At 39.5% G+C, this 70,859-nt stretch overlaps 2 pseudogenes; both read left to right on the top strand.

Annotated features, from left to right (window-relative positions):
• The first annotated feature begins 22,720 nt into the window (after nt 1-22,720).
• LOC129352016 (NLR family CARD domain-containing protein 3-like) lies at nt 22,721-35,538 on the top strand (annotated as a pseudogene).
• Nucleotides 35,539-50,509: 14,971 nt separating this feature from the next.
• LOC129352034 (NLR family CARD domain-containing protein 3-like) lies at nt 50,510-58,915 on the top strand (annotated as a pseudogene).
• Nucleotides 58,916-70,859: the final 11,944 nt, after the last annotated feature.

The following is a 70,859-nucleotide window of genomic DNA, read 5'->3' on the forward strand; positions in this document are numbered from 1 at the left end:
AAGAAAGTGATTAATGAAGCGCTCAAAGGTTCGATTTCTACGGAAAACTGTTGGTGCCAGAAAAACCAAAGAAAAACCCGTAACTGACCTAAATGTGCATTCATCAGAAAAAGTTTTATTTCATGCTCCTGACAATGACTGATATATGTTATAGGGTTTTTATGGAAGCCCTACAGAGCCAAAATCACAGAAGTGCTTAAATTTATAATCCAAATGGGATATAAATACTGAGAATAGATGCAAGTAGGTTTACATTAATTTATCTCAGAAGGTTATTGAAGCCGCTCAGCATTTAGCATGCTAGTCCCAAAATCTCAAATACCTTTTCTAAAGGGAGATAAACACATAAATGTTAGGAAAAGTTTTATTTCATGCTGCTTGTTGCTCCTAACAATGACAGAGACATGTAGCAAGGTTCTATGGAAGTCTATTAGGTCCAAAATCACAAAAAATCCAAATGTATAATCCAAATTGGAAATAAACACCAGAATGAATATATGAAATTAGTCTTGAATCTAAGAATAATTAATGCAGTGCATCTTCAGCTCTTAGAGATCTAACAAGGTTCTACGGGAAGTTGTTAGTGCCAAAATCTCAAACTGTATATATGTTTTCTTAAATGAGTCAAATGTATAATTATTAGAGAGGATTTAAATCGCAGACCTTCAGACAGCCTGCTGTTGCAGGAATGATGCATGGACTAAAACTGTCCCATTTTTCAGTTTTAGCTTACGTTGTGTTGTTAGAAGCTGTTTAAGTGATATTTTTTCTCCAGGTCTACCAGACTGACGTTGAACTTAAACAATGTGGGTAACCAGTTAATTTGTGGTTTATCCAGGCTAGTTTGGATGGTTTTTTCATCTTAATAATAAAATTGGCTGTGCATTAAGTAAGATTATTAAATAAAATACTGATTTTGTTTGACCTTAAAAAATCTTTGTGAACCTTAAACATTCCAGCCGGACTAAATGCACAAACATGAATATATTTCACATGTTATTCTGACATTTTTTTTTTTTTTTACAAGGAGGATTTCTTTTATGAAATTTAGTTTTAAATAATAATAATAAAAGACACATATTTTATTCTGGCCTTGTTTTTATTATTTATGCTTGTAGGTATTTGGCTGCTCAGTCAAAAATAGTTTTTATTTGAGGAAACTGATATAGTATTTCCAAATTTTTGATGATACGGGTTCAATTTAGCAATTCTGTGGAACCTGTGGATTTTCTAGATTAGCAAAATGATGTGAATGATTCCTTGTTTTCTTGCAAATAAAGAACTAAGAGAAAGCAGAACAGAAAGAGAAAGTGAACTTTCTCACAGCAGCAGCAGCAGCAGCTCCTCTTTCTGTACCTGTGTCCTCATGCGCATCATCTCTTCCTGTGTCCAAATATGGAAATCCAGCTCAACAGGAAACACATCAAGCATGTCAGACTCGCTGCTCTGCATGAAACTTTTCCCACAATTAATCTGTGAATTCACTTCGTTTAAAAAGTTTTTTTTTTTTCCTGCCGAGCTTTAAGTCGGTCAGAAAGTTGCAGAGACTTTGAAGACGAGAATCTTCCAGATTCGACCGTCTTTCCTCACCGCATCTCGTTCGAAATGAGAACACGCTTCCTGTTAGCGTCTCGTGTTCTCGCCGTCGCGCCTCGCAGAGGAATCACCATAGAAACCACCACTAAGTGGAAGACTATGGGATGCTTTTAGAGACTTTTGTCTCCACTGGAATAAATAGCAGAAGTGTCTTCAAGAAAATGACCAAGAATCAAAAAAAAGTTTTTTTAAGTGATTATGTCACTAAAAACCGACTAAATGTTGAAGTTTAACTTGTTTTATCTTAATTAAAACAACTTAATTGTTTTAATTAACAATTAACTTGAAACTTTTAATCAAGTTTCAGCTGTTTACTGCAAATAAAGCATTAAAACTGTTCAACTAAAAGCAATAAAAACATCCAATTTTAAGCTGATTATTGTGAAATATAACAAATAATTAGATGTTTTAAATTTGCTGCATTATGTGGTGAAATGCGACTCAAAAAAACATAAAAGTTATCTTTAAGCTTTAAAATCTTTGTTTAAAAGCATATGTCAGATTATTTTCTTGAATGGGGTTCTGTGGGCGTTTATTAGCAGTAACTATCTTACCTTATGGTAAAAAAACATCTTTTTATTTCAGCAGAGAGAAAAGTTTTGCAGGAATTCATTTAATGCATTTTTGACATTTAAAATCATTTTCCTGTCTGAATAAATGCAAAGCAGCATTGATAAACGGGATGGATTTTAACTTAAACTAAATTTAATTATCCTCATGCTATTGTGATTGTTAACCATTACAAATTAACTATAAATATGATAACATGGCTGCAGAGCAACTGATTATTCTGTCGATTAATTGGCACATTAATCATTTTATATAATAGTAGAGTGTTACAAAAACAGATGCAAATAAACAACTTATTCCTTTTCAAAATAAGAAAATAAAATTTTGTTGCCTGAAATGCACCAACAGATCTTTCCTGTAGTGAACGAATCATTTCCAGCTAGTTTGCATCTGCAGCTAAAACATCCTGTGAAAAGTTCAGCCTTTTAAATACAGTGTAGAACTGAACTGTTTATAATTTATTTATTAACGATTTCATCACTAAAGATGCTTAATGGGGATTTTATTTACAAAATCTGAATCTAGTGAAGATAAAACTTGAACAGATTTACATTTTTAATCATAAAAGCAAAATGAATTTATTTTTTTTTACAGTTTTGGCTGAATTACTTCTCTGTATTGCTGTTTTTAGACCCTGCATGCTCCAGTTAGCCATTAATCAATTACTAAATTAGTTGACAATTGTTTCAAGAATCTGATGAATCAGATTAATTGTTTCGTTTCTGGAGGGAAAATTTATTTTCTAGCATCAAACTGAAGATGCAGAAAGTTTAAAATGCATTTCTGTCCATTTACCTCCATGCAAACAGAAAATATGAACTTTCCCTTTAAGATTTCATTTCGACTGAAGCCACCAAGCAGCCCAGAGCATGATACGTCCAAAAAGCTCCACTTGTGCTTCTTTTGCAACTCGCTTGCGTCAGGTTGAACCAGGTTGGTTGAGTAAATCTAATTCTGGCCACTGAGTGTTTTTGTTCTTCCACTGATGTGAAGCTGCTGCTATTTACGACTCGTTACCACAATCTTAAAGGTGCTTCAATAGAAACGTTAGAAAAATGGATTTCCTCTCATTTCTCACTTCCAATCCAGATATCCAACGATGAACCAAAGCATCACCGAGTTACAAACGGAGTAAAGTTGTGCGGAAGGAAAACACACAAGAGCTCAAACTCACAGGAATTCCCTTTCCTCCCGAACGCACATCCTGGCGCTCGGCTTGGAGCTCCGAGCAAGCGACTTCTTCTTCCTCAGCGAAGGAGCGGACACGGCGGCGGACATGACTGGAGCCTGACGGGAAGATGAGCAACCATACTTCTGAAACACAGCCCAGAGGAACGACGGCCGAACGAACGAAGCAGGAGAGACTCCGGGTCCAGAGCGGACGAGTCGCTTCAGGTGGAAGGTGAGTAAATTATCGCAGGATGAAAAAAAACCCAGATGTGTCAGTTGGGACGTCTGTAGTTAATCTGAACCGCGTTGACACTCCAGCTGAGGTTTCCTGAAGGTGTCGAGGCCTCTGATTGGACGGACCCGTTACTTCCTGCTTCCTCTGAGGAAGCATGCGATTGGCTGCCGGATGCCCCCAGCCGATCTCACACTCACACACACACACACTTCCTTTTTACACACTCGGACAAGCAGGACCTGAAATAAATAAAACACCGGGGGAATTTCCATCCTTCAGCCTGGAACAATGAGCAGAACACGAATCCACAGAACCAAACGCACAAGAACATGAGGAGAAAATGATAAAACGTTTCTCTGTTTGACTGAAGCAACGCGAACAGGGTGTGTGATAAATAAAAAGAGAAATGATGTAAAAGTATGTAGACATCTTCAACAGAAAAATGAAAGAATCTCAAACTGGAAAGTTATTTACAACAAACCAGGATGTGTGTAAAATTATAAATAAAAACACTTTTTAAAGTGTAACTGAACCCAAAACACTTTATCTGCCGATATAAACCGGCCCTAAACGGGCCATCTTTATGCTTCTGTGCAATAATACAATCAACTCAAACAAAAATAGAAAAATGAGCTTAGAGAGGAGATTTGAAGCTTGCAGGGATCTGTCACTTTAAGAGAGGAACAGAGTTTTACTCTAACTCCCTGGAAAGTGTCAGAAATGCAAACAGAACCAGAGATAACAGAGACAACTGTGACATTTTGTGTTCATAAGAGCGAGGACTGCTGGCTCGTTTTGCAGCACTTAAACCACCGAGTGTCTAAAGGCACGCAGCGCGTCCGCAGTGACTCAGAGCAAGAGCCTCCGCCGGTCCAAATGACCCAGCATGCAGAACGCTGCGGCTCGCCCCTCATCAGATCAAAGACAGGTAACCCAGATGTGCAGGCGGCGCCGTGTCAGAGGCTTCACTTCACTGGTTCTGTCGTCTCATCTGAAACCACAGCAGTTTTATCACAGGTGTCCGCGGCGGTTTTACATTCACACCGACTGTTTCAGCTCCGGTCAGTCCATGAAACACGTGATGTTAGGCAACAGCAGTCTGTCAATCTGCAGCCGAATGATTAAGTTATGAAAAGACTCCAGCTGCTGTGGTGAATCCCGCCTACAGGGGGCGCCACGCAAACAAGAATCAAAGCCTCATTCACATGAGCAAACAGATGCTGTCAAAACAAAAATGAAACCACAAGTGGCGGCTGCACATGTTACTGTCCATGCATCTGCAGAGCTTCAACTAGCAGATTAAAGAGAAACGTTGGGATAAAATATAACAGCAGTGAATTAAAGAGCACAATCTGGAGTGACATGACTAAACAAAACCGTAACTTTTAATATGAAGGCAGTGGAAACAGTAGATAAAAATATCTGTTTTATGTTGAAATTTGGGTAAGTCTTTGAATATTTTCCCAACAAGAATAACAACGGCAGAAAGTCGAGAGTGGCATCTTGTTTTGGATCATTTTGTTCACATATGGAACAAAATGATGCTGCAGGACGACAAAGAGACGGACGAGCAAAAAGCTAAGCTAACGGACATGATGGAGGATCTTTGTTACTTTCCTTCTGACTTTATAATTTTAAAACCATTAATGTATCTATTCCCTCTAGTTCTGGATGCTGTGCAGATAAAAGGATTTTTAGTTGATTATGATGCACAACCATAGCAACATGTCACAGCTGCCGCTGAGCTGTGACCACTCGCACCTGATCGGCATCCGCCTGATCCTCAGCTGCTGCCATATTAGGACGGAACTCCTCCTGCACGGCGTCAGATTGTTGTGAAACCCTCAGCGGTAACACCTTCAGGCCTGCTGTAGTAACTGGAGCTAACTGCACAGTATCTAACCTGTCTGTCTCTACCTAGATTCCTCTCCTGTCCCCGATCCCTGACTCTCCCCGCTGGATAAGGACCTCCTGGCTTCGACCCCCCGTCTGTCTGACCCTGAGACTGCCTGATCCCGATTTGGATTCCCGGTTCTGACCCTGGCCTGTCTGACCAAGAATAAGCAATTTCCCAATAAACGTCTGGTTTGGTATTCACTGTTCAGTCCCTGTGTCCATCCGTGCCTGGGCGTGACAGAACAATCTGACCAATTAAACACATGGACCAGACTGAACAGCAACCCCCTGCCGCCCTGAGGGACATCATAAGCCGACAAGGAGTCGTGCTTGGGCAAAGCGTTCATCGGCTCGCTGGACTAGAAGCGGCCAGCCAATCTCTCCATCAGGAAATCGTTCAGCTGGCCTCACAGGTAAAAACTAACCTCTGCGCTTTCCTCAAGTCCAGGACCGTCAGGCGCGTCAGCTGCTGTTGCTGCAGCTGCTCCTCCACCCGCCTCCTTACCGGCCGATCCTCCTGCTCTCCCCACTCCGGCAAGTTCACGGGGTCCGTATGTTCCCGATCCCCCGCCATTCTCAGGTGAACTGTCAAAATGTCGGGGTTTTCTGTTACAATGTCGGATGGTTTTTAATCAGCAACCAATGGCCTTTGCCTCCGATTTATCCAAAATATATTATGTCATGGGACTGCTGAGGGATCAGGCTTTAGCCTGGGCGCTAGCGTTTGACTCCACCACACCGTTAACCTCCCTTACCTTTAAACAGTTCACTGAAGAACTCAGCACGGTGTTTGATCACCCGGATCATGTTGGGGATGCCTCAAAACGCTTGCTGAAGCTGCGCCAAGGCTCCCGTAGTGCAGCCGAGTTCTCGGTGGAGTTTCGCACACTGGCTGCTGACACTAAATGGAACGATGAGGCGCTCAAAGGAGTATATTATCAAGCCTTAACTGAGGCCTTAAAAGACGGTTTGTCCGTCAGTGATGAGGCCAAAGACTTGAACTCACTAATCACAATGTCTATCCGTTTGGACAACAGGCTTCGTGAGCGACGCCGGGAGCGACCCGGCCAGTCTGCCTCAGCGCTTCCTCGGCTGTTTCCACCTGCGGTGGAGCGCAACAGCGCCACCCCTATTTTCCCGCCAGCCCAGTCACAGGCTCCAGCGCCCCCTGACGACGAACCCATGCAAATAGGTAGAACGCACCTGACAGCCACAGAAAGACAGAGGCGTCTTCAATCAGGAGACTGCCTCTACTGTGGTAAACCTGGGCACAGAATTTCCAGCTGCCCTGTACGGCCAAAAGACAAGGCTCATTAGAGGTGGGGACTCTAGTGAGCAGCACGGGCAAACCCCAACTCTCTACCAGCCGCCTGCTTATTGATGTTAAGCTTTGCCACCAGTCAACTTCCCACTCATTAACAGCCTTAATTGATTCTGGAGCTGAGGATAACTTTATTGACGAAGACTTATCTAAGAAACTTAACATCCCCATTGAACCCTCAGTTCACCATTATCTGCTAAGGGTCTGAATGGTTCTCTCTTGTTTTCTGTCACATGTCAGACACTCCCCCTGTTGATAACATCAGGGAACCACAGGGAGGTTCTCAGATTTAAAGTAATCCCTTCCTCCGGTTTTCCCATGGTGCTGGGTCATCCATGGCTGAGACTTCATAATCCCCATATTGATTGGGTCGCAGGTAGGATAGTTAGTTGGAGCCTGTCCTGTTCTGATAATTGTCTTCGTGCTGCTCAGCCTGATTGTGGGAGTTTTTGTGACAGTCCAGATCCCCTCGACCTGTCATTGGTTCCTCCCGAGTATCACAACCTAGCTGCCGTTTTCAGTAAGTCCCGAGCCTCTCGCTCCCCTCACCGACCATATGACTGCGCGATAGAGCTCCTGCCTGATGCTCCGCTGCCTAACAGTCGCTTGTACAGTCTGTCCAGGCAGGAACAGGAAGCCATGGAGACCTATATCAATGACTCAGTGGCTGCTGGTGTCATCCGCCGCTCGTCATCCCCACTGAGTGCCAGCTTCTTTTTTGTAGGGAAGAAAGATGGAACATTACGCCCTTGCATTGACTATCGGGGATTAAATAAGATCACGGTTAGGAACAAATACCCATTACCTCTTATGTCCACGGCATTCGAATTGCTGCAGGGGGCAAGCATCTTCTCCAAATTGGATTTACGTAATGCCTACCATCTAGTCAGGATACGTGAGGGAGATGAATGGAAGACCGCTTTTAAAACTTCCATAGGGCATTTTGAATACTTGGTGATGCCTTTTGGCCTAACTAATGCCCCTGCTGTCTTCCAGGCCTTTGTTAATGACGTTCTGAGGGATTTCCTTAATCATTTTGTGTTCGTCTATTTGGATGACATACTTATCTTCTCTAGGACGAAGGAGGAGCATGTTGGTCATGTTCGTCAGGTCCTCCAGAGGCTGCTGGAGAACAAATTGTTTGTTAAAGCTGAGAAATGCAGTTTTCATTTTCCTCCATCACCTTCCTGGGGTTTGTCATTGAGGAGGGACAGATCAGAGCTGATCCTGCCAAAACCAAAGCAGTTGTGGAGTGGCCAGAACCCAATACTCGTAAACAACTCCAGCGCTTCCTGGGTTTTTCGAACTTCTATCGTAAGTTCATTAAGAACTACAGCGTTGTTGCCCAGCCACTGACTCGCCTCACCTCAACTAAGCAGCCCTTCACATGGCCACCGGAAGCAGCAATGGCCTTCAAGGAACTCAAACAACTGTTTTCCTCCCCACCAGTCCTCATTCACCCGGATCCTGAGAAACAGTTTGTCGTGGAAGTGGATGCATCGGCCACTGGGGTAGGGGCAGTTCTGTCCCAGCATTCTGGCTCTGCTCACAAGCTGCTACCTTGTGCTTTTTTTTCTAGGAGACTCAGCCCTCCTGAACTCAACTACAGCGTGGGGGACAGAGAGCTGCTAGCTGTTAAGCTGGCTCTGGAAGAGTGGCGCCACTGGCTGGAGGGGTCCTCACAACCGTTTATTGTCTGGACTGATCACAAAAATCTATCTTGCATTCAGTCTGCTAAAAGGTTAACTCCACGCCATGCCAGATGGTCATTGTTTTTCTCAAGGTTCAACTTTGTCTTAACATACAGACCTGGTTCCAAGAACTGCAAACCCGATGCACTTTCTCGTCAATTTGAACCGGAGGCTCTGGAAAGTGCACCAGAAAGTGTCTTACCGGCTTCATGTGTGGTGGCTACTCTCTCCTGGGAAATTGAACAGTTGGTGAGGAAAGCTCAGCAGGTCCAACCCGCTCCAGCGGACTGTCCCCCGAACCGTTTGTTTGTCCCTGAAAGTGTTCGTCCTGAGGTCCTCCAGTGGATCCATGCTTCCAAGTTTGCCTGCCATCCTGGGGTCCATCGAACACTTACCTTATTGCAAAGTCATTTCTGGTGGTCCTCTATGGCTCAAGACACCCGTCAGTACGTTTCCGCCTGCACCATTTGTAATCGGGGTAAGTCCAGCAACAAACAACCCGCTGGTTACTTGTGCCCTCTGCCGGTCCCAGGACGACCCTGGTCACACATTTCAATGGATTTTGTTACGGGGCTTCCCCATCTGAAGGTAACTCTGTTATTTTAACCATTGTTGACCGGTTTTCCAAGTCTGCCCATTTTGTAGCACTGCCCAAGTTGCCTTCTGCCATGGAAACAGCCAATCTCCTGGTGCACCATGTGGTTCGTCTTCATGGCATCCCTGTGGACATTGTTACGGACCGGGGGCCCCAATTCACATCCCGGGTCTGGCATGCCTTTTGTCGAGCCTTAGGAGCCACAGTGAGCCTTTCATCAGGGTTCCACCCTCAAACCAATGGCCAGACTGAGAGGGTTAACCAGGAATTGGAGGCGGCCCTTCGCTGTGTTGTCGGTAACGATCCTGCCTCTTGGTCTCGGTTTCTACCTTGGGTGGAGTACGCCCACAACTCCCTGACCAGTACAGCCACAGGTATGTCCCCTTTTGAGGTGTCCTTGGGCTATCAGCCATCTCTGTTTCCCTCTCAGGAATCGGAACTCTCAGTACCAGCTGTGCAGCATCACCTTCGCCGGTGTCATCGTTTGTGGCGACAGACCCGTGCGGCCCTCTCCCGGACAGCTGAACGCAATCGCCTCCTGGCCAATCGTCGCAGAGCCTCCGCTCCCAGTTACCAACCGGGTCAGGAGGTTTGGTTGTCCACAAGGGACATACCTCTAAAAACAGACTGTAAGAAACTCTCGCCTCGTTTTATTGGCCCGTTCACCATTACTAGGGTCATCAATCCAGTCACTGTTCGCCTTGCCCTGCCTCGCACTATGAAGGTCCACCCCTCGTTCCATGTGTCTCAGATTAAACCTGTCGTCTCTAGTCGCCTGTGTCCTCCCGTACCCTCGCCCCCTCCTCCTAGGATTGTTGATGGTGGTCCTGCTTACACTGTTCGCCGTCTCCTGGATGTGCGCCGTCGGGGCGTGGTCTCCAGTTCCTGGTGGACTGGGAAGGTTATGGTCCTGAAGAGCGAAGCTGGGTGGCGCGTTCTGCTATCCTGGACCCCCAGCTCGTCCGGGATTTCTACCGTCGTCGGGGGAGACCGTCGGCTGTCCTGAGGGGCGCCTTGAGGGGGGGGACCTGTCACAGCTGCCGCTGAGCTGTGACCACTCGCACCTGATCGGCATCCGCCTGATCCTCAGCTGCTGCCATATTAGGACGGAACTCCTCCTGCACGGCGTCAGATTGTTGTGAAACCCTCAGCGGTAACACCTTCAGGCCTGCTGTAGTAACTGGAGCTAACTGCACAGTATCTAACCTGTCTGTCTCTACCTAGATTCCTCTCCTGTCCCCGATCCCTGACTCTCCCCGCTGGATAAGGACCTCCTGGCTTCGACCCCCTGTCTGTCTGACCCTGAGACTGCCTGATCCCGATTTGGATTCCCGGTTCTGACCCTGGCCTGTCTGACCAAGAATAAGCAATTTCCCAATAAACGTCTGGTTTGGTATTCACTGTTCAGTCCCTGTGTCCATCCGTGCCTGGGCGTGACACACAACAAGAGCAGCTAATTAACATCAGTAAAGTTCAGAAAACGCCGTTTGTCCACAGCTGGATGCTATCGACAGTAATAAACCAGAAAGTGATGCTTCCAAAATGCAATGAAGAGCTGATCAATAAAATCAGCTGTTAAACTGGAAAAATGTGAAATAAACAAACAAAAAGTGCAACTTATTTAGTAAAAGAAGAATAATTTCTTCTGAAAACTTTAATGATTTGTTTTTCCTGATGGTTTAATGTGAAATAAGAGATTATAATTTGAATCTATTCTCATCTGCTGCAGTTTAAATAACCAGCATCAGAAAAACATGCAGCTCTAAAATCCTCTGGTGCAGCTTTTATTGCGTCTCGTTGCTCCACAGGAAGCAGGAGTTCAAAGGCTGCTTTCAAAGAAAATCTATAAAGTTTTATCCTTTTCACCACAAGCATGAAAACATAAAAGGGACGCCAAATGTTTTGGTTCGTTCAGCGAAGCCTTAAAACCGAGTCAAATATTGTTTCTGCAGCTTAGGAAGAAAAGAGAAAACTGGAAGTTTGAGTTTGACAAAAACAACGGAATATGTGAAAAATTCAAAACAAGTCTGTGTTTTTTAGGAAAAGTAAAGGCTAAAAATAACCAGAATTTTACCAGAATAAAACACAACCAGTCACTGTCGTCTGAATTTTAGGTTTTGTGTGCAATTAAATAAAAGAAATAAATCTACTGAAGGATATGAAACAGAAAACAGGGAAGATCAAAAATAAGAAAAACTCCTGATTTTCAACACAATCGTTTTCAGAGACAGAAACCATTTAGTTTGCATTATTTTCTTTCTGTTTATAAATATCTATGTTGATCCTGAAACAAATACAAATTTATTCATCAAGTTTTGGATTAATCTGATTCAGAAAGAGAAGCTGGCCCACAGCATCACTAATTATCTCTAATTGTTTCTCGTTTTAATTTTTTCTAACTCGACTCAAGATGTGGGAAAGTTCAGGAGAGCGCCCGTCTTTCCCATTTTGAGGAGTGATACGAACAAACCACATCAGAAACTGTACATGTCGTCTCTGCACAAAATCTAGAAATAAATTCAAAATACGTCTTTAGTTTTGTCCTCTAAAACTTTACAGTTTAGTATAAAAAGCTTTAAAATAAAATAAACCTCCCTCAGGTTTACATCTGGACACAGAAACTAAATGAGACACATTTTCTGTTCTCAGCGAGAATAAACTAAAGTTTTATTTAAAATCTGATTCGTCATTCTGCAGTCTGACAAGTAGGAACTGGCCCACAGCATCACACATCCTCCTCTGTACCAAACAATGAATGTGTGATGTTTTCCCACACCAGACAAACCTCCGCTGTCTTGAAGAGTCACATAATATTTAGACCCCAGGGAAACAGGAAGTTTGTAATTAAAAGTTCCTAGAAATGACGAAATGATGCTTTTCTCACTTGAGCGATTTTACTTTGACTATAAAAAAAATCCAGGTGTTCCGACGCAAGAAGAGACACAAAAGTGATCGTTGGTGCAAAATTAGAAAAGTGTTGCACTTTCATCAGGGTTATTTTATCAGCACACTGTCAAATAAATAAATGAAAACATTTCAAAATACAAAGATATTTTAAAATATCTTTTATTTTTAGTTTTAGTTTTACAGCTGAGACATTCTTCCTGCGTTTGAATTATTTAACCTTAGATTGGAGCTGCTATAAAAAGATACATTTAGATAAATGTATCTTTGTTGTTGCAAAGCGCAGATGGATTTAAATTCAAATGAAGATGCAGAAAAAAACGTTTGTGGTGAAATGAAAACAGGTTTTCAGTTTTGCATCAAACCAGAAAACGTGAAAAAGTTCATTCAAATTTTCAGGTTTTATCAAAACAGAATCAGAAATGTGTTCAGTTATGTTGTGAAGAAGCAAATTTAAGCTTGAATGTGTTTTATTTCTGCCAATGTTTGATAAGAAGAGTTAAGAGTTTTACTCTCATGTTGTGTTTTTATTCTCATCAATCTTTGAAAGTTGTTTCAGTTTCTTGGATTTGATGCAAAAATTGGGTTTTCCATGTTTTTTAAACCAAATTTGACTTAATTCTCCATTAAATAAAGTTTGCATTCTGATCTTCAGCACGTTGAGATTTAGATTTTCACTGCTTCCTGCTGATGTTTTATTTTTAAACTCTTTATGTATGAAAAGCACCAAAGATCAGGAAACCAAATGTTTTCATCTGAGAGAAATAATCTGTTCTGGTTGCTTTTGTTGTGACAATTACAAGGTCATTTAAAAATCAAACAAAAGAGTTATTATTATTCTTCAATCTATTACAATAAAAAAACCAAACCAATCTGTGAGATAGTAATTGGCCCACAGCATCACACATCCTTTTAGTAAGAAGTCAAAACCTCCTTGGTTTTAAAGTTTATTAAAGGACTTTAATCGAACCTTCCTGGCAGCATGAAGTAGGCTAAAAGAGCTTAAAAAGCAACACATCAGGTAAACCAACATTGACTTTAAGTTCAGACCCAAAAGAACAAAAAAAAAAAAAACACCAACATTTACTAGAAAGCATCAAAACTTAGGGGAAATGTACATCTGGTGTAAATCTAACAGGAAAGCACGGTGGTGGCAGCATGATGCTTCAAAAACAAAGAAAAGTTATGCTTTTGGAGAGGCCTCGTCAAAACCATGAAGTTTGTTTATTTAGATGCTTTTTATGCTGAATTTCATCAATACTGCAAAGATAAAAGAGATAAAGTTTTGAATTTTGCATCCAACCAGGAAAATCCAAAAGTTCATTCAAATATTACAGTTTTCTCAAAGTCTCGACGTTTTAAGTTACTAAAGTTGTTTAGTTGATACAAAAGTTTTGACTTTTTCTATTTATGCATCTGGATTTTTTTAAAAAATGGGCTCCATGAAACGATCCAAGACCAGAACCATTGCTGACCCGAAACAGCCCAAAGACCCGTCAAGCCAACGTTTACTGAAAACATCTTTATCATCCACAAACGTTTGGGAAAATATCTGTCTGGTGCAAAACTAACAGAAACAGAGTCAAGCACGGTGGTGGAAGCATGATGCCTCAAATTAACCAACAGAAAAACACAGTTTTAGGAGCGGCCTAGTCAAAACCTGGACATAATGATGCTTTTCATGCTGAATTTTATCAGTTGTGCAACAGCAAGTGAAACGAAACGCCTTGAGTGACTTTAAAGAAACTCGATGGCAGCTATTAGCACCAAGGTGATGAGTATTTGTGTCAGGGGCCACTTAGTTTTTTAACATGCAATCTGGTTTATTTGTTTGTTTTTTCTCTAAATAGAACTAAAAGATCAATTTGGAACCTTGAAGTTACTCTAACTGGAGAAAAACCCAACACCAACTCCAGGTTTCACCCATTAAAGTAACTTATTTTCATTTCAAATAATAAAACGCACTAAAGAAACCAGAACAGCTCGACAGCCGGTTAGGATTCGGTTAATCGAATCCTAACCGATTAACCGATTATACTCTCATGCTAAAGTTTCTAAATGTTGTTAGTTGTTGCTGAAATGTGAGTAAAACCTGCGCCGTTCTGCTCATGCATGTTTTCTGCTTGTTTTAAGCGTCGGACCAGAAGGAAGCGCAGAAACCAGAAGCGGCTCCGCTGGATGACTTGCAGATCTGCGGCTCACGCAAACTCAGAAAAGCTGCAGGTAAAACAAAAAAAAAAAGGAGCTGAATAACGGAGTCGTGGTTTGACCTACCCATGGATCGCTGCGTCAGCTGTGAGGCGCGTCTCTGCGGGGCATCAGCGGTCCGAGTCCCGCAGATCGGCTTCAGACTTCCGGCTCTGCGTTTCGCTGCAGCGCAGAGAAAGAGGCTGCAGGTTTCATTCAGTCTCAGCAGAGGCTCGTTAGTTTGAGAGGAGCTGCAGCGCCCCGGTTCGGTTCGGTTCGGCTCGGTTCGGTCAGACTTCCCCTTCAAGCCCCTCCTCCCTCCTTCCTCTGGTCAGATGTGTTACTGTGTGACTCCAGGCTGCAGCTCAAACTTTTCCTCCTTTTGTTTTTTGCTGCTTTTCTTTCTACTCTTAATGTTTCCTCTATTTTATTTTTCTCTGCTGCTTCCTTCCTATTTTTCTGTGCATTTCCTTTTTATTCTCCATTTCTTTTATTTTCTGTTTTGTTCCTTTGCCTTTTGTTTTTCTTTATTTTTTCCTGGTTTTTCTTTAAACTTTTTCTGTTTTTTCATTTAATTAATTAAAATTTTCTTTTTTCCCACAGATTTCTTTTTTATTATTATTTATAGCCATAGTTTCTACTTTGTTCTTTTGTCTTTGTTTTTATTTTTTTCTGGTTTTCGTTAGTTTATTCCTGTTTTTTTTCATTTTTTGTTTGTCTTTTTTTCTACTGTTTTCCATTTTTCTTCCTATTTTCCTTTTCTACATTTATTTTAAAACTTTTTTATATTATCATTCTTAGTTCTCATATTCTGTTTTTATCTTTATTCATGTTTTGTCTTTATTTTCACTGTTTCCACAATTAGTTGAAACAATAAACTTTATTTGATAAATAACAATGCAGTAATAATACTGAAGGCTGTCATGTTGTTCACACTGCAATGCATTCTGGGTAACTAACGTATGCTAGCTTGGACGGCGCAGGTAGCTTCGAAACAAAAAACGAGACGGTGAAACCAAACTCACTTCTTTAAGTTATCTTTACCTTTTATTACAGCTGAGAGATCAAAACAATCCAATAACTTGACTAATCATCAGAATAACCATCAGAATAACCATCAGACTAATCTATTACTCTGATAGTCATTAGTTGCAACCTTTCTTTAAACTTTTATTTTGGCGTTCACTTGGGACAAGGAAAACACATTTTTATGGACGCTTCCTTCTGAAAGAATTCCCAATACTCACTCAGGCGATGATTATTTCTTCACAGACAAAAAACTAACATTTCTCTGCCTCCCGCTGCTGGATGCAGATTTAAAAAGAGCAGCAAAAGCAAATGAGGTGGATCAGCATTGCTAGCTCAAAACTGATCCTGGACATGCTGGCATAGAATATCATTTTTTCTGCCTGGAAATTGAGCTGATATTCATTCCAGTTATAAGACAGTCATACAGCAACACTCTTCAGTCAGAGGCCTCCTCAGAGTCACTGCAACACTGACTGCTACTGGAGCTTTCTACAACCCACAGCACCACTTTGAAGACACTCGAATGAAATGATTTATCATTTAATTTCCCTTTGGAATAAATAAAACCGAGGCTTTTGATCCGTCTCACATTTTCACCTTTTTTCAGTTCATATGAGTGAAAGTCAAACCCTTTGTACGTATTGATTGTGAGCGCACGTACACCAAAATGTTCCATTAGTAAATAAACAGATCTCTAACCGCACACAATTTGATCCTAAAAATATCCGTCCACCCACCATTTTTCGAAAACGATCTAAAAACAGTTTCAGAGTTTCTGTTCTCGGATGCCTTCGGCGTCTCGCCGCTTCCCTTCCTGCCCACTTCGTGTTTTGCACACACACCTACACACCTCTTCCACTTTTTCCCCTACTTCTAGAGAAAACTACAACATGCAAATTGGTGTTTTTTATTCATGCCTGGTGACTCCCACTCAGGGATTTTTAACTAAATAACTTCAAAAAACAACAAGTGAAAAGTCCTGAATGCAGAAGCAGGAAGGAAGTGGTGTGAATTTTACCCATGATGCTTCATGTGCAGCGAACCCAACCAACAGAATGCCTCTACAAAAAAGCCTCTACGTCTGCTACCAAATCACACCAGAGGGGATCACAAACAATAAATAATTAACCACCAGATTATTTGGTTGGGTTATTTGTGGTATAAAAGCACCGTGCACAATATGAAGTAGTTTTATTATTTTTATTGCACTAAAACTTTTTCTCAGAGATGTTTAAAATTAAAGCAGCAGGTTTGCATCGTCTGTAATCACCAACAGAAACCGTTCATGCAAAAGATAATTCAGAGTTATCTAAGTAAAAATTAAGAGAAATTTAGATTAAAAAATATACAATATTTCAACCTGACATTGAAATATAATTTGAAAGAATGATATGTTGATTTAAAGCGATTAAAAACCTGGACAAGCTGCAGTAAACAGTAAAGTTTTCATCCCTGATTTAAAGGAGTCAGAACTTTTTAACATATTAGGTTCCAGAGTGGATAAACTGATTAAATTCAAAACCACAACATTTTTACATTCTGTGGTTCTTCTGTCTGCTTTGAGTCAAACAATCCAAACCCTTTGACCTGTTCCCCTCCTGGCCTCTGGGGGCGCTGCACCAAGAACCACTGAAGGAAATGACACAAAATGTAAACAAATGGAGAGGCGTCAGATTTTAGTGGAGAATTTCTCTTTTGTCTTTGGCTTGAGATCATGAGCCAAATCTCCCACTAGTGCTAGGCTAGTGCTTTTGTGGTATTTACCCAGAATGCCTTGCGCTGTCGTCCACTTTCTGCTTGTAGAACGGTGTCCTATTTGAACCACAGCACTTTTAACTCCAACCGAACCCAAACAGAGGCTTGTAGGACTAGAGTTCACTTTTTAGCTCGATTAGCGTTCACACCTCACCAAACAAACGGGACTTTCTATAAAAACGAGCCGCAGTTTGATTAAAGTGGACTCAACAGGTGTGAATGTCATTCCTCCCTGTGACATGTGAGACACAGGAATATGTCACATCTGTCTGTCACATATCAAACCTGATCTAAAGGAAACATCGTCAGGCATTCTGGGTGATGTTATAGTCTGAACTGCTTCCAGTTTAAATGAGGAACGTTTCTTTTTAAAATGATGCTAAGGTTATTTAGAAACAGGCATTATGTCATGGTTCAGATTTATCTCTGAGTCGTTGATTGCTCAAGTCTTTTTACACATTATGCAGTATTTTTATGAGTGCTGATCGAAAGCTTTGCATTTTCAGGAAACAAAACTATAATTTCTGTTTTATTTGCCGTAAACTGGTTCTGACTCAGCAGAACGTGATCGTGTGTCATCAGGCTACAGGTTTTAAAATCTGAGCTGGACAGTAAAACCAAGACGAAGGTTTCTGATGAAATCATCAGGAATCTGACTGGAAAACATGAAAATAAGGAATATGTTTGTTGATTTTATGCTTGTTCAATGATGTCTGACAAAAATATGAAGTCAGATGTTAGCTGGTAATTCTTTTCATGAAGACGTCCAGGTTTCACTTTGTGAAAATAAAGTTACTAAACTCCTGAATTTGTGTTCTAGGAGTTTTTTTGAGCAAATAAAGGATTATTTACTAGCAAGGAGAGTCAAAAATTTTCTGTTAAGTGGTTAAAACTTTAAAAAATATTTTATCAACATCTCAAATGCTTAAACTCAGAGAAAATCCCACAACTTGACAGTTTAATTGAGCCTGAAAAGATTCATATATGTAGTTTTTACATTGTAGGCATGTTTAGTCGATGATGTTTGCAGAAACATGTACGCTTCCTCAGGGCTAAACATAAGCTAGCTATAAATGTAATAGTTGTTAATCTAAATCAAGAACTGAGCTCATCGAGGTAAAGAAACAGATATTTTAATATCTATTTCTGAGAATCAATTTGCAGTTCCTCCACAAATCCAGCTCTGGACCTTATTAATGCTCCACCACACTTTTCAGATATTTATTATCTGAGAGGTTTATTTACTGTCCTCTTTACAAAGATGCACAACTTTGTGTTGGTTTATCACAAAGAAAATCCCAATGAGTTTCAGATAAATCTGGGTTTGTTGAGTGAACGGAAGACGAAAGTTGAACCTTGAGATTTTCTTTTCTCAACTTTCAGCTTCTCAGAACAAACATGCAGAGCAGGAAAGTTTATCCATAAATTACATTTAAGTAAAAGTAGAAATACTTCAACGTATTTTTACTCCAGTAAAAGTAAAATGTAGCCATCCAAAAAATTATCCAATAGAAAAAGAAATTTGGTGATAAGTCTGTTCAAGAACCGAGTAACCAATGAAATGATTAATCATTTAGTGAGGAAGAATTACATAATCAGAAAGTTGGTATTTTAAGAACCAAAATGACAAAACTTCACATATGTAACAAAAATAATAACAGTCAGGCAAAAGAAAAAAAATTCCAAATCAATTTATTTCAATAAAAAATTCATAAAACTTTAACAAACACTGCAGGTCAGTCTGCTGAGACAATTCAGATATTTTATTCAAGTAAGAATAGAAATATTCATCATAAAAATACTCGATGTGCATCATCGTAAAAGTACATTTTTCCAAAAAATTACTCAAGTAAATGAAACTGAGTAAATGTAGCTATTTACTCCCCATTTCTGCAATAGAGACTCAAAAATGTCTCCAATATGCAGTTTATCCTGAAACTGCAACCAAAACTGGAAAGTACAGTAAATGATCTGCAAGAGACGCAAATTTAATGCACTGAGGAGAGAAACAAATCTTCTCTGAAAACTGAAAGTTCCTGTGGAGAAAAGTGGCCGGCCATGCGAGAGGAAGACGTGAGTCAGGGAAGAAGAGCGGCAGCGACAGCCGGCTGTTTGCTGCTGTGGTTCAGCCACTTCCTGTCACAGACAATAATAGCTCGGCGTGTTCCTCTCTGCGAGAAGCGTGGGCGAAGCGACACGTGGGCCGGCCGCCTCTTACTGACACTGCAGGGGAAACAGCAACATCCCCTTTAATTAATTATCACAAAGAGAAACCTAAAGGCGCAAACAAAAACCTCAATTTACACTGAAAGCGTCTTTTTCTGCAAGTATGAGTTTTTAAAGCTGCTTGTTTTCTCCAGAATGAGAAGTTGCTCATAAATTGTTGCTTTGGGACTCCATCACCTGTTGCACCGCATTCTGTGGCCACAGGCGGCGCTGTTGCAGTTGGTGGCGCTTGTTATATCAAGTTCCAATCAATAAAGTTCAAATCAAATCAAGTGCTTTACATAATGAAAAATACAATATTATAAAAGACAACAGCACTCAGAAACCAGAAAAAAGAAAAAGATGCAAACATTGCAATTATTTTTGTTTCTTCTTCATGCACTTAAAATAAGACTAATAAGTAACTTTTTAGCAAGATGAGGTTGTTTTAAGCCAATTTTTTGTTATAAATTATTTTATAAATGAAATAATCTCCCAATAAACAATTTTTTTCAATAATTTCAAGGAATTATTGACTTAAAACTATTAATTTAGTCTTATTTTCAGAGAACTAAGAAGAAACTAAAGTAAATATGATCGGTATGATTTTTTGTTTTTGCAGTGTAATATGTGATTTTTACTTATTTTACAGAATTTGATTTGGGTAAATGCAAAATGTATATTTGTATTTTGTAAAGTTTTAGCTGAATAGCAACTCTGATTATGTTCTTTTCTTTTTCTGGTCTAGTTTAGGTGACGATTATTTCAAGAATCGATGAATTGTTTTCCACCTGCAGGATTATTGCAGATAAACTCTGGGATATTCTCACGGTGCAGAATGATGATGATGATGATGGTGCTGCTGATGCTGCGGTTCTTCCTCCTGTGGACATGGAAACACTCAAAACCACAAACGCATCCTCACATAAACCTGTCCTCCCCCACCCACTGCGCTGACCTTCAAACACGACGTCAGAACCAAATAAAAACACAAACCCATCACTATTTAACCCAGGTAAAGCTGAATACAGCTGCCTCCATTTTTAGACCTGACTCAGTTTTTCCTTCACTTCCTGGTGGTTCATTTGCAGGTCAAAGCATCTGCATGCATGTAGGAGTCAGAAAGTAACAGGAAATATCAGTGTAAAATGTTTACTGTATTTTATTAGTCTCAATGAATTCATCTGCAAAGACAGGAAGTCTGCAAACATGACGAGATTAAATAAAACTATCAGTCAAACTAAAATTAGATCCAACCTTTTGAGCTGTGCAGCAAATTTTCCCACCTTTTTAAAATCTGCAATTTTTTCTACAAATTTTACTTTGATTTTCCAATATTTTGCTCGTTTTGTTTTTTGAAAACATGACATTCCTCCCAAATAAAATCAGAAAAATACATAAAAAGAGCAAAACATGAAACAAATACTTTCTATTTTTAATTTCTCATTCTTGATTTTATAATTTTATGCTAATATGATTGATAACTAAAACGGTAATAAGACTTTGTTGTTGTTTTATTACTCAGTTCCAGGTGTTTTATGATCTCAGTGGATCTGTGACCTAAAAACAGAAATTACTCAACAGGCTAAGAAACCCAAAAGGAAACCATCAGAGAGAGGGAATTCCCTTCATATAAGGAACTTTATAAAGATATAAACTCTTAAAGGGACTCATTTCAAAACAGAATTCATGTTTTTATTAAACAGATTTTAAATTATGATCTTTATTTAGTCCGTTTTCTGGTTATTTATCCCGGAATCCCAGATCCAAACCAATAATCCCCTATGATATGTTGCCCCCTAGTGGACATTAGAGGGAAATGCTCCTTTTTCAAACATTTAATTTCAAAGCTAGAAATTGAAAAACAGCTCTATCTGGCAATCACACAAAGAAATACACAACTTTATGGCTTCTTTAAGAAGGCCAGAAATAATGTTGTGTATTTTCAGTATCAGTATTGGGGAAATTATATTTATTTTAATTTTTTTAAATACAAATTTGAAAAGTGTGGCGTGCATTTATATTCCAATGCTTTCACTACAGCACCTCCTGCACTTCCTCCTGCACCAGCTGGTACTTTCAAAACGTTCATTTCCAGGATTCCAACCACAGATGGATGTTGGAGGAATGTGTTGAATGGTCGGTCATCACACACGTCTTCTGGTTCTGACCACAAATAAAGACTTTCTGGGAGGAAATGAAACAGGAGACTGAGGACATTCTATTCATTTATTTTGAAGCTAAATATTTTGCAAGTGAATTGTGTTTACAAATATTTAGTTTGGATGCATTTCCACATTGTTTTCTGTTTAAAAAGCTAAATAAACTAAAATATTGTTTTTTGTTTTTTTTTACAATAATTTCTACATTCATGATCAAAACTAAGTAAATCCTCAGAACATCCTCCTGAAAACTTTACAACCTGCCTCTGATTTCACCGCAGGGCTTATACTTCCTGGTTCTGTTGCTCTGAAAGAAGAAACTACAACCCAGGTGACCTGTGACGTCATTAGTTACACAACACCCGTCACATTACTTTCGATTTGAGTTCACGTGCTAAAGTGCAACTCCAGTCCACTTGTTGTGTCTATTTGTTTCGAATTTCTTCATCAACTCTTTAGATCATGTGAACAAACGGTAAGTTATGTTTTATATTTGGTCTTCAAGGAACTTTAATATTTCTGTCTAATCTGTGGAAGATTCACTTCTGGTTTCAGCTCAAAGTTTCATTCCTGCTGTTTGAAAGTTAATCTGCAGGATCATTAGATTACAAATTAACTGAAATCAAACAACATGATGAATATCTGATGTTTCTTTGTTTTCTCTGAACAAACGGCTTCATAACTTTATTTTCAGGAATCAAACTTTGATCAGAACAGTTTCCTGCTGCATCCTTTCAAAATAAAAAACATATATATTATTATTAAAACTATTAATGCAGAAATGTGTTCATTTCAGTCAGATTATTGAAAAGTTAATCATTGACGCAGCAGATAATCCACTTGTAGAGATTAATAATTAACTAAATTCCTTCCTGTTGTTCAGGTTGAATCAGTGAATGTAAATGTTGCTCCATGTCTCCATCTAGTGGACTGATAGTAGAAGTGCAGCAGCTGATGGCAGCTTCCTCTGCCTCTCTGCTGTCTGACTGCATTCACCTGACACTGATATGAAGCAGAGAAGAAGAGCCAATCAGAGGAGGAGCAGCTGATCTTTTTCCAGCACTAATGATGTAAAGGATGATCAGAGTTGATGTGCAGATGAATGATGTGTGTTTCCTCTGCAGGTGAAGCTAGAAAGTGTGTGTGAGCTGATGTGGATTCAGCAGCATGGATCAGTGTGAGGACAGAGAGGAGGGAGTCCCTCCCTCTAAAACCACTCTGTGTGGGGAAGATGAGAGCCAGAGCAAAGGTCAGAGGTGAGGTCACCATCTCTAACTGTCCACAGCCCTTTCACACAGAGTTCACTATATAAGGCCAGAACAGACGTGGTGATGAAGCTGCTGCTGCTCCTCTTTGCTGATTAAGTTTTAATCATCATGTTTCTGTCAGGATCCATCAGAGACTCAAACCAGAACCAGAACCAGAACCCCCAGCTGTGTGTCCTTTAAGAGCGACTGGTCAAAGGGTAAACTTATTGACTTTAAATCCCCTGGATCTCCACCATCAGAGAGGTGAGATGTTTCTAACTGCTGTAACTGTAGAAACTGAACCATTATGAATATCCCAGTTTATTTTATTTATTTATCTAAGTTATACCTGAAATAGGGCGATCCCTGGTATGTCATTTCCTTTAACCTTAGCTTTGCATGTGTGTACTCTATGTGTGTATTTATGTATATACAAACATACAAATAGCTAAGAGATGGAGGAAAACACAGAATTATTTATTCTCAACAGGATTTCCAGGATACATTATAAAAACTCTCATTATAACACCCAGTAGAGGACCGCACATTGACACACACCCACATATTATAATCAATCAATTTTATTTATAAAGCACCTTCATATTGAAAGCAGCTCAAAGTGCTCAGTCCTCCTTATTATCCACATCATCTCAGATCTAATCATCAGAACATGATTGATGTCCCACATTATCCTGAAGACCTGTGTGGACAGAGCCTTCACTTCCACTGTCTCCAAGCTCTGGGACATTGTCTCCACCAGCATTAGATCTGCTGACAGTTTGGACTGTTTAAAGTGCAACATCAACTTTTTTTACGTTTACTGACTGATTCTGGTTTTACTGGAATTCACAGACATGTGAATTATATCTGCAGTTTTTAGACGTGCCACAGGTACAAAACACTGAAATGAAATGGATAAATTACCTCCTTGTGTAGATCAGTTCTCCAGAGCCTTGCTCATGACCTCATTATTCCATTCAGATGTGGTGCAGCAGAGGCACATCTAAAAGTTGCAGGACATCGGCCCTTAAGGACTGGAGTTTGAGACTCCTGCTGTAATTCATCTTCCTGTTTCTAACTCCTTTGTATTGTGTCCATGTCATGCTCTGATTTTCTGATTCAAGTATTTTTAGTGTGAAACTCTTGGTGATTTCCTCTGTGAAAACTGCTGGATGAATATTTCCAGACTTTCTAATTGTTCCTGGTTCCTCCACAGAGTGGACCAGCAGAGCTCAGAGGTTCCCAGTGGTCCATCTGCCCAGCAGCATCAAACACAGCTGGACTCCATATTTATGGTCTGCATATGTACAACTACTTTTTTATGGGTTCTGTTCACATTCATTTCCATGCTGCACTTTGTAGACCAGAGGACTGTCAGTCTGTCCAACATCCATCTGGTGTTTGGCTCCATGATTTCAGTCCCATGTGTCCATCTATTATTCTGTTCCAGCTGCTGGAGGACAACATTGTCACTTTTGTGAAGAACGAGTTGAAGAAGATTAAAAAGGTTCTGAGTCCAGATTACCCAGAATGCTCAGAGAGACAGAGTGAGGATGTTGAGGTGTTACAAGGTGAGGAAGAAGAGCAGAGGAGGAGCAGAGAGGCAGTGATGAAGATCACACTGAACTTCCTGAGGATGATGAAGCAGGAGGAGCTGGCTGACCGTCTGCAGAGCAGTAAGAGGATTTCTGCAAAGATTTAACCAGATGGATAAATCAGACATTTACTGACGTATAAAGAGATGGAATCACTTTTAGTCAAACCTCTTCAAAATATAATTTTTATTTATTGCTGATTTTACTTTTTATGTTTATTTAGAACATCTTGCTGCAGTTTGTCAACATCAACTTAAATCTGGTCTGAAGAAGAAGTTCCAGTCTGTGTTGAGGGGATTGCTAAAGCAGGAAGTCCAACCCTTCTGAACCAGATCTACACAGAGCTCTACATCACAGAGGGAGGGACTGGAGAGGTCAATGATGAACATGAGGTCAGACAGATTGAAACAGCATCCAGGAAACCACACAGACCAGAAACAACAATCAGACAAGAAGACATCTTTAAAGTCCCACCTGGAAGAGATCAACCAATCAGAACAGTGATGACAAAGGGAGTGGCTGGCATTGGGAAAACAGTCCTAACACAGAAGTTCACTCTGGACTGGGCTGAAGACAAAGCCCACCAGAACATCCAGTTCATATTTCCATTCACCTTCAGAGAGCTGAATGTGCTGAAAGAGAAAAAGTTCAGTTTGGTGGGACTTGTTCATCATTTCTTTAGTGAAACCAAAGAAATCTGCAGCTTTGAACACTTCCAGGTTCTGTTCATCTTTGATGGCTTGGATGAGAGTCGACTTCCACTGGACTTCCACAACAAGGAGATCCTGACTGATGCTACAGAGTCCACCTCAGTGGATGTTCTGCTGACAAACCTCATCAGGGGGAAACTGCTTCCCTCTGCTCTCCTCTGGATAACCACACGACCTGCAGCAGCCAATCAGATCCCTCCTCAGTGTGTTGACATGGTGACAGAGGTCAGAGGGTTCAATGACCCTCAGAAGGAGGAGTACTTCAGGAAGAGATTCAGAGATGAGAAACAGGCCAGCAGGATCATCTCCCACATGAAGAAATCACGAAGCCTCCACATCATGTGCCACATCCCAGTCTTCTGCTGGATCACTGCTACAGTTCTGGAGGATGTGTTGGAGACCAGAGAGGGAGGAGAGCTGCCCAGAACCCTGACTGAGATGTACATCCACTTCCTGGTGGTTCAGACCAAAGTGAAGAAGGTCAAGTATGATGGAGGAGCTGAAACAGATCCACACTGGAGTCCAGAGAGCAGGAAGATGATTGAGTCTCTGGGAAAACTGGCTTTTGATCAGCTGCAGAAAGGAAACCTGATCTTCTATGAATCAGACCTGACAGAGTGTGGCATCGATATCAGAGCAGCCTCAGTGTACTCAGGAGTGTTCACACAGATCTTTAAAGAGGAGAGAGGTCTGTACCAGGACAAGGTGTTCTGCTTCGTCCATCTGAGTGTTCAGGAGTTTCTGGCTGCTCTTCATGTTCATCTGACCTTCATCAACTCTGGTGTTAACCTGATGGAAGAAAAACAAAACATCTATTAAATCTTCATTATTTAATAAACCTAAACTAAAGTCTCTCTATCAGAGAGCTGTTGTCCAGGCCTTACAGAGTCCAAATGGACACCTGGACTTGTTCCTTCGTTTCCTCCTGGGACTTTCACTACAGACCAATCAGAGACTCCTACAAGGTCTGGTGACAAAGACAGGAAGTAGCTCACAGACCAATCAGGAAACAGTTGAGTACATCAAGGAGAAGATCAGTGAGAATGTGTCTGCAGAGAAAAGCATCAATCTGTTCCACTGTCTGAATGAACTGAATGATCGTTCTCTAGTGGAGGAGATCCAACAGTCTCTGAGTTCAGGAAGTCTCTCCACAGATAAACTGTCTCCTGCTCAGTGGTCAGCTCTGGGTTTCATCTTAGTGTCATCAGGAAAAGATCTGGATGTGTTTGACCTGAAGAAATACTCTGCTTCAGAGGAGGTTCTTCTGAGGCTGCTGCCAGTGGTTAAAGCCTCCAACAAAACTCTGTAAGGACACAGATTCTTATTGCATGTTTTTTTTTTATAGAAATCTGCCATTGATGAAGCAAATATATATTCATGTTACAGTTTATTTATGAGTGCATTGTCTCTTCAAAGTCTGAAACTGAGGGGTGAGGGAGTCAGATTTCCTTCAGCAGTTTGTCTGGAAAGTAACACAAACATTTGATGGATTAATAACATATTTTCCTTCCTGTCCTCAGACTGAGTGGCTGTAACCTCTCAGAGAGAAGCTGTGAAGCTCTGTCCTCAGTTCTCAGCTCCCAGTCCTCCAGTCTCAGAGAACTGGACCTGAGTAACAACAAGCTGCAGGATTCAGGAGTGAAGCTTCTCTCTGCTGGACTGAAGAGTCCAAACTGCAACCTGGAAACTCTCAGGTAAAATGTTCTCCATCCTGGTGAAACCAGATTTCTGTCCATTATCTTCTATAAGATATTATGTAAATTTTATTTCAGTATCAGATTATAACATCAGTAGATGTCTGACTGTAATGAGGCTAATCATGCTAAATCTTGACACATAAACTCAGATGGTTTTCATTTATTTCAGGCTGAAAGAACCAAGAAGAGAGGAATGTAGAAAGATGGAGATCAGGCTTTAACTGTTAGTGTAACACTGGACACTAGACAGATTGTTGCATCCTCAGTGTACAAAGAAGCATTATTGCAGATTCTTCCTCCAACCAGTTGTTAGACTTTCTTGTCTTTGCATAAGTAATAAATGTTGACTTTTATTATCTACAGAATGAAATACAGTTCATCACTCTTTTATGATATTAAAGGAATTTTCACTCTCTTGAGTTTTTTACTCTTGTGAAAACCTTGGTCTCTACCTCCATGTTGTCATTTTCTCATCATGTGATGAATTGTTTGTCTACAGCTTATCAGGCTGTTTGGTCTCAGAGGAAGGCTGTGCTTCTCATACTTGCAGGCGCAAAAGAGCAGCTAGTCAGTCAAAAGGACAATTGAAAAACCAAACACTTAAGAAATATTTAGATAGATAGATAGATAGATAGATAGATAGATAGATAGATAGATAGATAGATAGATAGATAGATAGATAGATAGATAGAGATAGATAGATAGATAGATAGATAGATAGATAGATAGATAGATAGATAGATAGATAGATAGATAGATAGATAGATAGATATTTATTGTCATTGAACAGGATTCAACAAAATTTCTATTTCAACTCCCGTGCAAAAGTCAAATATATACAATATAAAATAAACAAACACACAATAATAATAATAATAATAATAATAATAATAATATATACAACTAAAATTAACTAAAGGCACTCAACCACACCAAAGAAGAAGCAGCAGGTCCAATTATGGTAAAGTGCAGATGATGTGACAGTGCAAGTGCAGAACAATATGGCTGTGTGGGGGTTGGGGTGTGGGGGGGGGTGTATGTGAGGTTATGATATGTGTGGGAGGGGGCGGCAGGGAGTAATGGCTCTGACGGCTGTGGGGAAGAAACTGTTTCTCAGTCTGTTTGTTGTCGTCCGTATATTCCTGAACCGCTTGCCTGATGGCAGCGGCACAAACAGTCTGTGGCCCGGGTGGCTGGAATCCATGGCTATGGATCCAGCTCTCTTCTTGACCCGGCCCATGTAAATAGAGTCCAGGTCCGGGAGGGGGCATCCCACAATGCCTTGTGCCGTTCTCACCACCCGTGTCAGTTGTTTCCTCTCCAGTGCTGTGCAGCCACCATACCACACAGTCACGTTGAGGCAGAGGACGCTCTCGATCGTTGCCCTGTAAAAGTTCAGGAGCAGCCGTGAGGAAAGTCCAGCCCGTCTCAGTTTCCTGAGGAAGAAGAGCCTTTGTTGTGCTTTCTTCACCAGGTGGGAGGTGTTGGTATTCCAGGAGAGGTCAGACGTGATGTGGAGGCCCAGGAACTTGATGTTGTCCACACGCTCCACCTCTTCTCCATCTATGAGAAGGGGAGTGTGACCCGTCCTCCTGGACCTTCTGTAGTCCACAATGACCTCCTTGGTCTTCCCTGTGTTCAGCACCAAGTTGTTGGCTGAACACCACTGAGTGAGCTGCAGAATCTCCTCTCTGTAGGGGGTCTCGTTGTTGTCTGAAATGAGACCCACTACTGTTGTGTCGTCCGCGAACTTGACGACTGTGTTGGTGGGGTGGATGGCAAACGCAGTCGTGTGTGAACAGGGTGAAGAGAACTGGGCTGAGCACACAGCCCTGCGGTGTGCCTGTGTTGAGGACCAGTGGGGACGATGTTGAGCCACCTATTCTCACCACCTGAGGCCTGTTGGTGAGGAAGTCTCTGATCCAGTGGCACAGTGAAGCAGGTAGCCCCACCTGGAGTAGCTTCAGCACCAGCTTGTCTGGGATGACGGTGTTAAATGCTGAGCTGAAGTCTACAAATAGCATCCTGGCTTAGGTGTTGGGATGCTGCAGATGGGGTCAGGACTGTATGCACAGTGATTTAACACTACGGTTCTCTGTACCCTAAACTATAGATGAGTTAAATAAATCTCATAACACTTATGAAATCAATAATGTCTAGTAAAAGAGGGAAAACATTAATTCAGTCAGATGCAGTTTGCATCAACATCAACAATCCCAAGTAACTGAATCCAAACATCCTGAGAGCTTTTCTAGCTGATTAATGCTGGTTGAGTAATTCTACATAACACAGGGATATTGATGACTATTTATTTATTTTTTCATAAATGTTAGGGAGCATAGCGATAGTTTTAATGTGTGAATTTTTGTTGTCATTATTTACATTACCTGCTGCAGCTTTAAGTAGTGTGAGAGTTCACTGCGGGTGGAGGTTGAGCAGCACCATGTCTGTGAAATATAACTATCAGTAGCGGCGGTTCAACAGAGGGAGAACCAGCGTCTTTCACCACCAGCTTGAAGACTTTAATTATTTTTTTGGTTATTTGTTCAGCTTTCTGACCTTGATGCTGATCCAGATGAGTGTCGGTAGTTGAGCTGCTTTACCTGCTGTCTGGTCGCTCAGGATGTCAATTTTTCCTGAATTGAACCTCAATGTAGCCAAACTCCATCAAGTGCATCTACAAGCATTCGGTGCTAAGTCCCGCATTCCGTCATTACATTTGTTGTATTGATGCCTTCTGACACGTTTCATCTCTGAGGTAATTTTCCGTTGCAACACACAAACTTCCCCATTCACAATCAGAGCGTTATAGTTCCACACGACAGGATTTGTTGCTGTGCGCTTGTGCAGTGAGAAGGAAGGAGGAGATGAGCTGCACACGCAGGCTGAGAAGGTAGATACATGTGATTCGTTTTGGTCATTGATGATCAGCGATCATACACTTTTTCACAGAAATCATCCGATTATGATCGGTGGCCGATCAATCAGCACACCTCTAATTAATTCATAAATATCATGTTAGGGAGGTCTAACAACAGAAATACATGCACTGATTTTGCAGATAAAACTTTGGGATTAAATGGACTGTACAACTTTGCAAACAGCAGCCCATTAAAACATTAGGATTCTTTCACCTTAATGTACCTGGGAAACCAAACCATCTACTGGTATTACTGTTTATTTATCACTACATTGTTTCCTAGTCTGCTGCTAGCAGGTGATGAGAAAAAGAGAGACAGACTCAGCGGCGACTGAAATAATGCAGTTTATTGTAGATTTTAATATTTTTCTTGCCAGTGTCCTTGTTGTCTGTAGTTCAGTTATTCAAGGCTTGAGTGCCAACTATAGAATAAACCAGTTTATAATAAAGATATCATAAAGTTTTGAAAAATATGACCTATTCTTCAATCAGTCCAAGAAGAATATTGTTGACTGTAAAGTAACACAAACATTTGATGAATTATTTAATATTTTCCCTGTCTCCTCAGACTGAGTGGCTGTAACCTCTCAGAGAGAAGCTGTGAAGCTCTGTCCTCAGTTCTCAGCTCCCAGTCCTCCAGTCTCAGAGAACTGGACCTGAGTAACAACAACCTGCAGGATTCAGGAGTGAAGCTTCTCTCTGCTGGACTGAAGAGTCCAAACTGCAACCTGGAAACTCTCAGGTAAAATGTTCTCCATCCTGGTGAAACCAGATTTCTGTTTATTACATTTTATCAGTTTGAGACCCACAGCCTGAATCTGATGACCAACTGCTGCTTTATTTGTTCGTCTCTCTTTTATTTTACCAAAAACTACCAGAACCACTTTGGGTCCAGACTTAGTTTGAGTGTTGGCTAAATGAAGCGTCACGAAGCATTTCGACCCAGAGCAAAAGTATTGATACTTTGTTGATACTGTGTTACAACAATGTAACACAGTATTTCCAATTCAGTAAAAATCTCTCCTGCTGGAGATTAAAAGTCCCTACAGGCAACATAGTTAACGACCTGATTTGATGACCATGTCTATACATAAGATTCATGTAATTGTATTTTATTGTACATTTGCATTATTTCTTATCTTCAATTAAATTCAAAATATATTTGATATTCTTTGATACAGTCAATAAATAATGTGAACATGAACCAAGTGATGAAATTGTAAGTGAACGTATTTGGAACTGAGGATGCCTGTGCACTGTTTTTTTTCTCCAAATTTTCAGTCAAAAAAAATGTTTTCCAAAATTTGAAATTTTGTCTATTACACTTTTTGACACAACTTCTCCTGCTGTAGAATAAATGAAGTAAACAATACATTTATGTGAAATAATTGATCAAAAGCAACTGAGTAATTTATAGAATGGCTGAATACCTGAGTTTATCCAGGTGGATCTGGGATTCATTTTCATGCCTTAGGTGAATTTTTTGAAAAGACAGTTCTGAATGTTTAAAAACATATTTGGAGGTTCATTCAATGTTGATATTTATGAATGTAATTTTGATTGTGGTGATTCTGAAAGTGTGTTTTCCATGTGTTTAGTGACCTTTAGTGTCAGGTTGGTGTTTCAGATCTTTTTAATTTAAATACTGGGTTAAATTTCCCTATATTTAATGATTTGGCTGTTTTCGGATTGTTTTTGGAGAGTATTTGTATCTATTTGTTTCTAATTTTTCCAACATAGGTTTGTCATACTTTTTTTCTCAAAGAAAAGTATCAGTTTGTTATACAATTCTTTATTTAACAATTGAGTCTTGTTCAAAAGAATATTTTTTGTGAGTTTCTGCTCAGTTTTCCATCTCTGTATCCAACAGTTAAACATGTAAAGATGAAACTGTAGATTTGCTCTGCTTTGATTCAAGCTGCTGTTTTCCCTCAAACCAGCTCTGATGCTGATCCTCAAACTGAGCCTGATGCTGATCTTCAGCCCAGCCTTGATTCTCAGGCTTCATTGGACTCTTTCTGTTAAAACTGACATGGATTCATTTAGTTCATAGAGGAATTTAATATTTCTCTTGCCAGCCTCCTTGTTGCCTTTAGTTCAGTCCTTCAAGGCTGGAGACCCAAATATAGACTGAACCAGTTCACAAGAAAAGGCAACATGATTATATATAAAACAGTTCATTAAATCAGTAAAGAGGAACATTGTTGACTGGAAAAGATATTTTTATGAATTGCTTAATAACATAATTTCCTCCCTGTCTCCTCAGACTGAGTGTCTGTAACCTCTCAGAGAGAAGCTGTGAAGCTCTGTCCTCAGTTCTCAGCTCCCAGTCCTCCAGTCTCAGAGAACTGGACCTGAGTAACAACAAGCTGCAGGATTCAGGAGTGAAGCTTCTCTCTGCTGGACTGAAGAGTCCAAACTGCAACCTGGAAACTCTCAGGTAAAATGTTCTCAATCCTGGTGAAACCAGATTTATGTTTATTACACTTTATCAGTTTGATCCCCACAGCCTGAATCTGATGACCAACTGCTGCTTTATTTGTTCGTCTCTCTTTTATTTTACCAAAACTACCAGAACCACTTTGGGTCCAGACTTAGTTTGAGTGTTGGCTAAATGAAGCGTCACGAAGCATTTCGACCCAGAGCAAAAGTATTGATACTTTGTTGATACTGTGTTACAACAAAGTAACACAGTATTTCCAATTAAGTAAAAATTTCTCCTGCTGGAGATTGAAAGTCCCTACAGGCAACATAGTTAACGACCTGATTTGATGACCATGTCTATACATAAGATTCATGTAATTGTATTTTATTGTACATTTGCATTATTTCTTATCTTCAATTAAATTCAAAATATTTGATATTCTTTGATACAGTCAATAAATAATGTGAACATGAACCAAGTGATGAAATTGTAAGTGAACGTATTTGGAACTGAGGATGCCTGTGCACTGTTTTTTTTCTCCACAAATTTTCAGTCAAAAAAAATGTTTTTCCAAAATTTGAAATTTTGTCTATTACACTTTTTGACACAACTTCTCCTGCTGTAGAATAAATGAAGTAAACAATACATTTATGTGAAATAATTGATCAAAAGCAACTGAGTAATTTATGAATGGCTGAATACCTGAGTTTATCCAGGTGGATCTGGGATTCATTTTCATGCCTTAGGTGAATTTATTGAAATAAGACAGTTCTGAATGTTTAAAAACATATTTGGAGGTTCATTCAATGTTGATATTTATGAATGTAATTTTAATTGTGGTGATTCTGAAAGTGTGTTTTCCATGAGTTTAGTAACTTTAGTGTCAGGTTGGTGTTTTCAGATCTTTTTAATTTAAATACTGGGTTAAATTTCCCTGTATTTAATGTTTGGCTGTTTTCGGATTTTTTGGAGAGTATTTGTATCTATTTGTTTCTAATTTTTCCCACAAAGGTTTGTCGTAATTTTTTTCTCAAACAAAAAATCTGTTTTTTTTATACAATCCTTTTATAGAACAATTTGATTCTTGTTCAAATAATAATTTTTATCAGTTGCTGCTCAGTTTTCCATCTCTGTATCCAACAGTTAAACATGTAAAGATGAAACTGTAGATTTGCTCTGCTTTGATTCAAGCTGCTGTTTTCCCTCAAACCAGCTCTGATGCTGATCCTCAAACTGAGCCTGATGCTGATCTTCAGCCCAGCCTTGATTCTCAGGCTTCATTGGACTCTTTCTGTTAAAACTGACATGGATTCATTTAGTTCATAGAGGAATTTAATATTTCTCTTGCCAGCCTCCTTGTTGCCTTTAGTTCAGTCCTTCATGGCTGGAGACCCAAATATAGACTGAACCAGTTCACAACAAAAGGCAACATGATATATAAAACAGTCCATTAAATCAGTAAAGAGGAACATTGTTGACTGGAAAAAACACATTTTGATAAATCATTTAATAACATATTTTCCTCCCTGTGTCCTCAGACTGAGTGGCTGTAACCTCTCAAAGAGAAGCTGTGAAGCTCTGTCCTCAGTTCTCAGGTCCCAGTCCTCCAGTCTCAGAGAACTGGACCTGAGTAACAACAACCTTCAGGATTCAGGAGTGAAGCTTCTCTCTGCTGGACTGAAGAGTCCAAACTGCAACCTGGAAACTCTCAGGTAACTCTGGGCCATCCGTCCGTCCGTCCATCAGTTCAGACCTTGGTCTCTACCTCAATGTTCTCATTTTCTCATCATGTGATGAATTGTGTGTCTGCAGCTTATCAGGCTGTTTGGTCTCAGGAAGGCTGTGCTTCTCTGGCCTCAGCTCTGACCTCCAACCCCTCCCATCTGAAAGAGTTGGACCTGAGCTACAATCATCCAGGAGACTCAGGAGTGAAGCTGCTGTCGGCTGGACTGAAGGATCCACACTGGAGACTGGAAGCTCTCAGGTATGGAGGAACCTGCTGCAGGAGCAGAGAAGGTCTGATAGAGGAGGAAGAGGGAGAAATGTCTTTAGTCAGTCTGCTGGGAAACATTTAGTTTGATGATAAAATTGTTAGCTTCAAATCTTTGATTCTTGTTGAATCTTTGTTGAATGTGATGCAGCTTCTCCTTTTGAATGTTTGTATTTCTGGATTACAGTGAGGCCACAGCAGGTTTTCAGCAGCAGGGCTGTTTAGTGTTTCATTCCTTCATCTGTGTGTGGGAGTGTGGATGGATCAGGTATCCAGGTGTTGATCAGAGTTTAGATTGATTGTATTTTAATGCTGATTATTAAATCAGGTGGAGCTTCCAGAAATGTTTCCTTAGTTTCCTGATGTCCTTTTAGGCTTCAGTGAGTTTCTTCAGGTTGTTACTGAGGGATTTCCTTTCTCCTCTCTGTTGGAGCTTTTCCTGTGTTTGGAGAAATGAGTTGTGCTGCAGCAGCACCAACTGTCCTTCCTACATCCACTGCAGTTTGCAATCCAGATGTTGGACTGTTCCTGTCTCAGTGGAGGACAATGTGTGTCTGAGAGACATGTAATGTCCATGTTTGCTGCTGAAAGAGACTGATGGTCTGACCCCCTCCTCCTTTCAGGGTGGAGCCTGCTGGAGGCCGATTCTTGACTCCAGGTCCATGGAGATGTAAGTGTGTTTTTCATCTGATTCATGACAACAAAGCAGCTCACATTCAACCATCTTCAAACTGTCACATCACTCATTCAGGAGTCAAAGTGTCAATAAATGATCAATAACTGCAGCTGGATTGTGTTTGTTCTCTCCATCAGATTCCTGTCAACTCACCATCGACACAAACACAGTGAACAAATTCCTCCAACTGTCTGAAGACAACAGGAAGGTGACATGTATGATGGAGCCTCAGTCATATCCTGATCATCCAGACAGATTTGATTTCTGGCCTCAGCTGCTGTGTAGAACTGGTCTGACTGGTCGCTGTTACTGGGAGGTTGAGTGGAGAGGAGATGTTAATATATCAGTGAGTTACAGAAGAATCAGCAGGAAAGGAATCAGTGGAGACTGTGTGTTTGGATGTAATGATCATTCCTGGAGGTTGAGATGCTCTGATTATGTTGGTTACTCTGTCATTCACAATAACATAGAAACTGGTCTCTCCTCCTCCTCTGTCTCTAACAGAGTAGCAGTGTATGTGGACTGTCCTGCTGGCATTCTGTCCTTCTACAGAGTCTCCTCTGACTCACTGATCCTCCTCCACACCTTCAACACCACATTCACTGAACCTCTGATTCCTGGATTCTGGTTCTGGCCCAGTTCTTGTTCTTCAGTGTTTCTGAGCTGATTTGAGTCTAAAGAGTTTAAAGTTTTTCCTCCTGTCAGAGAAAAACTCTCTCACTGTTGAACAGATAGTTCAGTCTCTACAATCTATTTCTTGGTGAAACTCCAACAAGATTCCTTGGAAATTTCTTCTTCTTTCAGTCCTTTAAAGATGGAAGCTGGGATTATTCCAGGATTATTCCAGGATTATTCCAGGTTGTTTTTCTGTTTCCAGTCAAAGATTTTCTCTAATTTTCTCTATGTTCTTTAATCCATCTTGGATTCAAATCTGAAATGATCCTTTTGTATTTTTGTTCCAGTTAAACTTCATGTATTTAGTGAACAATAAAAACTTTTTCTTCTGTATTTTATTCATTTGCTTTCTTTCGTTCTGTTTCTCTTTAATGTCAATAAGAGATTTTTTAAATCTCAGCTCTGACTTTCACAAATACCTCATTTTCAGTAAAATATTCCCATCTTGAAACCAGTTGATGAAGGTCTAATGACCAGGCTTTGAATCATAAAATGAAGGAAATCTTAATATTTTCTGTTTCATTCAGAACGTCAACCTGGAAAACAAATAAATCAGAAATCAGTTTCTTGCTTATTTTTCTTTGGAGGAAGTACAGCAGCTTTACAAAAAATCTCAAACTCAGTCAGAAAGGATGGAAATTATCTATAAACATTTATTTTCAAGTCTGGAAAAAGATTTAGTGGGTTTCACGTCTGGACTTTGACTAGGCCATTCCAATCCATGACTATGTTTTGGTGTAAAATAAAAAAAACTTTTATCACACAAGCAAAATCGTCAAGTTTCAAACAAAGTGTTTCTTCCTTATTAACTATGAACTAATCCGCAGTACCTTAATTTGAAAAGATAAAACTGTCTTAACTGAAAAAATAAAAATCAGATTTGGCCAATTGTAACAAAAACAGAATTTATCTCGATTCTTTTATTTTTTGCTTTTCCTCATCAATCATTCAAATGTTTTTACACAACATAAAAATATTCATCATGTTTCAAATCAGATAATCACGATTTATAAATTTGCTTACAATACATTTAAATTCAGTTTTTTTGATTAATATGAAGAAATTAAATGAGAAATTTAATCCTTGTTTAGAGAGAAAACTCAATGAATTAACAAAATCTGAGGATTTGCATGATTAAGTAACAAAACCAAAAGTAACTTTGAATATATAAATTTAAGCCCAAGAAAAGCAAAAAACCAAAAATATGAATATAAAAGATTTAATAATAAAGGATTAAAATGTTTTGGTCTTAGAAATTTCTTCCTGTGTTTATCAGAGTTTAATAAATGAGTCAGAAGCTTATTGGGGTGCAGAAAAGTTTAATTTTGAGTAAAAATCAAAGAACGAATCTGAAGTTGCATTTTTCTTTTGTACGATTTTATATAGTTTGATAATTTTGCTTAATCTGCATCAACTACGTGAAAGAATATATTACAGATATAAAGCATTTTGTTACAATCTAACAATCAATATTCCCCTCAAGAAACATTATCAGATCATCTGGGACTTTTTGGCACAAAATATTTTTCTTCTGAGAATTAAAAACTAAATCAAGCTGGATCATCAGTTTAGGTGTTAAAATGCTTCATGTTTTAAATCTCTGATTTTCCTCCACATTTTTTCCTGCTGTTGGGTTTTAAATAACTTTAGCAAAACGTTTCAGGAAGCAGAACGGAGCAGAAAGCTGAGAGAAGTGGAGGCAGCGTGGAGCCGCTTGGTGGCAAATAAAAATAGAAACCCAATAAAAGCCACCAAGAAAAGAGTTTCCTCTAATGAAACTTTAATGTTTTATTCACAGCAGCTTCAGTCTGCAGTCAGAGGCAGAGAAACAGCAGATTAATTATCAAAACATTTTCGTCTTCTCCCATAGAGCTTCGGAGCGTGACGTCACTGCTCTAGGCGGAAGGAATCTGAGCGCCATGTTGTTTATCCACAAACACAACCGAGAAAAAAACAAAACCGACTGTCTCACAAATATTTGGAATTTTTGAATATTTTAAGTCACTTAAAATAATTTAGCGATGTACAAACTTGCTGCGTTATTGGGTCAATGTTCGATCACACGACCGAAACGGAAAAATGGTGGAAAACTGACTTTCGTGTCACAGTTTTCCTGCTTGTAAAACCAGGGAGCTAAGCTATCAGAGCTAAGCTAATGGAGCTGAACTATCAGAGCTAAGCTAATGGAGCTAAACTATCAGAGATAAGCTATCGGAGCTAAGCTATCAGAGCTAAGCTAATGGAACTAAGTTATCAGAGCTAAGCTAATGGAGCTCAGCAATCGGAGCTAAGCTATCAGAGCTAAGCTATCGGAGCTAAGCTATCAGAGCTAAGCTAATGGAGCGAAACTATCAGAGCTAAGCTATCAGAGTTAAGCTATTGGAACTAAGCTATCAGAGCTAAGCTATCACAGCTAAGCTAATGGAGCTAAACTATCGGAGCTACGCTATCAAAGCTAAGCTAATGGAGTTTAGTTATCAGTGCTAAGCTAATGGAGATCAGCTATCGGAGCTAAGCTATCAGAGCTAATTTAATGGAACTAAGCTATCAGAGCTAAGCTAATGGAGCTCAGCTATCGGAGCTAAGCTATTGTAGGTAAGCTATCAGAGCTAAGCTATCAGAGCTAAGCTAATGGAGCTAAGCTATCGTAGGTAAGCTATCAGAGCTAAGCTATCAGAGCTAAGCTATCAGAACTAAGCTATCAGAGCTAAGCTAATGGAGCTCAGCTATCGGAGCTAAGCTATCGGAGCTAAGCTATCAGAGCTAAGCTATCGGAGCTAAGCTATCAGAGCCAAGCTAATGGAGCTAAGCTATCGTAGGTAAGCTATCAGAGCTAAGCTATAGGAGGTAACAAAAAGGAGATGAATGTCCTGGTATCAGCGGTGAGACGTCCTGATATCACCATCGCCAACATCCCAAGTTATCAACTAGTTTGCTCCAGACATGCTGAGTGTCTAAATTTGCTTTGTTGGTTTTGTGTCATCATGTTTTGCTCTGATTTTATCCGGGTTACTCATGTTCACTCATGTTGAGGTCATTTAAGTGGGTCAGCCTTGTTTAGGTCGGGCTGATATTTTATGTAGCTTAGTCCGAGTTTTGTCAGTGGACAACAAGGTTATTGCATTATTGTATAGTAAACTATTTTACTAGTGTTATCAAATGTACAGTATTAATAGGGATGTGTGTTCTGGTTTCTCCTCTTCAAGGCAAACCGACGTATGAAATGGATGAGCTCAATCCAGACTGGGTTCCAGTGCTGAGTCTGGGTCACTGCCAGGTCAACGCCACAACATCAGACCCACACGCGTCAATTAAAGAGGCGATACAGCAAAACCATGGAGGATCAACAAGTCAGGGAGCAAGTTACAGTGGTTTGAGGAATAAATACAAAATGTTAGGCAGAAGTTTATCAATGAAGTTGCTGCTTACATGTGAGGATGAAGAGGCGACACGTCTGGACAAGATTGTGTGTGTGCTGCAGCTTAGTGAACATGTTCTAGTGTGGTTGTGAAACCTAATGCAATGAAACCTGCACATGTTAATATGTAACTGCAATGCTGCACTGATATTAATTAAAATGCAGATTGAAAAGAAATTTTCTGCACTCATTCTATTGAAATATGTGTAGTCAGTATTATTTTATGAAAAATGTAGATAGTAAAAAAGAAAATTGCATTTATTCCATTCATGATTTTGTATTGAAATATGTATAGAATTGAATAATAACACGGAAGTGGCTGTTTTCTCTCATTTAATAAATCAATGTGGTAAACATGAAACATTTGATTCAAGCACTTGAAGTTGCATGTAAACAGGTGAAATGGATTATAATTTAAATAAAAATGTAATTACAATATTTCATACAATAAATATACATGGAATGAAATAGATTACATTTTTAAATAAACATTTTATGTGATTAAAGTAAACACTTATAAAATCTGACAGTTTGCAGTAAATTTCATGTAACAAGCAAACCAGATGAAAGAGCCCATCTTTAAACCTTTGATGTGTAATTAAAACATTTCAGAGTGAACAATAAAAGTGACAAGAAAACGTTATGAAATAAATCACACTTTAAATAAATACTTGTTGGATTTAACATATTTCAGGTAAGTGAACATGTAATGAAATAGATCCTGTCCTAGAATTTTATGCCAGTGAACATTACAGGTAACAAATGTGGCGACAATCTGAGGTAATACATTTTATAGAAAAATTTTTATACAAAAATAAGTGCAAATATTAGTGTAACTGGTACAATGTGCCACTCAAAGTGCCAGTGTTGCTCAGCATGACCCACGGTGTTAAAGGAGGCTCAGAGTCTCTGAGTGCATAACCTGCAAACACAATTAAAATGGTGAATGAAAAGACAGAAACATTTTAACAATGTATGTTACAATTTCCCCATGAGGCCAAAAAGCAGTGACATTCACCAGGGATGATCAGTAATAATATTTATTGATTCACATTCAAGGATTCTCCGCTAGCTACATCCTGTGATTGTGTCCCACAGTGGGGATCACAGCAAACCTTGTGTTGGAAGTCAGGGGAGTGCCTTCAACAAAAAACAAAAACAAACAACTTTTTTACTTCCGGCATGGCAGACGTGGCAGTGGCGCACTCTCTTGGATCTCTGGTGTTTTCGAGAGCGCGTTTAAAGCCATGCATATATAAAACTGTTGAGGACAAAATGATTGTTGAGGATGAATTTTTGCACTTTCTATCAGTCAAATGAAAGACTCTAAGTCAGGATGAGATTGTTTTGTTGGCTGTCAACACTTTCGACTCTGACTGGATCGAAACATCAAAGAAGACGCTGTATGAGCTCCTCACTTCTTCTCAGCATAACATCAGCTATAAAGGAGCACAAAAGGATATCAACAATGTGAAGGCCTGCCTCAAAGCGTTAAATGAATGTGGGGACAACATTCCGAGGTTTGTGTCTCATTACTTGGACGAGCTGCCTCCCGTGACTTTTTCTAACATGGATGTCTGCGGCCTGCTACGCAAAATGAAACAGCTTCACCTTGCAGTATCTACCATGAAGCAAACACTTCACGTTCAAACTGAAGTCAGTGAAGAACTTCACGATGTTACGGCGGATCTACGAAGCCGGGTGTCTGCTTTGGAACAACGAGCCGATCAAGGATGCGGAAGCCGATCTGTACCGGTGAAGGAGCAGGGTGTGGCGGACATCGTTTTGAACGCCGCCCTGGATATGGAACACAGTCCTCAAGCTCTGGGGGGATTCTCTCCCAACTCTGAAGGGAGATACTCCAGTGCTGTGCACCCGAGAAACTACGCCATCTCAGGGATCTCCGAAATGGAGCCAGGTCGTGAAACGGCACCATCGAAAACCTAAAGGACATGCGGCTGCGAAGAGGACGACTCGCTCTGGCCCTTCACTGGGACACAGGAATGCTGGACAAACGGTTGTTGGCATCGGAGCCGCAGGAAACATTAAAACGGTTCAAACTAAACTGGTGAGTGTTTTTGCTTCTAAATTCTCACCCGACGTGGAAGCGGAAACGCTATGCGGCTATCTTAAAGCCAAGCTGGGGAATAATGTAACCTGCCAGAGAATCACTACTGTTAATACCAGGTTCGCCTCATTCAAGGTTTCTGCAGAATGTAGCGACGTGGCTGTTATGTATAACCCAGAGCTTTGGCCTGAGGAACCCATGTGAGACATTTACGAGCCACGTAAAACTACCATTGGAGCCAACGCTACCCTTTCTTCTATGGACATATGCGCACCTATTGCTGACGTGAACACCAAGTCATAAATATTATGGACATTAAAGTCATCTCCTACAACTGCCATGGCCTGCGCTTAGGGCAGAGCGCAGATGATAAAGCTCGCCGTTTGGTTGTTGACCAGTTATTGCTGTACTGTGACATCTTGTGCCTGCAAGAAACTTTTTTAGCCAGACAGGATTTAAAAGGTCTAAACTTTATTAATGACAGTTTCCTGGGTGTTGGGGAATCTCCTACTGACCTCAGTTTGGGAATTAAAAGAGGAAGGATCCCAGGAGGCGTGGCTATACTATGGAAAAAAAGCCTTGACTCAGTGATAAATGTCATTAGATTAGGTGTGGATTGGTGTATGGCAGTACAAGTGAAGCAGCATGACAAAGAATTTATTATTTTAAATGTCTATGCTCCTTATGAATGTCATCATAATGAAGAAGAATACCTCAGTAAACTTGCTTATATCAGCTCTTTTATGCAAACTGAGAAGTCTAAAAGTATTTATGTTATGGGTGACATGAATGCAGACATCTCAGATGATAACTCCCTGTTTGCTAAACACCTGATTCATTTCTGTACAGATTCTAATCTAATATTATCAAGTAAAGAACTTTTACCAGCTGCTAGCTACACTTATATCAGTGAAGCCTGGCATACTACTTCCTGGTTAGACCATTGTATCACTACAGCAGATGCTCATGCTGCTTTGGTACATATTAATATTTGTACAATGTATCCATTGTTGATCTCATCCCCTTGGAGGTGTTAATTAGATTTGATCATATTCCTGCAACTGTTAATGTGGACAGTAATCAGAATCAAATACATATAGACTGGTCTTCTATTTCTTCTGAGCAAATAGCCTGTTACTATGCCCTAACTGATCAACTATTGTGTCGTGTTAAAATACCAAGAGAGGCAGTTACTTGTACAGACTGTAACTGCTCTAATATTGGACATAGAACCAACTTAACTGGATTATACTCTGATATCATTGAAGCACTACTCGGAGCTACCCTGCCTTATAATAAAAGTAATATTAAGATTAAAAAGAGACCAGGCTGGAACACGTATGTGTCTAAGTACTACAGTGAAGCCTGTGAAGCTACTACTTCTTGGGCTCTAGCAGGTAAACCTAGGCAGGGCCCTATATTTGAACAGAAAAAGCGGTCTAATGCAAAATTCAAATATGCACTACGCTTTATTAGACAGAATGAACAAACAATGAGGGCTGACTCCTTGGCTAATAAGCTCATAGGTAAGGATCCCAAAGCCTTCTGGAAAGAGGTTAAAACCATCAATAACAGTAAACCATCTCTCCCTTGCACTGTCGATGGTGTTCTGGGACGAATATGATTGTAGATTATTGGCAACATCACTACAGCTATTTACCTGTGTACAGAGTGAACCCTTCCGAGTTGACAAGGTTAGTACTGTAGAAACTATCAAAACTCACGAGGTTTATCAAGCAATTAAAGATCTGTCTGTAAATAAATCCATAGGAAAGGATCTTATTTCAGCTGAACATCTGAAATTTGCAAGTTCTAGTGTCGCCCCTCTTCTTGCTTTGTGCTTCACTGGTTTTATGATGCATGGCTTTATTCCTGATTCCTTGATGAATGTTCTTCTGCTTCCTGTGATTAAAAACAAAGCTGGCAGAATTGGCAGCTCTGATAACTTTAGACCTAAAGCCATTGCTATACACTGTCTAAAGTCTTTGAACTAATTCTTTTGCCTAAATTTGAAAAGATAGTTATGTCTACTGATAATCAATTTGGGTTAAGTCCAAACATGGCACTGATATGTGTATATATGGCCTAAAAGAATTACTGAATAATTATACCAGCAAAAACTCTACAGTCTTTTTGTGTTTTTTAGACGCCACGAAGGTTTTTGATCGTGTAAATTATAGAAAATTTTTTAAAATTGTGCCAAGCTGGTGTGCCCAAATATATAATAAGATGTCTGACATATTGGTATCCCAATAAAACTATGCAGGTCAAATGGGACGACTGTATATCTGCATCCTTTCGTGTCAGCAGTGGAGTCAGACAAGGTAGCATTTTATCACCCATGTTATTTAACTTTTATATGAATGATCTCTCTAAGCAGCTCAACTTGTAGAACTGGCTGCATGGTTGGCGATACCATTATTAATCATTTAATGTATGCTGATGATATAGTGATTTTTAGTGCAAGCTCAGCTGGTCTGCAGAAGCTGCTTAATGTCTGTTCAGCATATGGTGAACAGACATGATGTTAAATTGAATCCATCAAAAAGCATCATCTTGATCTGTCGCAACAAGGAGGACAAATATAGCAAATTTCCAAATTTCAAGCTGTCTGGGACTCAATTGAATGTCTCTAATGAAGTAAAATATCTTGGTCATGTGTTGACAGACACTTTGTCTGATGATGCGGACATTTACCGACAGGTTCGAATGTTATATGCTCAGGCAAATATCCTGGTCCGTAAGTTTGGCTTCTGTACTGATGAAGTGAAACTGCATCTGTTTCCATCATATTGTACATCATTGTATTCAGCACATTTGTGGTACAATTTAAAAAAAAACAGTCTTCAAAGATTGAAGGTGGCTTTTAATGATGCTTTAAGACTTTTGTTAAACAAGCCCAGATGGACCAGTGCCAGTGAACTGTTTGTATCTGCTCATGTTAGCACTTTGATGGCTGTTTTAAGGAAGCTTATGTATCAATTTATTTGTTGTTTAAACGAGTCTAATAATAGAATTATTCTATTGTTGACGAATGTTAAATATAGTGCCGTAAAATACTCATCTGTACTCTGGAGACATTGGTATGATTGCCTCCTGACGGGTTAGTTGCCAATTTTTAATGCACTTTTTATTCTTTTATTGTTTTTCTTTCTTTTTTGTGTATTTGGACTTTGAGTCTGTGTAATAAATCAATCAATCAATGAACAGTTGTTGGCCCGCCCTCACAGCTACTACAAAAGAAAAACAATCATAACTGGACGGACTAACAAAAGGAAAACAAAACTCTAAAAAGAGAGCAGGCGGCAGTGCAATCACTGTAAAAACACAAAAATGACTAAATAGTTATTAAATCATTTTAATCAAGTCAATCTAAAAACACATTAAAAACGCTGCCGACCTGCATGGCACAAATCACCCTGAGCTCAAATCTGGCGCCGTCGATCTGGTGGATCCTACCAAATAAGAACAAAACATAAAAAACATGAAATTCATCTTTAATAAAACACAATTATAAAACATTTTAACAGCGTCGAGCACCATCAACGACGCCAACAACGTGTGGAACCAACCACACCTGAATCAACACCTGGCCATCATCCTCCATCTTCCCCTTTATGGAGCCTCAGGCTGTGGGGAGAGCGACACCTAATGGTGCCACCTGTTACATGTATATGTGACTCTGCAGGTAGTTGAACTGTCAATTATTCCAGGTATGAAAAGTTAGCACCAACATGGGCCGAGCGACGTACAGGTCACATGCAGTGAGGTCAGCTCCAAAGCTCTATTTTGCTGGATTTTTTCTTAAAACCTTGAAAACATTACATTCCTCCCAAATAAAATCAGAAAAATACAGAAAAAGAGCAAAACATGAAACAAATACTTTCTGTTTTTAATTTCTCATTCTTGATTTTATAATTTTATGCTAATATGATTGATAACTAAAACTGTAATAAGACTTTGTCGTTGTTTTATTACTCAGTTCCAGGTGTTTTATGACCTCAGTGGATCTGTGACCTAAAAACAGAAATTACTCAACAGGCTAAGAAACCCAAAAGGAAACCATCATAGAGAGGGAAATTCCCTTCATATAAGGAACTTTATAAAGATATAAACTCTTAAAGTGACTCATTTCAAAACAGAATTTATGTTTTATCAAACAGATTTTAAATTATGATCTTTACTTAGTTCGTTTTCTGGTTATTTATCCCGGAATCCCAGATCCAAACCAATAATCCCCTATGATCTGTTGCCCCCTAGTGGACATTAAAGGGAAATGCTCCTTTTTCAAACATTTAGTTTCAAAACTAGAATTGAAAAACAGCTCCATCTAGCGGTCACACAAAGAAATACAACTTTATGGCTTCTTTAAGAAGGCCAGTCAATAATGTTTTGTATTTTCTGTATCAATAATGGCACAAAAAGGATTAAAGTATTTTTTAAACTATTTCTTATGAATTGTCCACAGTCAGTAGATAACTGCTGTAAAGTTTTAGAGGTTGATCATAAAAATAAAAGCCAAGACAAAAAACTAATAAGCAATTACTTTGGGGAAATTATATTTATTTTTGAAATGTACAAATACAAATCTGAAAAGTGTGGTGTGCATTTATATTCCAATGCTTTCACTACAGCGCCTCCTGCACCTCCTCCTGCACCAGCTGGTACTTCAAAACGTTCCTTTCCAGGATTCCAACCACAGATGGATGTTGGAGGAATGTGTTGAATGGTCGGTCATCACACACGTCTTCTGGTTTGACCACAAATAAAGACTTTCTGGGAGGAAATGAAACAGGAGACTGAGGACATTCTGAGGACAGATCTCCACATGGAGCCTCTTCTGTTTCTGCTGGACATAAACACCAAGGATTTACTCACTAAACATCAATGTTACATATTGTTGCACCCTCTGCTGCTGGTAGCAAGAAAGACAATTAGACTAAACTGGATTAAACCCAGTTCACCAACTGTTGCTGAATGGAGGAAAAACTGAAATATGACAACATGATGGAGCGTTGACTGAACAACTAGACATGAAAAACATAATTAAATATGTAGTTTTAAAAAAACAAAATTAATTACTTAGTTTTGAAAATAAATATTCAGTCAGAAAACAATAATTTAAAAATCTGACATTTATGAATGTATGAATATCATGGGTAAATTATCACTTTGAAAAATTAAAATGTGTTTTTTCTATGACATGTTAAATAAACAAAAAATTAATTATTTTCACCATCAATCACCTTGTCAGTCATACTCAAAAGTAAGTACACCCTCATTATTTCTTAATCTGCTGCTGCAGTTTTAATGTAATGCAAACTGTGCTGGAAAAGAGCAAAAATCAACATTTCAGAGCTTTTGTTCCTGAACCAGAAGCAGCTCTGAGATCAGTTTAGTGAAAAAGTGGGCAGGGGTTTTGTGTGACCCATGTTTGGAGACCTTATTCCTCGTTGTGAGTTCGATTCCCAGACACAGCGACATTTGCTGCATGTCTTCCTCTCTTTCCTGTCAGCCTACTTTCGAATAAAAGCCACTAGAGCAAACAAAAGCCTTGAAAAAAAAATATATTTTTAAAAAGTTTAGTGAAAATGTTTCTGTTGCACTAAAATCTGAAAGAGGAAATCCAGGAGATAGTTTCAGGTCCAAATGACAGACGTCAACAGGTAAACTTTCTTCTGACTCCCCAAGAACTCTGACCAGTCAGACCAGTCTGGGCTCATTTCTCATCATAATGTTTTCAGTTTAAATTCACCTGTTCAGGTGTAGCACCAGTCTGGTTCTGCTGCGGTTCTGTTGGGTCTCAGGTTGTTGTTCAGATTTTCTTCATCAACTCTTGGATTTGAACAAACTGTAAGTTTGCTTTGTTTCCTACTTGAACTTTGTCCTCAAGACATTTCTTGATTTTCCTACTTTCTGATGTTTGGAGAAAATATTCAATTCTGATTTCAGCTCAAAGTTTAATCTCTTTGAAGGTTAATCTACAGGAATATTAGATTATTGATGATCTGGAATCAAACATGATGAACAGCTGATGTTTCTTCAGTTTCTTCTGTGAACAAACTGTTTTATGTTTGCATTTCCTGGTATCAAACTCTGATCTACAATGTAAAGTCAGAACCAAGTTTCTTGTTTCTTCCTTTAGAAAAAAAATATTTTAAAATATTGATGTTGAAATGTTGTCAATTCATTCAGACTATTAGATTATATATGCAGCAGATAATCCACTTGTAGAGTTTAATAATTAACTAATTAAAATCCTTCCTGTTGTTCAGGTTGAATCAGTGAATGTAAATGTTGCTCCATGTCTCCATCTAGTGGACTGATAGTAGAAGTGCAGCAGCTGATGGCAGCTTCCTCTGCCTCTCTGCTGTCTGACTGCATTCACCTGACACTGATATGAAGCAGAGAAGAAGAGCCAATCAGAGGAGGAGCAGCTGATCTTTTTCCAGCACTAATGATGTAAAGGATGATCAGAGTTGATGTGCAGATGAATGTGTGTTTCCTCTGCAGGTGAAGCTAGAAAGTGTGTGTGAGCTGATGTGGATTCAGCAGCATGGATCAGTGTGAGGACAGAGAGGAGGGAGTCCCTCCCTCTAAAACCACTCTGTGTGGGGAAGATGAGAGCCAGAGCAAAGGTCAGAGGTGAGGTCACCATCTCTAACTGTCCACAGCCCTTTTCACACAGCGTTCACTATATCAGGCCAGAACAGACGTGGTGATGAAGCTGCTGCTGCTCCTCTTTGCTGATTAAGTTTTAATCATCATGTTTCTGTCAGGATCCATCAGAGACTCAAACCAGAACCAGAACCAGAACCCCTGTGTGTCCTTTAAGAGCACTGGTCAAAGATTGAGAACATTGACTTTAAATCTCCTGGATCTCCACCATCAGAGAGGTGAGATGTTTCTAAAAGCTGTAAGTGTGGAAATTGAAACAGTATGAATATCCCAGTTTGTTTTATCTATCTATCTATCTATCTATCTATCTATCTATCTATCTATCTATCTATCTATCTATCTATCTATCTATCTATCTATCTATCTATCTATCTATCTATCTATCTATCTATCTATCTATCTATCTATCTATCTATCTATCTATCTATCTATCTATCTATCTATCTATCTATCTATCTATCTATCTATCTATCTGTCTGTCTGTCTGTCTGTCTGTCTGTCTGTCTGTCTGTCTGTCTGTCTGTCTGTCTGTCTGTCTGTCTGTCTGTCTGTCCGTCCGTCCGTCCGTCCGTCCGTCCGTCCGTCTGTCTAAAATACACCTGAAATAAGGCGATCCCTAGTATGTCATTTCCTTTAACCTTAGCTTTTCGTGTGTGTACTCCATGTGTGTTGTTGAAATAGAATTTTATATTAGCACAATACCGCACAGGACAGTTTTGAGACATATGAAATATACCATAGAAAGTTAAAGTACACTCTACGATCACATAAATTTAAATAAAGATCCAAACTAAAACAACTGCTGACTCTCTGAACTTATATAAATTCTCAGGGAGGATTCTACAGAAAAGACAGGCCTAGACTCCTTAAATCTCCATAGACAGAGAGTCTGTCTGCCAGGCAATTAACAAATTCCTTAGCATGGTTCAAAAGTTCATTAGGAGCTTAAAACTTTTTACAAATAATTTTATCCATACTAGAATTAAATATATAAGGGATGTTCTTAAGACAACATGTTTTAAAGTAGTTATTTTGTAATCATACTATTTGCATGCAGTTTATATTATAATAGATTTAGAAAACCACTTTAAAATATTTCTGATATTTACAAAAACAGTTTTTCTTTAAGAGGAAACACTTTAGTTCTTAGATCCAAACTTATAGTCATTATTTAGCATTAGATTTTGTTTCAGTTTGTATAGAACACAAACACTTTCTAGTTGAATCATTTTGAGGCAGAGATAACATTCCAGATCCACGCTGTAAATCAGGCCGCCTAAGAAGGAAAAACACACCTCCTGATGCATATATTTAAATGAGGGAAATACACATTCTTATAAAATTGTTTGTTTTACAGCAGAAGTTCGAATCTCTTTGTGCTGAGTGAGAGATTCCCAAAGGATTCATCTTTGTTTGTTTTTGTTTCTGTTTCCCTTTTTACTCAGTTAATTGTTTCTGTTTTGTCATGTCTTGGACTTTTGATAATCTAGGTGAGATGCTTATTGTAACATTCTTTTTGCATTGAATTTCTCTGGATAAAACTCTGGATATCTGAAGTCTGACGTCGTATGATTGCTCTTTCTCCCTGCACATGTATACAGACACAAAAATTCGGCATAAGAGGAATGGATTAACGAGCTAAATCAAGTTATTCCTCTTTTAATTCTTAACAGTGTGTATTTATGTAAATACAAGCATACAAATAGCTCAGAGATAGAGGAAAACAGAATTATTTATTCTCAACAGGATTTCCAGAATACATTATAAAAACTCTCATTATAACACCCAGTAGAGGACCGCACATTGACACACCCACATATTACAATCAATCAATTTTATTTATAAAGCACCTTCATATTGAAAGCAGCTCAAAGTGCTCAGTCCTCCTTATTATCCACATCATCTCAGATCTAATCATCAGAACATGATTGATGTCCCACATTATCCTGAAGACCTGTGTGGACAGAGCCTTCACTTCCACTGTCCCCAAGCTCTGGGACATTGTCTCCACCAGCATCAGATCTGCTGACAGTTTGGACTGTTTAAAGTGCAACATCAACTTTTTTACGTTTACTGACTGATTCTGGTTTTACTGGAATTCACAGACATGTGAATTATATCTGCAGTTTTTAGATGTGCCACAGGTACAAAACACTGCAATGAAATGTCTAAATTACCTCCTTGTGTAGATCAGTTCTCCAGAGCCTTGCTCATGACCTCATTATTCCATTCAGATGTGGTGCAGCAGAGGCACATCTAAAAGTTGCAGGACATCGGCCCTTAAGGACTGGAGTTTGAGACTCCTGCTGTAATTCATCTTCCTGTTTCTAACTCCTTTGTATTGTGTTCATGTCATGCTCTGATTTTCTGATTCAAGTATTTTTAGTGTGAAACTCTTGGTGATTTCCTCTGTGAAAACTGATGGATGAATATTTCCTGACTTCCTAATTGTTCCTGGTTCCTCCACAGAGTGGACCAGCAGAGCTCAGAGGTTCCCAGTGGTCCATCTGTCCAGCACCATCAAACACAGCTGGACTCCATATTTATGGTCTGTAAATGTACAACTACTTTTTTATGGGTTCTGTTCACATTCATCTCCATGCTGCATTTTGTAGACCAGAGGACCGTCAGTCTGTTCAACATCCATCTGGTGTTTGGCTCCATGATTTCAGTCCCATGAGTCCATCTATTATTCTGTTGCAGCTGCTGGAGGAAAACATTGTTACTTATGTGAAGAACGAGTTGAAGAAGATTAAAAAGGTTCTGAGTCCAGATTACCCAGAATGCTCAGAGAGTCAGAGAGATGATGAGGTGTTAGAAGGTGAGGAAGAAGAGCAGAGGAAGAGCAGCAGAGAGGCAGTGATGAAGATCACACTGAACTTCCTGAGGAGGATGAAGCAGGAGGAGCTGGCTGACCGTCTGCAGAGCAGTAAGAGGATTTCTACAAAGATTTAACCAGATGGATACATCACACATTTACTGATGTATGAAGAGATGGAATCACATTTACTCAAACCTCTTAAAAATATAATTTTTATTTATTCTTGATTTTATTTTTTATGTTTATTTAGAACATCTTGCTGCAGTTTGTCAACATCAACTTAAATCTGGTCTGAAGAAGAAGTTCCAGTCTGTGTTTTGAGGGAATTGCTAAAGCAGGAAGTCCAACCCTTCTGAACCAGATCTACACAGAGCTCTACATCACAGAGGGAGGGACTGGAGAGGTCAATGATGAACATGAGGTCAGACAGATTGAAACAGCATCCAGGAAACCACACAGACCAGAAACAACAATCAGACAAGAAGACATCTTTAAAGTCCCACCTGGAAGAGATCAACCAATCAGAACAGTGATGACAAAGGGAGTGGCTGGCATTGGGAAAACAGTCCTAACACAGAAGTTCACTCTGGACTGGGCTGAAGACAAAGCCCACCAGAACATCCAGTTCATATTTCCATTCACCTTCAGAGAGCTGAATGTGCTGAAAAAGAAAAAGTTCAGCTTGGTGGAACTTGTTCATCATTTCTTTAGTGAAACCAAAGAAATCTGCAGCTTTGAACACTTCCAGGTTCTGTTCATCTTTGATGGCTTGGATGAGAGTCGACTTCCACTGGACTTCCACAACAAGGAGATCCTGACTGATGCTACAGAGTCCACCTCAGTGGATGTTCTGCTGACAAACCTCATCAGGGGGAAACTGCTTCCCTCTGCTCTCCTCTGGATAACCACACGACCTGCAGCAGCCAATCAGATCCCTCCTCAGTGTGTTGGCATGGTGACAGAGGTCAGAGGGTTCAATGACCCTCAGAAGGAGGAGTACTTCAGGAAGAGATTCAGAGATGAGAAACAGGCCAGCAGGATCATCTCCCACATGAAGACATCACGAAGCCTCCACATCATGTGCCACATCCCAGTCTTCTGCTGGATCACTGCTACAGTTCTGGAGGATGTGTTGGAGACCAGAGAGGGAGGAGAGCTGCCCAGAACCCTGACTGAGATGTACATCCACTTCCTGGTGGTTCAGACCAAAGTGAAGAAGGTCAAGTATGATGGAGGAGCTGAAACAGATCCACACTGGAGTCCAGAGAGCAGGAAGATGATCGAGTCTCTGGGAAAACTGGCTTTTGATCAGCTGCAGAAAGGAAACCTGATCTTCTATGAATCAGACCTGACAGAGTGTGGCATCGATATCAGAGCAGCCTCAGTGTACTCAGGAGTGTTCACACAGATCTTTAAAGAGGAGAGAGGTCTGTACCAGGACAAGGTGTTCTGCTTCGTCCATCTGAGTGTTCAGGAGTTTCTGGCTGCTCTTCATGTTCATCTGACCTTCATTAACTCTGGTGTCAACCTGATGGAAGAAAAACAAACGTCTAAGAAATGTTCATTATTTAATATACTTCAACCAAAGTCTCTCCATCAGAGAGCTGTTGTCCAAGCCTTACAGAGTCCAAATGGACACCTGGACTTGTTCCTCCGCTTTCCTCCTGGGACTTTCACTGCAGACCAATCAGAGACTCCTACAAGGTCTGGTGACACAGACAGGAAGTAGTTCACAGACCAATCAGGAAACAGTTCAGTACATCAAGAGGAAGATCAGTGAAAATGTGTCTGCAGAGAAAAGCATCAATCTGTTCCACTGTCTGAATGAACTGAATGATCGTTCTCTAGTGGAGGAGATCCAACAGTCTCTGAGTTCAGGAAGTCTCTCCACAGATAAACTGTCTCCTGCTCAGTGGTCAGCTCTGGGTTTCATCTTAGTGTCATCAGGAAAAGATCTGGATGTGTTTGACCTGCAGAAATACTCTGCTTCAGAGGAGGTTCTTCTGAGGCTGCTGCCAGTGGTTAAAGCCTCCAACAAAGCTCTGTAAGGACACACATTGTTAATGCAGTTATGTGAATAAAAATCTGCTTTTGATGAGCTTAACATGTATTTATGTTTCAGATTATTTATCGGTGGATTGTTTCTTCAAAGTGTCTAATTTGAATAGTATTTCAGGTTTTTGTCTTACTTCAGGTTAACTTAGAAAGTGAGCTATTACTGTTACAAGTTAAGTTTCTAAACTAACAAAAAGTAACTGTTAGAGATGATCAATAAACTGGACTGATATTTTCGTGCAATATTAAGACCGGTGTTATGCCAGATTTACCAAGATTTTATTTTATCATTGTTTTTTACCAAATTAATTGTAAGAATAATTGATAGATTACTTGATGACTAAAATATTTGTTTTAAGCATCCCTAGTAAAATAAAGTTTTCCGAAAAATATTTTTGATGGGAAAAAAAATTAAATTATGAGAAATTTTTTAATAACATATTTTCCTCCCTGTCTCCTCAGACTGAGTGGCTGTAACCTCTCAGAGAGAAGCTGTGAAGCTCTGTCCTCAGTTCTCAGCTCCCAGTCCTCCAGTCTCAGAGAACTGGACCTGAGTAACAACAAGCTGCAGGATTCAGGAGTGAAGCTTCTCTCTGCTGGACTGAAGAGTCCAAACTGCAACCTGGAAACTCTCAGGTAAAATGTTCTCAATCCTGCTGAAACCAGATTTCTGTTCATTACCTGCTATAAGATATTATGTAAATTTTATTTCAGTATCAGATTATAACATCAACTGATGTCTGACTGTGATGAGGCTAATCATTCTAAGTCTTGACACATAAACTCAGCTGGTTTTTATTTATTTCAGGCTGAAAGAACCAAGAAGAGAGGAATGTAGAAAGATGGAGATCAGGCTTTAACTGTTAGTGTAACGCTGGACACTTGACTGATTGCTGCATCCTCAGAGTACAAAGAAGCATTATTGCAGATTCTTCCTCCAACCAGTTGTTAGACTTTATCATTAATTTTACAAGTGCTAAATTCAGATTTTTATTACCTACAGAATGAAGCAAAATTTTATTACTTTTTAATGTTATTAACAGGTGAATCTCCAGTTTCTTGAGAGTTTTCCTCTCATGAAAATATCCAGTTCAGACCTTGGGTTCTACCTCCATGTTGTCATTTTCTCATCATGTGATGAATTGTGTGTCTGCAGCTTATCAGGCTGTTTGATCTCAGAGGAAGGCTGTGCTTTTCATACTTTCAGAGACAATAGAGCAGCTACTCAGTCTAAAGGACAACTGAAAAACCAACCAGTTGAGCAATATTCAACAGTCATGTTCTCTGTACCCTAAACTATAGATTAGTTAAATAAATCTCATAACACTTATTATGTCAATAATGTCTAGTAAAAGAGGGAAACATTCATTCAAAGTCAATTTCAGATTGCATCAAAATAAACAATCCTGAGTTACTAAATCTAAACTTCCTGAGAGCAGCTTGTTGATTAATGCTGATTCTGATTGGCTGATTCTGATTGGCTGGTTCTGACATAGTTGAGTAATTCTGCAGAACACAGGAGGAGGGAGAGGAGATTGATTATCATTATTATTTATTTTTTTTTTTATGAATTATGTCTCATGTTTTAGCATAGCGACAGCTTTAATATGTGAATTGTTGTTGTTATTGTCATTGTTTACATTACCTGATGCAGCTTTAAGCAGTGAGTTCACTGCAGGTGGAGGTTTAGCAGCACCATGTCTGTGAAATATAACTACCAGTAATGAATAGTGAAGGTTCAACAGCGAGAGGAGAACCAGCGTCTTTCACTGCCAGCTTGAAGACTTTTTCTACTTATTTCTGACCGTGATGCTGATCCAAGTGACTGTTGGTAGTTGAGCTGCTTTACCTGCTGTCTGGTCGCTCATGATGTCATTTTGCTCCTGCATTGAACCTCAATGTAGCCAAACTCCATCAAATTCATATTTTTAAATACCATATTAGATTCATTGTATTGATGCATTTTAACATGCTTCACCTCCGAGGTAATTTTCCGCTGCATCACACAAACTTCCCCATTCACTATCAGAGTGTTATAGTTTCTCATGACAGGATTTGTTGCTGTGCAGTGAGAAGGAAAGATGAGATGAGCTGCACATGCAGGAGGAGAAGTGAGATACATCTGATCAGCAACAGGAGGCAGTGATCAGTGATCAGCGATCAGACACTTTTTTACAGAAATCAGCTGATTATGATAGGTAACCGATCAATCAACTGACCTCTAATTAATTCATAAATATCATGTTAGGAAGGTCTAAGAACAGAAATATATGCTCTTATTTTGCAGAAACTACTTTGGGATTAAATGGACTGTACAACTTTGCAAACAGCAGCCCATTAAAACAGTAGGATTCTTTCACCTTAATGTACCTGGGAAACCAAACCATCTACTGGTATTTACTGATTATTTATCGGTACATTGTTTCCTCGTCTGCTGCTAGCAGGTGATGAGTAAAAGAGAGACAGACTCTCATATGCAACTATTCATGATGTTACATGTTGAAGCAGCAGAAATTCTCTACTTTCTATTGATAGCGTAACTGAATTAATGCAGTTCATTGTAGATTTTAATATTTCTCTCTCCAGTGTCCTTGTTGCCTGTAGTTCAGTTTTTCAAGTATTGAGTCCCAACTATAGAATAAATTAGTTCAAAATAAAGATATAATAAAGTTTTGAAAAATATGACCTATTCTTCAATCAGTCCAAGAAGAATATTGTTGACTGTAAAGTAACACAAACATTTGATGGATTAATAACAGATTTTCCTCCCTGTCTCCTCAGACTGAGTGTCTGTAACCTCTCAGAGAGAAGCTGTGAAGCTCTGTCCTCAGTTCTCAGCTCCCAGTCCTCCAGTCTCAGAGAACTGGACCTGAGTAACAACAACCTGCAGGATTCAGGAGTGAAGCTTCTCTCTGCTGGACTGAAGAGTCCAAACTGCAACCTGGAAACTCTCAGGTAAAATGTTCTCAATCCTGGTGAAACCAGATTTCTGTACATTACCTGCTATAAGATATTATGTAAATTTTATTTCAGTATCAGATTATAACATCAACTGATGTCTGACTGTGATGAGGCTTATTATTCTAAGTCTTGACACATAAACTCAGCTGGTTTTTGTTTATTCCAGGCTGAAAGAACCAAGAAGAGAGGAATGTAGAAAGATGGAGATCAGGCTTTAACTGTTACTGTAACGCTGGACACTTGACTGATTGTTGCATCATCAGAGTACAAAGAAGTATTATTGCAGATTCTTCCTCCAACCAGTTGTTAGATTTTATCATTAATTTTACAAGTGATAAATTTTAATTTTTTATTATCTACAAAATGAAATAGTTTTATTTCTATTTTATGTTATCATCAGGTGAATCTCCAGTTTCTTGTGTGTTTTCTTCTCGTGAAAATATCCAGTTCAGACCTTGAGTTCTACCTCCATGTTCTCATTTTCTCATCATGTGATGAATTGTGTGTCTGCAGCTTATCAGGCTGTTTGGTCTCAGAGGAAGGCTGTGCTTCTCTGGCCTCAGCTCTGACCTCCAACCCCTCCCATCTGAAAGAGTTGGACCTGAGCTACAATCATCCAGGAGACTCAGGAGTGAAGCTGCTGTCGGCTGGACTGAAGGATCCACACTGGAGACTGGAAGCTCTCAGGTATGGAGGAACCTGCTGCAGGGCAGAGAAGGTCTGATAGAGGAGGAAGAGGGAGAAATGTCTTTAGTCTGTCTGATGGGAAACATTTAGTTTGAAGATTAAAATTTATATGCTAATTCAGTATTTGGCTCGTATTTATTACAGTTAAATTATAAATTTTGCTGGTAATTTTGGCTATGTAAGTTTGCAAACTACATCCAATTAAAAGCTGTAGGAATCTTCCACATGGTTCTGAATGAACCTGGGAAACCAACCCATCTACTGAACCACAATAACATGGTATTCAGAGCAGCAGGGGGCCAAATATAGCTCCATGTGGAACCAAGAGGTTGGAGAGAGAAAATCAGTTGAAACTGTTTCCTATCAGAGTTCAGTTTTTCTCTCTGTCTTCACAAACCAGGAGCATCATGGGCTGGGCGGGGCTTCCACTGATGATCTACTGAGGAAATACAGGAAGCTGATTGGCTGATGGACAGGAAGATAAAATATGAAGATTAATAACATCATAAATCAGATATTATTGGTGTTGTGTATAGATGTACTGCTGGATCACATGGTGTTATTAGTGATTATATCAGCTGTTGCTCACCTGGTGACTTTAGTCAGTGATGATGGAGGAGGTTTAGTTTTTACTGATCACTTTAAGCTTTTATGTTTTATCTCTGATCTTTGTTTAAACCTGTTAATCTGGGTTTAATGATTTTGGACACAAATATCTGTTATCCACTGATGTTCTGGATCTTTGATAATGTTGAGGAAAATAAAATCATCTTAACTGCAGATTGGATTTAAGTTTTGATCAGAGATCAGAGTCTTTGTTTACAGTCGCTAATAATTGGTAATAAAGAGACATGGCTGAGAGCAAATATAGGTTATAGAATCAGTTTAAATGTTTCAGTGACAGGAAGAAAGAAAGAAGAAACATAAATAGAGGAACTGATCAAGAAAGATATAATTATTATCAATAACATGTAGTAACTTTAATGCATATGGAATATAATGGGATGGAAACAGAAAACTGAAAGTAACTGAAAGAGCAGAAGAACATTTAGAGATACGAACTGATGATGTTTGAATGATGGAAAAGAGACAAAAGATGTTGATGAAGGAAACGGATCAGTTCTTGATTTAACACTCGTGTTTAGGAAGATTTCAGCTGATTGTGGAAAATTCTTCTGACTAAGAACGTGAGGAGAGCCTGGAGCTAAATAGGAACTGGAAATAATAATGAATTTATTCTGATTCAACTTCTTCAAACTGTCACATCACTCATTCAGGAGTCTAAGGAGTTCAGCTGTTAGATTCCTATGATGATTTACTGAGGATAGAAACATTAAAACCATGTTGGATGGAGCTTCAGACCAATCAGCCCCCAGAAGCAAAGAGGAGAAGAAAAGCAGCTCCATGGTGATCAGATGGATGTTTAAAGATCTCAGCGTGAATAAATAAATTCAATTTAAAGCAAACCTCTAAACTTTAATAAATTTGTGTGTTTTAAAATATAAAACACATGAAAAAGTGAAGAAAACTATTCATAAGGCAAAGAGATTTAGAAGTTAGTAGATCCATCTATGTGGCAGTTTATCTCCACCAGGGGGCGACATCGGGAAAATGATCAAAATATGAATGAAATCAGGGAATAAATTAAATCCCTTGTTTTCCAGAAGGAAGGAAGAATTGAAGTGAATGATGGAAAAGTAGAAAATGTAAAAATAAGAGCAGAAACTGGTTCAGATCCAAAGTTCTGATAAATTTACTGAGAAAGATAAAAAGTCAAGATCAGCTCATCCAGAACTTCTGCAGTGGAGGGAGGATTACTTTCACAAGCCATTACTGCAGCTGCTGGATTCAGGATGCTGCTTCTTCTTCTTGGGCTCATTGTAAATGTGTGCAGCGCCACCTGGTGATGCTGGTTGGTAGAGGAAGTGCTGAAAGAGACTGATGGTCTGACCCCCCTCCTCCTTTCAGGGTGGAGCCTGCTGGAGGCCGATTCTTGACTCCAGGTCTGAGGAAATGTAAGTGTGTTTTTCATCTGATTCATGACAACAAAGCAGCTCACATTCAACCATCTTCAAACTGTCACATCACTCATTCAGGAGTCAAAGTGTCAATAAATGATCAATAACTGCAGCTGGATTGTGTTTGTTCTCTCCATCAGATTCCTGTCAACTCACCATCGACACAAACACAGTGAACAGAAAACTCAAACTGTCTGAAGACAACTGGAAGGTGACACGTGTGGAGGATCTTCAGTCATATCCTGATCATCCAGAAAGATTTGATTACTGGCCTCAGCTGCTGTGTAGAACTGGTCTGACTGGTCGCTGCTACTGGGAGGTTGAGTGGAGAGGAGATGTTTATATATCAGTGAGTTACAGAAGAATCAAGAGGAAAGGAATCAGTGGAGACTGTTGGTTGCGATGTAATGATCATTCCTGGAGTCTGAGATGCTCTGATCATGGTTACTCTGTCAGGCACAATAAAATAGAAATTAATCTCTCCTCCTCCTCTGTCTCTAACAGAGTAGCAGTGTATGTGGACTGTCCTGCTGGCATTCTGTCCTTCTACAGATCTCCTCTGACTCACTGATCCTCCTCCACACCTTCAACACCACATTCACTGAACCTCTGATTCCTGGATTTGGGTTCTGGTCCAGTTCTGGTTCCTCTTCAGTGTTTCTGAGCTGATTTGAGTCTAAAAAGTGTAAAGTTTTTCATCCTTCTAGAAAATCTCACTGATTAAAAGATAGTTCAGTCTCTATATGTCTGTTTCATTCAGAAACATATTTTCATGGATCCAATCTGTGCCTTGGTTAAACTCTTCTACACAATCCTGGGATTATTCCAGGATTATTCCAGGATTATAACTGGATCAACATGTTGTTTTTTGATGTATTCAGTCAAAGATTCACAATGAATCTCAGGATGTTTTGTTTCTCTCTTGATTGTTTTTCTTTCTTTTATCATTTTAGTTTCTTTGAATTTACTGCAGTTTTTCTCAATCACTTTTTTTTCTGTCAACTCCAATATTATTAAATTCATCTTGGATACAAGTGTTATTTTTTGTATGTTTAATGAGAAATAAACACATTTTCTTAATTTGCTGCTCATTATGTTCTGTTCCTGTTTAAATGTCAGTTGATTATTTTTCAATTTTAACTCTGACTCTTCATTTACATTTAAATATTCCCATATTGAAACTAGTTGAAGTTGACGGTGCTTTGCAGAGTAACAGGGAGATCATGTTGTTATATTTAGTTTCATTCATAACCTGCTGTTGTTGTTGCACATCTCCTCCCATCCTTCTCTCTCTACTCTCTCTCTCTGCTTCCTCTTCTGAGAGGACGAGATGAGCTTCCAGCTCTCCGTCTAACGGGGGAAATGAGTTTCCTAAATCTGCTGGGATTCACCCTGCAGAAGTAGGAAGGAGAATTAAAGCAAAGTTTACAGGAGGCAATAACAACCAGATTGATTTTATTGAAGTTTAACTCTATTGTTGGGTCTTGATGTTATTGTGTGATTAACTTTAAAGGTAACTTTATCTATTGTTACTGTTAAATTAAAATCTCCAGCATGAGGAACTGGGATGATCTCGGGTTTTCTTGACAGTGAAGAACATTTTCTACATTGGAAAAAAATCCCAGAAACTGGAAGATCAGATTTGGACAGAAAAGGTCTGATTGCTTTGAAAAATATCTGAAATTTTAAAATATGATTTTGTTAATAAAAATGAATTGAGTCTTTTTGTTGCTGACAAACAGCAGACATGGTTAGTTTAATGGACCCACCATGTTGGAGAAGGAAGAGAGGAAAATATTCTGCTTCTCTGACCTGAGAAATGATGATTGTCGTGTTATTATCAAATTGGTCATAAAATATTAATATTTATACAAGTACAGTCATCAAACCTGACCCAGTTCTACTGGTTCTGTCAGGAGGAATGGACCAGAACTCCAACAAGCTCTCATGAGAACCTTGTGGAAGAAACCCAAATATTTGACAAAGTTTCAAGGAAATTTAACCAAACCCTGAGGAGATAAAATTCAGATATACTGGAGGTTATTAGAGTACTGGGTCCTAAATGTTTCTACTTTATATAAATGATATTTACAATGAATCTAACTGGTTCACATTTACTTTATTTGCTGATGGTTCTACATTATGAAGCTCTGGGATGTTTTTAGAAGCTTCTTTTTAGAATCCACCATGGGTCCATTAAGCCCACTATGGGTTTAATGGACCACATCCAACAGCCATGACGAACTGTATTATGAAATTGTCTGAATGCACCAAGTCTTGGTGCATCCACCATGTTGGAGCCATTAAATACAAGCATTGAACAAATTGTATGGAAAGCAATACAATAGCACTAATTTATGGCAAAAGAAACATTTTGATATTTAGTAACAAGAAAATAAAAAGTGATGTCAAGGTCATAATAATACTGAAATAAAATGAGTTTTTGAAATCTGATTTTTGCAAATGATAATAAACCACAAATTGGAAGGAAAATCTTAAAGCTAAACTATCAAAAAACTACTGCATATTCAATAAATAGAATTATTTTCTAAATGAGAAATCACTTGTTATTGCGCAATAGCCAACCCCTCCACCAAACCTCAAAACTCCCATGGACCGACTGCTGAACAGCTCTCCGTCTAACGGGTCCAGAAAATCTCCAAATCGTTGAGTCTTACCCAGCTGCAGGTCTAAGAGACATAATCTATCTAAGCTGGTGTCGAGAGAGACTCATCAAGTTTTAACTACCTACAATCCAAAATTTATGACTGATTGCTTCTTAACTGACCAAACTTTCAGTTAAGAAATAATCAGTTGAGAAGTCATAAACAGCTGCATAACTCCAACACCCACTCTTGTTAACAGCAGCTCTCTCTCTATCAAACAACAAGCACTTGTTACAGGATAGATTATATTTAGTGGCTCGACATAATCCCTGTAATGATAGGCAGCACCAGCAGGTGGTAATGCAGGCAGATCGGCAAGGGTGCGCGGGCACACGAGCAAGTCAGACAGGACTAGGTTATTAATGAGTGTACTATGACCGCTGCAGTTAATTAATAAAGAAGACATCTTTAAAAGACTTGGCATCCTTTCTGGACTACAAGACAAACATTACATGGTACCAGGAGGGGTCCTTTTCAGAGGTTTGTTTTGTAGACATCGGTTAGGAACTTTTCGTGACTATGGATGCAATAAAGCCGCCGGAGCCGTTAAAGCTAACGGGGAACGTTGATGCTAACTGGAGAGCATTCAAGCAACGGTTCCAGCTCTACGTGTCTGCAGTGGGACTGGACACCAAACCGGATGAAAGGAAGATTGCCATGTTGCTCACAATTGCCGGTCCGGAAGCACTGGAAGTTTACAACACCTTCACGTTTGAGACCGAGGAGGAAAACAAGTTGGATGTGGTCCTGAAGAAGTTTGATGGTCACTGCCTGTCGAAAAAAAAAAAAACGAAACATTCGAACAGTACGTGTTTCGATCCCGATTGCAGCTGCAGGATGAGTCATTTGACAGCTACCTCACAGCATTAAAAATAAAAGCTGCATCATGTAATTTTGGTGTACTGAGGGACTCGCTGATCCGGGACCAGATAGTTTGGGACTAAGGATATAAAGACGAGAGAAAAACTTTCTGAGAGAAAGTGATATCACACTGGAAACGGCAATAAAAATTTGTCAAGCCAGTGAGATGGCAGAAGAACATGCAAAGACATTTGCCGAAAGAGCACACGGCACGACAGCTGCCAGTCAGCTGTGTGAGGCAGTGGACGCGGTCTCCATCAGAGAGAAGCCCACAGCTAAGTTCAAGAAGAGGAACAAGAATGATGGCATGTTCAGCTGCAACAGATGTGGAAGTGATCATAAACCGATCAGCTTATGGAAAGCATGTTCAAAATGCAGAGGTTTACATCATTTTGCCAGAATGTGTATGTCTAAAGATAAAAAAGTACATACTGTTCAGGATGAAAATGATAGTGGTGATCAAAGTGATGATAGTGGGTCACTTTTTGTCAGTATGGTGAACAAGGAAGATGGAAGGGCTCCATCAACAACAAATGTTGATAAAAGAGATAAATGGGTGGCACCTCTTGTGGTAAATGGGACACTGATTTCATTTCAGCTTGATACTGGGGCAAAGGCGAATATTATAAATGTCAATGATCTTAGAGAGCTTAAACAGAAACCTAAGATAAGAAGAAATACAGTTGCACTCAAGGCATATAACCAGCAAAGCATAGAAACAGAGGGGTGTGTGCAGACTTAAAGTGAATGTAAAGGGTAATGTGCACAATATAATGTTTGTGGTCGTTCCTAAGGGTCAGTCACTCCTGGGAGACAAAGCCTGTGAGGATCTGGGTTTGGTCAGGAGAATTTATCAGCTAAACAAAGACACTGTAGAAGTGACAGAACAAAGTGCCGGGGTGTATAACATTGTAGATAGCTTCCCAGGCATCTTTAAAGGACCGGGCACCCTGCCATTCACATACAGAATACAACTTAAGAGTGACGCTAAGCTCGTTGTACATGCCCCAAGGAGAGTGCCAGTAGCACTGCGTGCCAGCCTGAAAAAAGAGCTGGACAGGATGACCTTACTGGGGGTCACTGAGCGAGTTGAGACTGGGTAAATTCAATTATGTGTCAAAAAGCCAAATGGGAAGTTACGAATTTGCTTAGACCCCAAAGATCTCAATGAAAATATTAAGAGAGAACATTATCAGATTCCTAAGAGAGAGGAGATCACCAGCGAGATGGCAGGTGCTCAGTATTTTAGCAAACTAGATGCCTCGCAGGGTTTTTGGCAAATAAAGTTAGATGCTGAAAGCAGCAAACTATGCACCTTTAACACCCCATTTGGAAGGTATTTTTTTCTCAGGCTGCCTTTTGGCATTAAATCAGCACCAGAGATTTTTCAAAAGGCAATTGAGCGAATAACAGAGGGTCTGGTAGGCACCAGAGTCTACATTGATGACATAGTTGTATGAGGAAAAACAAGACAGAACATGATGAAAGACTTACTAGGCTTTACAGAGGGTCCAGGAGAGTGGGCTGAAGCTTAATAAAGAGAAGTGCCAGTTTGGGGTCAGGGAGGTTGTCTTCTTGGGCGACAAGATATCAGGAGAGGGTGTGGAGCCTCTGTACTCAAAGTGCAAGCCATCCAGGAGATGCCACACCCCACAGATAAGAAAGGTGTATTGAGAGCTCTAGGGATGATAATTTCTTGGGGCAAATTCATTCCAAACCTGTCATCCAAAACAACAAGCATGAGAGAACTGCTAAAAAAAGAAACCGTGTTCGAGTGGACAGAGAAACATAACAAAGAGTGAAAAACGCTAAAGCAAACAATATCTAACGAGCCAGTTCTTACCTTCTTCGATCCTGCAAGAAAGACAAAAATCTCAACAGATGCCTCAAAGGAGGGATTAGGTGCTGTATTACTGCAAGCAGTGGGTGACACCTGGCAACCTGTGGCCTATGCCTCCAGAACAATGACAGACACTGAGCAACGCTATGCTCAGATAGAGAAAGAGACTCTGTGGCTAGTTTATTGGTGTGAAAAGTTTCACTGCTACGTATATGGACTACCTACCTTTACTATGGAGGACAGATCACAAACCGCTGATTTCAATTGTACAGAAAAATCTGAATGAGATGTCTCCTCGAATCCAACGGCTGATGATGAAGTTGCAAAGATATGATTTTGAGCTTGTTAATACACCTGGAAAGTACATAGTTGTACCTGATACACTGTCCAGAGCCTCTTTGCCCGACACTGATGCCAAAGTGTCGTCCAGTGCTGCCGATGTCAGTGTACATGTGGACACAGTGATGTCAGGTCTGCCAGTGTCTGATGTAATGTTGAAAAAGATAATACAAGAAACGGAAAAAGACACCACTCTGAGAAAAGTGATGGACAACCTCCAAAATGGCTGGAAGAAAGGAAGCTGTCCACAATATTACCCAGTCAGAGCTGACCTGAGTGTGGTAGAGGGCCTGGTGCTCAGACACAATAGAATGGTGATCCCACAGTCAATGAGACAAGACATGCTGTGCCGCATTCATGAGGGACATCTGGGGGTTGAGAAATGTAGGAGACGAGCCAGAGAGGCAGTGTACTGGCCGGGGATCAATAATGACATTGATAATATGATATCCACATGTGCCACGTGCCTTAAACATCACTATAAACAGACCAAAGAGCCCATGCTGGTCACAGATGTACCCACAGAACCCTGGCAAAAGGTGGGAACTGACTTATGCCACCTGAATGGTAAAGACTATCTTGTGATAATAGATTATCACTCTAACTATCCAGAAATAGCCCAGCTTTCTAACACGTCAGCTGGAGTAATTACTCATATGAAAAGCGTCTTCTCCAGACATGGGATTCCCCTAGCTGTCATTAGTGACAATGGACCACAGTACAACTGCAGAGAGTTCAGGCAGTTCTCGCAGGAATATGGGTTTCAACATAACACGTCCAGTCCACTGCATCCACAAGGTAATGGGAAAGCTGAAAAGGGAGTCCAGATCATTAAAAGACTGTTAAAGAAGTCAGGTGACAGTGGATCAGACCCTTACCTTGCATTGCTGAGTTACCGCACTGCACCACTGGCATGCGGGTTCTCTCCAGCTGAGCTCCTCATGGGTCGCAAGCTACGGACAACGCTGCCACACTTACCACAAACAAAGAACACAAAATGGCTGACAGGAAAGCAAAAAAGCTCAAACGGAAACAAAAGAAGAACTATGACAAAACAACCAGGAGGTTGAGGGCTCTGGAAGAAAATGACAAGGTGAGAGTTGAGGATCGAGGCCTGTGGGAGCGAAAGGCCACAGTCCTTAAGGAAGTGAACCCCAGGTCATACGAGGTTCAAACGGATGATGGACAAGTACTCAGGAGAAACCGGAGGAGTTTACTCAAGACTCAGGAACAAGACTCACAGAAACATGGTCAAGGAGGGAGTGATGCCGGCCATAAGGCCAGAGAGACTACTGACACCCAGAGTGTGGGTGATGATGTGTTACAATATAACACTAGCTCAACACCAGTCTTAAGAAGGTCAACGAGGACAAGAAGGCCACCAGAGAGACTGATTGTACAAGGTTAAGGAGGAAGAGAAACGACAAAACGGAAATAACAGGTTGGACTGTTCATGGTGGAGTTCTGTTATTTTGTAGTTTGGTTGGAGTTCTGTTTTTTTTTTTAGGTCTATATTTTAAAAAAAAAAAAGTATGTTTTCAAGTGGAAATGTTACTGGTGACTCTGTTAGTGAAAGCAGTTGACATATTAACAAACCATCTTGAAAGGGGGATGTAATGATAGGCAGCACCAGCAGGTGGTGATGCAGGCAGATCGGCAAGGGTGCGCGGGCACACGAGGAAGTCAGGCAGGACTAGGTTATCAATGAGTGTACTATGACCGCTGGAGTTAATTAATAAAGAAAGCATCTTTAAAAGACTCGGCATCCTTTCGGTACTACAAGACAAACATTACAGTGGAGGTCAGGCTTTGACTGATAGTGTAAATCTGCATACTTGACAAATTGCTGCATCCTAGTTGAACAGAGGAGCATCAGTGCAGATCTTTACAACCAGCAGTTGTTAGATTTTCTCAACCATCATGAGGGAAACGTTGTATTACCTACAACAGAAAATAAATTTTTATTAATATTTCATATTATTAACTGGTTAAGCACCAGCTCAAGTCTCTTCCTTTCATTAAAATGATCAGTTCAGACCTTGGTTTCTACCTCCATGTTCTCATTTTCTCATCGTGATGAATTGTGTGTCTGCAGATTATCAGGCTGTTTGGTCTCAGAGGAAGGCTGTGCTTCTCTGGCCTCAGCTCTGACCTCCAACCCCTCCCATCTGAAAGAGTTGGACCTGAGCTACAATCATCCAGGAGACTCAGGAGTGAAGCTGCTGTCGGCTGGACTGAAGGATCCACACTGGAGACTGGAAGCTCTCAGGTATGGAGGAACCTGCTGCAGGAGCAGAGAAGGTCTGATAGAGGAGGAAGAGGGAGAAATGTCTTTAGTCAGTCTGCTGGAAACATTTAGATGGAAGCTAAATGTTTAGATTGCTTATTAAATATTTAGTTTACAGCCATGTCATTTATAAATGAATGAATAAATTTTGAACCCCATTTTATCTCTTATTACAGTTAATAACTCAAATGATCTCTGGTAATTTTGGTTGTGTAACTTTTCAAACAGCAGCTCATTTAAACTATAAGAATCTTTCACATGGTTCTGAATGAAGCTGGGAAACCAACCCATCTACTGGAACCACAAAACATGGTATTCAGAGCAGCAGGGGGCCAAATATAGCTCCATGTGGAACCAAGAGGTTGGAGAGAGAAAATCAGTTGAAACTGTTTCTTATCAGAGTTCAGTTTGTCTCTCTGTCTTCACAAACCAGGAGCATCATGGGCTGGGCGGGGCTTCCACTGATGGATCTACTGAGGAAATACAGGAAGCTGATTGGCTGATGGACAGGAAGTTAAAATATGAAGATTAATAACATGATGAATCAGATATTATTGGTACTGAAGCAAATGTAGATTTTAGAATCAGTAGAAATATTTCAGTGAGATGAGCAACATCTAGAAAAGATTCTCTATGTTCAGAGAAACTAGTAGAGCAGGGCGTCTCAAACTCCTGTCCTCAAGGACTGATGTCCTGCAGTTTTTAGATGTGCCACAGGTACAAAACGCTGGACTGAAATGTCTTAATTTCCTCCTCCTTGTGTAGATCAGTTCTCCAGAGCCTTGCTAATGACCTAGTTATTATATTCAGGTGGTGCAGCAGAGCAACATGTAAAAGTTGCAGGACTGCGGCTCTCGAGGACTGGAGTTTGAGACCCTTGAAGTAGAGAAACTGATCTAGATTATGTAGCAATAGAGACAATAATAAATGAGCTGAAATTAACTGGAGATAATAATTATGAAAGTTAGATTAGAATCAGTTAATCCACATCAAATATTTAGATAATCCCAATGCAGATACAATGGGATGAAAACAGAAGACATGTAAATGAACAAACAGTAAAATAATACTTAGAGGAAACAAACTGATGATGTTTGAATGATGGAAGAGAAACAAGAACAGATGTTGATCCAGGAAATGGATCAGTCCTTCATTTAACACTATAGAGTCCAGGAAGATTTCAGCTGATTGTGAAATGAGATTATTAGACAAATAATCTGGAGGCAGAGATTATTACCCAGTTTTCTGGAATATTCTCCTGACTAAGAACGGATCACAAGAAAATTAAAGAGTGGAGGGTCTTTAATGGAGCTAAAATATATTAATGAAAATATTCAGATTCTTCCTCAAAACTGTCACATTATTCATCAAAGAGTCTGAGGAGTTCAGCATTTAGATTTCCATGATGATCCACTGATGGCAGAAAGACTTTAAAACCATGTTGGATGGAGCTTCAGACCAATCAGCACCAAGAAGCAAAGATGAGAAGAAAATGAGCTTCATGTTGGTCAGATGGATGTTTAAAGATCTCAGATAGAAAAATAACTAACTTTGGATTTGAAGCAAAACTCAAAAAGTTGATAAAATTGATTTAAAATATTTCACACATGAAGCAGCATCTAGAAAAAAACCATTCATAAAAAATGGAATTTAAAAGTATAATATTTATATATTTGCTATTTTAACCTCCACCATGGATGTTTAAAGTTCTATTTAAAGAAGGCAACATCTGGAAAATAATCAAACATATAAATAAATCAGGAAAGAAATTAAATCCCTTGTTTTCCAGAAGGAGGAAATAAATCCAGTGAATGATGAGGAAAATGTAAAAATGAGAGCAGAAACTGGTTCAGATCCAAAGTTCTGATAAATTTACTGAGAAAGATAAAAAGTCAAGATCAGCTCATCCAGAACTTCTGCAGTGGAGGGAGGATTACTTTCACAAGCCATCACTGCAGCTGCTGGATTCAGGATGCTGCTTCTTCTTCTTGGGCTCATTGTAAATGTGTGCAGCGCCACCTGGTGGTGCTGGTTGGTAGAGGAAGTGCTGAAAGGTTGGAGGTGTTTGTCAGAGGTGTGTGATGATGGAAGCCTCTCCCTGGTTTGTGAGTCTGAGCTCAGAGATCAAATCTTTGATTCTTGTTGAATCTTTGTTGAATGTGATGCAGCTTCTCCTTTTGAATGTTTGTATTTCTGGATATTACAGTGAGGCCACAGCAGGTTTTCAGCAGGGCTGTTTAGTGTTTCATTCCTTCATCTGTGTGTGGGAGTGTGGATGGATCAGGTATCCAGGTGTTGATCAGAGTTTAGATTGATTGTATTTTAATGCTGATTATTAAATCAGGTGGAGCTTCCAGAAATGTTTCCTTAGTTTCCTGATGTCCTTTTAGGCTTCAGTGAGTTTCTTCAGGTTGTTACTGAGGGATTTCCTTTCTCCTCTCTGTTGGAGCTTTTCCTGTGTTTGGAGAAATGAGAGTTGTGCTGCAGCAGCACCAACTGTCCTTCCTACATCCACTGCAGTTTGCAATCCAGATGTTGGACTGTTCCTGTCTCAGTGGAGGACAATGTGTGTCTGAGAGACATGTAATGTCCATGTTTGCTGCTGAAAGAGACTGATGGTCTGACCCCCCTCCTCCTTTCAGGGTGGAGCCTGCTGGAGGCCGATTCTTGACTCCAGGTCCATGGAGATGTAAGTGTGTTCATGATTCATGACAACAAAGCAGCTCACATTCAACCATCTTCAAACTGTCACATCACTCATTCAGGAGTCAAAGTGTCAATAAATGATCAATAACTGCAGCTGGATTGTGTTTGTTCTCCATCAGATTCCTGTCAACTCACCATCGACACAAACACAGTGAACAGAAAACTCAAACTGTCTGAAGACAACAGGAAGGTGACATATGTGGAGCAGCTTCAGTCATATCCTGATCATCCAGACAGATTTGATAACTGGCCTCAGCTGCTGTGTAGAACTGGTCTGACTGGTCGCTGCTACTGGGAGGTTGAGTGGAGAGGAGATGTTTATATATCAGTGAGTTACAGAAGAATCAGGAGGAAAGGAATCAGTAGAGACTGTTGGTTTGGATGTAATGATCATTCCTGGAGTCTGAGATGCTCTGATGATGATGGTTACTCTGTCAGGCACAATACCATAGAAACTTGTCTCTCTTCCTCCTCTGACTCTAACAGAGTAGCAGTGTATGTGGACTGTCCTGCTGGCATTCTGTCCTTCTACAGAGTCTCCACTGACTCACTGATCCTCCTCCACACCTTCAACACCACATTCACTGAACCTCTGATTCCTGGATTTAGGTTCTGGTCTTTTGGTTCTTCAGTGTTTCTGAGCTGATTTGAGTCTAGAGTCTAAAGTTTTTCCTCCTGTCAGAGAAACTCTCTCACTGTTGAACAGATAGTTCAGTCTCTACAATCTATTTCTTGAGGAAACTCCAACAAGATTCCTTGGAAATTTCTTCTTCTTCCCGTCCTTTAAAGATGGAAGCTGGGATTATTCCAGGATTATTCCAGGATTATTCCAGGTTGTTTTTCTGTTTCCAGTCAAAGATTATTTTAATTTAATGCAGTTTTTCTCTATGTTCTTTAATCCATCTTGAATTAAAATCTTAAATGATCCTTTTGTATTTTTGTTCCAGTTAAACTTCATGTATTTAGTGAACAATAAAAACTTTTTCTTCTGTATTTTATTCATTTGCTTTTCTTTCTTTCTGTTTCTGTTTAAATGTCAATAACAGATTTTTTAAAATCTCAACTCTGACTTTCATAAATAACTTATTTACAGTGAAACATTCCCATCTTCAAACCATTTGATGAAGGTCTGATGATGATGCTTTGAATAATAAAATGGAGAAAATCTTAATATTTTCTGTTTCATTCAGAACGTCAACCTGGAAAACAAAAAATCAGAAATCAGTTTCTTGCTTATTTTTATTTGGAGGAAGTACAGCAGCTTTACAAAAAATCTCAAACTCAGTCAGAAAGGATGGAAATTATCTATAAACATTTATTTTCAAGTCTGGAAAAAGATTTGGTCTGGACTTTGACTAGGCCATTCCAATCCATGACTATGTTTTGATGTAAAACAAAAAAAAACATTTTATCACACAATCAAAATCGTCAAGTTTCAAACAAAGAGTTTCTTCCTTATTAACTATGAACTAATCCGCAGTACCTTAATTTAAAATAATTTAACTGTCTTAACTGAAAAAATAAAAAATCAGATTTGGTCAATTGTAACAAAAACAGATTTTATTTTTGGCTTTTCCTCATCAATCATTCAAATGTTTTTACACAACAGAAAAACATTCATCATGTTTCAAATCAGATAATCAAGTTTTATAAATTTGCTTACAATACATTTAAATTCAGTTTTTTAGATTAATATGAAGAAATTAAATGAGAAATTTAATCCTTGTTTAGAGAGAAAACTCATTGAATTAAACAAAATATGAGGATTTGTATGATTAAATAACAAAACCAAAAGTAATTTTTAATATATAAACTTAAGTCCAAGAAATGCACAAAACCAAAAATATGAATATAAAAGATTTAATAATAAAGGACTAAAATGTTTCCTGTGTTTATCAGAGTTTAATAAATGAGTCAGAAGCTTATTGGGGTGCAGAAAAGTTTAATTTTGAGTAAAAATCAAAGAACGAATCTGAAGTTGCATTTTTCTTTTGTAACATTTTGAATAGTTTAATAATTTTGCTTAATCTGCATCAACTATGTGAAAGAAAATATTACAGATATAAAGCATTTTGTTACAATCTAACAATCATTATTCCCTTCAAGAAATATTATCTGAGAAATATTATCAGATCATCTGGGACTTTTTGACACAAAATATTTTTCTTCTGAGAATGAAAAACTAAATCAAGCTGGATCATCA

Source organism: Poeciliopsis prolifica, unplaced genomic scaffold, assembly GCF_027474105.1.
Source record: "Poeciliopsis prolifica strain line A6 unplaced genomic scaffold, Auburn_PproV2 SCAFFOLD071, whole genome shotgun sequence".
Classification (NCBI taxonomy): Eukaryota; Metazoa; Chordata; class Actinopteri; order Cyprinodontiformes; family Poeciliidae; genus Poeciliopsis; species Poeciliopsis prolifica.